The 72,089-nt window shown below is 38.2% G+C and overlaps 1 protein-coding gene and 1 long non-coding RNA gene across 2 annotated transcripts; one reads left to right on the forward strand and one right to left on the reverse strand.

The window, feature by feature from the left end:
- Nucleotides 1-35,387: 35,387 nt before the first annotated feature.
- On the forward strand, nucleotides 35,388-39,125 carry LOC142179414 (uncharacterized). Its single transcript, XR_012707473.1, has 2 exons — nucleotides 35,388-35,988; nucleotides 38,817-39,125. It is a non-coding gene; the product is annotated as an uncharacterized LOC142179414 (long non-coding RNA).
- Nucleotides 39,126-66,404: 27,279 nt separating this feature from the next.
- On the reverse strand, nucleotides 66,405-69,146 carry LOC107789333 (small ribosomal subunit protein eS4). Its single transcript, XM_016611118.2, has 5 exons — nucleotides 69,010-69,146; nucleotides 67,771-67,848; nucleotides 67,500-67,680; nucleotides 67,199-67,296; nucleotides 66,405-67,029 (listed from the first exon to the last, which is right to left on the reverse strand). The coding sequence occupies exons 1-5, from the start codon at nucleotides 69,010-69,012 to the stop codon at nucleotides 66,595-66,597; spliced, it is 795 nt and encodes a 264-aa protein (XP_016466604.1). The 5' UTR covers nucleotides 69,013-69,146; the 3' UTR covers nucleotides 66,405-66,594.
- Nucleotides 69,147-72,089: the final 2,943 nt, after the last annotated feature.

Genomic DNA, 72,089 nt, shown 5'->3' on the forward strand with positions numbered 1-72,089 from the left:
TTTCAGATAGGACTCGGAGGAGGAGGAGGTGGAGGGACCTTAGATCTTGTGGAGTATGATGATGATGCCAAAGTTCACGAACTAGCCTTTGGGGAGGGGAATAAACAAAAGGTAAAAACAAAAAAGGTAGCAAGTTAGTGCGGATTATGAGAAGAAAACGTTGCAATATTTAAACACATAGTGTAAGAATATGAATAGTGTCCTAATTTGAGAGCCTCGTTGTGCCCGAGGTAGGCCTAGTGACAAGTTGATTTGGAGAACTTATAATGCTAAATGTCTCATTTTATTGATAAAAAATCAGGCGAATCCCAAAATGACACTAATAGCAGAAAATAAAATGTCACTAATGACCGTTGGCCTTATTACATTTTTAAAGAAAAAGAAAAGACTTCTAACTACTTGGTCCCAGAAGGACCTTCCCCAAACTCGGCATCTTTAGCTCCATCGAACAGCTTCACCAGCTCACACAATCCCAGCAGCAAATAGGCTCTAGCCAAGTGTCCTCCTTCGTTTCCCTGGCAGTTTTCAATCCTCTGGATGAACTTCCTTTCCAATTCCACTAAACCCCGCTCCAAATACCCTAGTCACTTGTTGGCGCTGACAGCCATATTTTTCCATTCTTCAATCAACTTTTGATGGGCTTCTTGAATCTCACGGTGCTCACTCTCGCATTCCTGAATCCTCTTGCGCAATTGATTGTACTTGACCTGTGCTTCGGCCTTTTTATCGATGATCCTATGACCTCGAACAAACCCAGGTTGGCCCAGACCATTGTGATTATCCTCCGGGCATCCTGAATAGTATGGGGTGCAGCCAGCATGGTATCTGTCTGGCTTGATAGTATCTCTTCCCATGATAATCTTGCAATGCCACATATGCTGAGCTTGGCACTTATAAGAACTGTCATCAGCTTGGAAATTAGCCCGGAAGTGACTCATCTTGTCGACCCTTGGTATAACCTACTTCCTACCAGCTTGTCTCATGACCCGGAGGGGGACATAAGGGTAGGTTCCTCTTAAACCGATCAGTATCAGAAACGGTGCGTCCCTGGATCGGGCGATGAACTCGTTAGTAGGGAACCATTCGAACATCCATTGTATTTGATCCTCAATCAGATTTTCAAACAGCTCCACCCATCCTTTGGCATCTTCTGGCTGAGCAAACATGTCGGGCATGTAGTTCATTCGCCTTGGTTGATGGAAAGCTATATGATCGTCCCAGTCTCTCTGTTGAATCTCTTCCCAATATTCACCCCTTTGGAGATGCTCCATGAGCCAGAGCTGGAGTAGCAAGTTGCATCCTTCGAAGTGTGGGGCTCCCTGTTGACACTTTTCCAAGGCTCGGTACATTTCTGCAACGATCATGGGCACTATGCTAAAGGGTTGCCCATCAATTCCCTCCATTAAGGTTTTAGAGACCATAGCTAGCCTTGTGTGAATCCTTGCTTTCTTCATAGGAAACACTATCATCCCCAAGAAGCAGAACATAAAGACAAAGACCCTTCTGTGGATATGCCCCAATGAGGTGAGGGCGAATTCATCTGGGTCAGTGCGGTAGGACTTACTATGGCCGTACCTTTCGTACAGATAGTCAAAAGGGATGTAGGAATCCTTCAAATAGGTCAAGTCTGTGTTTTTCTTTAGTCCTATCATTTTGAGAAAACCCCTACCCTTGCGATTTTCCGGCATAAGTAAACCTGGAGTCTCCCACGGAATACCAGCTAATCCTCCTATTTCCTCGAGCAGAGGTGTCATCTCAATCTCCCCGAAGTGAAACATAGACCTATCACAGTCCCAGAACAGAGTAGCAGCTTTTATGATTTTGTTGTTGGGTTGGACCTCCAGGAGAGAAGGCAACTTTCCTAGGTATTTCCAGACAAGAGCCTGATCACTGGAGTGAAGATCCTTCCACCTGCTTAGCAACCTTGGGTGGATGTTGGTGACCATGCCAAATCTGGGGACTTCGTGCCTCATTTCTGCAAAACAAAGTGTTAGACCCTTACCCCGCTGGACTCGACTATTTAAACCAATAATTAGCATAAGCAGCATTTAGTTCTCCAAATAAATGCACAGAACATGGTAACGTCCGTTTGGGTTCCCAAGGAACCCAGTTGACTTTGGACAAGGCTATCTTAAAGAGTCATTATGTGGACAACATAACTGACTCGGCTAGGTTTTGACAATGATGCATGCACAATTGAACAGAGTAGGGTTTCTATAAGGTATTAGACTGGTACCCTTGAGCGGACAACTCAAGAGGGAAAGGCACGGAACCGTCGACTACACCGTTGATCGACTGGTTTTACCGCAAATACGCCTTTGCCAAATTTAGGGGGGTAATGATATCGGAAGGGCGCAACCACTCATTATAAGCGTTGCTATGGTATTTTGTTTGGCACGAGTGGAATATGATGTTGCATATGCAGTTACAAGTTGTCATGTATTTGCATATTCATAAAGTAATGATTACAATAATTGCTCATAAATACAACAGTATTGAAGGAAAGCGGTAAAAGAAAGCATTAGAGAAAAGAAACATAGAGCCAAGTCAGTTTCATAATAAAAGAGAAATAAGGGCAATAAAGAAGCAGTAAAGTCACAAATAACATGAGATGGTAAAAGCCTAAAAGAAGTACCCCCAGCAGAGTCGCCACGCTGTCGCGCCCCCTTTTTTCTCGCGAAATCGGGCTTGTGACATTTGGGAGGACAACTCGTTCCCTTTTGAGAATTAGGTTTTGGAATTGAAGAGTCGCCACCTAATGATTAAGTGCATTAGGATACTAAGAAGGGTTTGAATTTGAAGAACCATAGTTTGGGTAAGGGGTAGAAATTATCTCGAGGGGAGGGTGTTAGGCACCCCTCAAGATCCACTAGTGTGGTTCCCGACCATGTTACAATTGTGGCTTCACATAATCAAGTAAGCAATTAGGGGATCAAATAGAAGGGCTTGCGTATAATATGGCAAATAAATTGAAGACTTTTGAGGAACGGTAAAGAGGGCAGAAATTTATGAAAGATTTAAGCAATTCTAAAGAAAGCAGATAAAGACAGGTAAAGGGAGGGGGTCCTAGGTTTATAATTAACATGGATCACGTCAATGCAATACCCGGTAATCACTCCTCGAAAGAGGGGTTACACGTGGTATTAGCGCACCGGTCATCATATCCATATCTACCTTTCCCACCCTGTTAAGGTATTAAAGCGCAGAATGGTGTCGTTACCTATTGCATGCTAGTACCCGCCCCAATCCTATCAGTCTCGGAGGCATTGAGACTACTAGTCCTAAAGGGAAGGGAGATTTGGCTTTTACGGTTTAAATGACAAAATCTAGGGTGACAAATAAAACACATAGAGCAAATATGGGAAAACACATAACATTTAAAGGCTCAAACAGGCCTCCTTATTTAAAGAAACAAATTGTTTAGCATGACTTGCATGTACTGGTTATGGTCTAAATTAAACTAAAGCGTAGGATAGGCTGATTCATCACATATTTCTCAGATGAGGAGTCTGAATTAGCCTTCCCTGGTTGTAATTTATCAAAGACTGATGCAGTTAATTAATTACCTAATGGTTTGCCTAACTGAGACCTATAGGCATGATATCTAACAGTGTTTACTCCGATTTTAAAGAAGGCCTACTGATTGCGGAAAACACATAAGTTCTACAGATGTTAAACGACATTACTACTGATTTTAGACTTGTAGATGAAATAAACGAATCAGATTCAACTAGTTACTCATATAGGCATGATTTCTAGGCGTTGTTGGTTATTATTACGATTATAAAGTGCAGGAGTCCTATAGACATGGTATCTAGAATGATACTTATTATTACTTAACCTATAACTGTTTGCCTAATGATAGATGTAAAATACAGAAATGTCGAAGACCTATAGTCATGATTTTTATATGCAGAAGTGCAGAAACTTATAGGCAAGGATTTCTATATGATATGATAAAGTGCAAAAAACCTATAGACATGATCTCTACATATGCAGAGGTGCAGAAAAACCTACAGATAGGATTTCTATATGATATGCAGAAGTGCAGAAACTTGTGAATAGTAATGCCTATGAGCATGTTGTCTACCCTTTGCGTACATAAGTGACCCTCCCTTTTTCACTAGAACCCCATAAGTTATTACAACATATTACAGACTAGAATGAATTAAGAAAAGTAAAATTACATCAGAAATTAAGCTACAACCAAGGAGCCTAATTCAGACTCAAGGTCTAACAATATGAGGTGAACCAAATTCCAGGATCAGGTTTCCAAAGCCTTCTCTTATTTGAGATGTATCAAAGTTCCCAAAACTCTCAAAGGGCTCTGGGCAAAGCTTACATCCCAAACACATTGCACAATTAAGAGCATAGTGTAGTGTGGAAATGCCAGCCCTCAGATGTCCAAGTTCAAAGGGAACTCAAGGTCCCAAAGCAAGGCTCATAAGAGAGGGGCAGAACTTAGCATCTAAGAGAGAGTGTAAGTGCACAAGGGGGAACCAGGGAGAGCCATGGCAGGCTAGTGGTTATGCCCAGCAATCAGGAGTGCTGGCACACCCCTAACTAGCCTATTAGCCACATTTTGAGAGTTGGGATCCATTGAGGATCAGGTTCAGACCTAAGCAGCAATTTGGATGCTGTCAGGCCAATGAACCTTAACTCAAACACATAGAAGGGAGTTGGGGTATAGGGAGATCATAACAAACAGCAGATGACAAGAGAGAGTAGCATATTCAATACAGAATATGAACAGCAAAATAGACAGGAATGTAGCAACTGTAAAATAAACACATAGGGATGGTGCTGAAATCGAAATTAAGGCATACCAGTTTCAGGGAAATAAATAAGTGAAAGATGAAGTCTTGTAAACCAAATTGCAAGCAAACAGTACAAAAGATCTCAGAAGAGAGTAGAGTATTGAAATTGAGAGGTGTGTGTGTAAAGTATTGAATTCGAAGTGTTGAACTGAAGGTTCAAGGTGTCTAAGTGCAGAAGGGTTGTGCCCCTTTTATAGTGCAGAAAACAAGTAAGAAAAGGTAAGGGAATAGTTTGCAATCAATCACACAGAATCTCCCTTCAGTTAAGGGATTCTGATTTCAAATGGGTAGAAGACAATTAAGGAAAGAATTGGATTAAAATCTTTTTCAAAGTAGTACAAGAAGGGCAAATACATAGAAACTATTTAAGGAAAGAGTTTGATAGCAACACGGTTTGTGCAAATAAGGAAAGGCAATCAATCATCAGCCAGTAAAAATCAGAAATTGAGTTTTGGTATGAATGAATCCAATCAGAAAAGGTGAAGAAAGGTTTAATTAAAGAAAATCAGTAACAATCAATCGAACCTTATTAAAAGGAATTCTGAATCAATCACAAATTGGCAAAATCTCTTTTGAAGGAAGAATTCCCCATATATAAAGCATACAAATATGTCAAACAAGAAAGAACTGTCTTGCTAATTAGAAAGAATCTAGCATAGAAAAGTTTAGAGTCACAAGCAAAGAGGCTCAAATTCAGTACATAGACTCAGACTTATTTACCTTATGGAATCTAGGGTTTGTGAGCACGTGATTTTTGTTTCGCACGACAATCGCTCCAAAAGGAAGTAAAAAATAATAATTTGCCCTGCTGTACAAATTTTGGATTTCTGTGCGGCACCTTGTTAATTTATTTGTGACTTCGGCCCATTTTTATTTATTTACTTTATTAAAACAAAATTCAAAAAAAAATATATGTGTCCTGCATAATTCGAACCGTAATCCGGTCGTTAAATAGAAAATCATAAACGGGCATCTTTGTCCGTGATTTTGTTTTGTTTGATTTTACTTGTTTTGAAATATTTTAGTATATAATTGTGTTGAGTGTGTATTTAATTTTTTGATTTTTTTAGTTTTGTTTTTAAATAAATAAGGAAAGGAAATAAAAAATAAAAAAATAAAAAAGAAAAAAAAAGGGTCCCTTTATTCTTTCGGATTTGGGCCAATTTTAACAAAATTGGCCCAAACGAACAGCCCAAGACCCAAGCCTGCCCGGTCCAGACCACCTGATACCCAGGGTGTCCAAACGACGTCGTTTGAGTCGTGCCTGATCTGGGCCGTTGATCTCAAATTGATCAACGGCCAAGATCAATTCCCCATAACCCACCAATAAACCCGACCCGTCTCACCCGGACCGACCCCAACCCTCAACCCTCAAAACGACACCGTTTCATTTAAGACCATCAGATCCAAACCGTAGATCTAGATTGATCTAACGGTTGAGATCAACCCACCCACTAACTATATAAGCCTAGATCCTTACCCTGCCCCCCTAGCCAACACCCCCGCCTTCGTCTTCACCAAACCCATCCCCTTCAAACCCTAGCCACCCCTGCACACCTTCACCAGAAACTCAGCGGCCTGAACGCCGGTGACCTCCACCTGAACACCATAGAGCCCCCATGCCATCCTGAACCTAAATCTACCAACCACACACTTCGAATCACCCCCAGGTCCTCGAATCTTCATTTGAAGATTCGAGTCAAAACTCGATCTAACCCAACCAACCCCAGTTTCATACCAGACACTCCCCGGACCCTCCTCGTGACCAAACCATACTTGGTTTGGTCCGAATCTAACCAGGGAAACACGAATCCCAGATCTAAGTTTTTGAACTCTAGTTTTCCCTGTGCATGTTCCGTGTTTTGTTCAAAACGAAGAGATTAAGGTCTAATGGACCTTAATCGAGGTGTTTCTCATCCGAGAAGCACTTCGTTTAAAAGTCCATTCAACCTTAAAGAAGGTCTGTTCAAACACCAGTGGATTCTTCTGATTTGTTCCTTAAAAAGATTTGAGGTGAGTCTTGTTTTCTTTTCTTTATTTTTGTTTTATTTCGTGTGATTTGTTTTTTAAAAAAAAAGGGTTCTGCTCATATTTGTTTTTATTTTTGTTTGTCCACTTTGCTTAAACCTCTGTGTTTGTCTAAACCCATCCCCCCCTCTTATTCTGATAAGGCATGTGTATTGGTTGTGTTTCGAGTTTGTACTGACTAGCTAACTCCTCAAGTGCATCTCTGCTTAGTCAGTATAATTCAAACCATGTATCGATACTGTTAAATGTCGGATTTTTGGTTACGATTGTGTATGTCAATGCTAATATAGTCGAGTCGACATATGTCGTCAATTAGTTTCAACTGTCTGAACAAAGTAAATCGGTTTGCTTCTGATGAACATTTGCCTTGAGTCAATTAAGAACCAGCTTTGTTTACTTATAGATTGTTTGAATTGATCAGTTAATGTAAAAAGGATTGTTTATGTTTAAATTCTGAATTGGAAGGCAGGTGCACTCGTGCACAGCATGTGCATTGGTGCACCTCATGTGCCTTGTGCACAGCCTGTTTTTCTGCATAAGAAGGCTTTTAAGTTTTAAACAATTTGACAGCATATGCTGTCAGATATATTCTACTGCCCATACCTTGCTTTAAGTTTAAAAAATGTTAAACCTTTTAAAAGTAAGTCTGCCAGAGAATGTTTGTTGGGGTTTAATACTTGATTAGCTAAAGTTGGAATTGAAATGGAAGGCACATGGGAGGGGTACTGGGATATTCTGAAAACAGGCTGTTTAAAAAGAGATAGTTTTGAGGCCTATAAAAGGAGGAGGACCTGGGAGAGAAAAGGATATATACAGAATTAGAGGGAGAGACAAAATTTTAAAAAAAAAAAGAAAGAGAGAGTTGGAATACACACTGATAGGGACATACAGACAGAACACACAGAGAGAGGGAGAGATACTAAGAGGGAATATCTGAGAGTTCAAATTTTTTGGAAACAGAAAACTAAAAAAGAATTTTTGTCTGATAACTCAGACAAACAAAACCAGAAGTTGCTTCCTTTCCCTTTGTTTCTAACTTCACTAAATCTGGACCTGTTCTGTGCAACATTGATTTTCTCACAACTGAATCTGCTTGTTTGTTGTTTGTTCTACTCGAAAGTTTGGTTTAGTTGGGGTTGATCTCATTCCAATTGTTTTGAGAGTTGTGGTTGCTACTCTACTGTTTCTTGTTGCTGTTGCTATACTGCCCTGCTGCTACTGTTGGTGTTGTTATTGCTGCTGCATTTGCTCATTGTTACTCTACTGATTGCCCTTTTCTTCAATTGCAAATATTCCCAGGTACACAACCTTTGAACCATGTATTGTTGAAAGTTTGAAGTTGAAGAAATGAACATCAGTTTATGTTATAGCATTGGGGTAAAAAGATAGTTCGAATGTTAGTTGGGCCTGTGTTTTTTACTGCAAACTGTAAATATTCTGTATAAACTAGCTTCCATTCTGTTTAAGATGAACTGTTAGATAGCATGGCTCAACGGTAATGACAGTATGACATAGACAGCATGTTTGATTTAGTATACATTCAGTTCAGTATAACACTTGCTTGGTTTAGTTATGACTCTATAATATAGAGTCATGGTAAGCACTTGTACGTATTTTGCCTAGACCACTGAATCGACAAATATGTGGTACTAGGTCCGGGATAAATATATCCCAAACAAACTCTCATGCGGTCGCATTAAGAGTTTGGCTATGAAGGTCAGCTTTCCTGTCAGATTATGTGCTCCAATATAAGTTCGATGTCGGGTCTCGATATAGATTTCTTGTTTCGAAATAATGTGATGAATGTTGAGGGAAGCTAGTAGTCGTTTTGAGGTCAATTAGTCGTAATTTTCCTAATAAAACAGCTAATTTCGTTTATCAAATTCAAATAGGTTAGAGTTAAAAAACAGAACTTGGAGGTCATTAAATATAACTCAGTATATGTTGTTAGTTTGCTTGCAATATCACCTAGAAAATTAATAAGCGCGTTTACTCGATGAAGACAAAGTATGAGGTGACTCTCACCTCATAAATATTCAATCGGGTAATCAAACAAACTTAAGTTTGGCAAGCATAATAAAGATTCAGTCCGTATTTGTTCAAATAAGTAAGTTCGGTATCATCTTTCTTTTAAAGATAAACATAGTAGAAATGTAGCCACTGTAGGGTACCCTTCTAAAATAATGAGACGAGCCTCGCCGAATAAAAATGCAAATTGCGGGGCCCTCAATAATTGATCATGATAAATACTTAGAATTTGGGACGGACTGTTTAGTGAATTCCACTGCCCTCCCCAAAGATAATAACGCGTTTAGATTCTTTAGGCGCGATTTTAAGTAAATTACATTCTTAAAATCGGGTGCACATTGATGTGACCCAAATTCAAGTCTCAACGGAGTCAAAATGTGTTAACAACTACGGGTGCATTGATTGTGACGTGGTTCGAGATGCATTTTCACGACGTTGCAATTCTGTAAAATAAATGATAATAATAAAAGCGGTTAAAACTTAATAAAAGCACATAAGTCACAACATGTATTTAAATCAGATACTTAGCCATTATAACAATTTAAGCGACCGTGCTAGAACCACGGGATTCGAGGGTGCCTAACACCTTCCCTCGGGTCAACAGAATTCCTTACTTAGAATTTCTGGTTCGCAGACTTCATTTGGAAAAGTCGAAAATCTCCTCGATTTGGGATTCAAGATAAACCGGTGACTTGGGACACCAAAAGCCAAACCTTTCCCAAGTGGCGACTCTGAATTAAATAAATAATCCCATCTCGAATATTGTCACTTAAATTGGAAAAACTCCACCCGCGCATTTAACCCTTCGGGGACGGGGCGCGCAAAAAGGAGGTGTGACAGCTCTGGCGACTCCGCTGGGGACGTAAGACCCAGAACCACTGGTTCAGGGTTCAAGAATTCGAGCTTAGAATAATTGTTATATTTGGCTTTATTATCTGATCTTTATTACATGTTTTTGCATAACGTGCTAAATGTTGTCTTTTACCGCTTTGATATTATCTGAACTGTATATAAACTGTGCCGAAACCCTTCTCTTCTTACCTCCGGGGAGAAGCTCGCTGGTCGAGACTCCCTTTTCTGTTAGTGTCAATACCTGAAATAAGAAAGAGGTCGGACAAGTTACAAAGCCGGACGATCTCGCGGGTCCCCGGTACGTAGCCCCCTCCTCGACTCGAGCTGTCCGCTCGGGTACACAGTCTAGAACAAATACCAGGGTTTAAACCTAGTATAACGAAACTTCATGCCGGATCCCTAGTAGGAACGCTTATTTGCATCATATTGCATTTGACTTAGGGGACTCAACACAGGGGTTGGGTCCGTCTAGGACAGGCAACCTGAAATGGAAAAGACCATCATGCTGCATTCCTATCTGTGTTGTGCATTTATTTGCTTCGGTTCCGCATGTCGACCGGTTCCTAAAAAAAGGGGAAAATAGCAGCGTAGGGGAGATAATTACTTATTTTTGGAAAATAAAACCAATGTCCAAGTAGTGTCAAAACCTCGCCGGAATTTTTCTAAAAAAAACAAAACTGTCTTATTTATTGAGAGTTATTAAAAAAAATATATAAAAATTTTCTTTTATCACTTTCAAAAAAAAGGGGTATTTATTTTTAAAAAAAATCAAAAATTCATAAAAAAAATGTGTTGTTTCTTTCGTAGTACCCCTTTTATGAATTCAGACTAATAGTCCAAATTTTTCCTAAAAAAAAAATAAATAGTTTCTTTAATCTTTATCTCTTTTCAAAAAAAAATGTAAAAAAAAATACACATTCCTGATTTCTAGGTTTATTCGATTTTTTCTTATTTTACGATATCCCGAACTACGCCGGTTTGATTCTCACCGGATGTGAGATACGTAGGCAACCCTCGTCGGGTTCAACCCCATTTTTCTAAATAGCCAAAAATCAGTAAATAAATAAATAAAAGATGTGTCAAATTTTTAAAAGAGTCGTAAATAAGTCAGGTGACGTTGTTTTATCATAAATAGCCGAATGTTCCCGAAAGGGACGCCGGAAGGCTGACTTTGCATAAATAGCCACATTTGGGTCTTGTTTAGCATTTTTGTCCAGTTGACCCGCACAGCCATAAACTCTTCATCCCCGAAGTGTTTAAAGGCCGTGTTCAAAACTTGATCCCCTCTGTTTAAAATATTTTGAGTCAAGTCGTTTTGTTAAAATCACCTTAATAAATGTGCAGGATGAGCACGATGCAAAATGAACATTTTTCAATAATGACCAAAATCCCTGTCAAGTTACGGCTATGGTGGAATGATCTAGGTGTGGAAGGACAAAATGAGGTTAAGAAATATCTGAAAGGTCTTGTGGGTCTGTTGGAAGTCCAGCCCCGGGGAGATATCATAAGAGCTTTGATTACCTATTGGGACCCGGCGCACAATGTTTTCCATTTCTCTGATTTTGAACTCACCCCGACTTTGGAAGAAATGGCCGGATACATCGGGAATACTGAGTTTCCCTTGAGGGAAAAATACTTGGTCGCCCCAAGAGTCGTCACGGTACATCGGTTCCTGGATTCATTAAAAATACCTAGAACAGTCCACAACCCGGATCTAGCAGCCGGATTCTGTACTCCATGCTTCATATATGATAGGTACGGTCACGAGGGGGGATTCAATAATCCAATCAACAAACTGTGCAGCAAAGGAGTTCGTCAGAAGTGGGACAAGCACAGACGGGTAGCGTTCATGATAATGTTCCTGGGTCTTCTGGTATTTCCGAGGAAAGATGGAAACATTGATTTGAAGATATCTGGGGTCGTCAGCACTTTACTCACGCAAAGCGACAGTACTCTCGCGCCGATGGTGGTATCTGACATCTTTCGAGCTCTTACAGTTTGTAAAGCCGGGGGAAATTTCTTCGAAGGTTGTAACTTGCTCCTACAGCTATGGATGACCGAGCACCTCTGCCATCATTCCGAGATTTTGAGCCATGGTTCCCCGGAAAAGACCCGAATAGAAGAATCTTACACAAGAACCAAAGGGATCATTTTGCCCAAAGGAGTCCTGGCATGGACCTCGTTCTTTCAAACTCTTACTGCCAGCCAAATACAATGGACGTTGGGATGGTTGCCTGTTGATGAGATCTTATATATGTCGGCGGCTAAAACTCATTTCTTGCTGATGGGGCGTAAGAGCATTCAACCTTACGCACCCGGCCGAGTTTTGAGACAGTTCGGAAGATGCCAGACAGTACCTCATGAGGAAGATCTTAGCACTCAAGCAGTCGAGATAAGTCCTAACGGACAATTCCCAGAAGCAAAGATTCACCAAATCTGGAATGAGGGCCAATATCTGAAATCAGATACTTGCGTGCGGGATCGAGCCAAAGGAGAAACGGCGTCAGGTTACCTTGCATGGTATAGAAGGGAACTCGAGCATGAAAGGCCAGCTAAGAGACCCCACATCCGGGATTTCACCGAGTCATCGCAAAGGCATTGGGATTGGTTAGCAAAGGAAAAAGGTTATTGTGCCGAAATCAGCAGATTAAAGCAACAAGTAGAAGGCATGAGATACGAGCACGACGTGCAAATTGCCACCGATATGGGGAAGCGGAACAAGTTAATTCAAGAAAATGAAATGCTCAGAGCCCAGATCAAACAAATAAGATCGGATGCAGATGGACAACCAAGGCGTAGATCGGACGAGCAACTGATAAAAGGGCTAAAAGGTGAAATCAGGGAATGGCGAGATGGTTTGGAGAAATCTGAAAACATCATAGCAGAGCTCAGGGCACAGTGGGATACAAGAGCAGATAAGCATCGCAGATACCTGAATCAATTGGAAGGTGACCACGAGAAGACTGTTGCTAGAATAAAGAGAGAGATGACAACACTTGAGATCAAAGCAGCTAGTCAGGCCAAGGATTTCCAAATTAAGAGCAGATACTGGTATGACTCTATAGCCCAGATGAAGTCGGAGATACGGCGATTGAAGCATCAGCATGTACAAGATACTCAAGTCTTCAAGATATGCAGCGATCAGATAAGGCACCTACTCATAGAGAAGAAGCGAACCAGAGATAGGATCAAGGCCATTGCCCATGCCATCACCAGACGATGTCTACGATGTGAGAACATGCCCAGCACTACCGTCCTCTCAACAGTAATGGGTTATGTCAAGCAGACTATGCACGAGCTGGAGCAACTTGAGAGGGATCTCACGCCTAGGACCGCGGCGAGGCCGAACGATGCCCCGCGGAAACCAATTTTTAAAACCATAATGCATTCATAGGTCAAATCTGTATTTTAGCATCTTCCGCCTGTTTTTTCATCAAGGTGATTTTCAGTCTATTTTGAGTCTAGGTTCATTTTCCAAGTTTGCTCTTTCTTTTGCAAAATGTAGCTTGTAATAGAACGTTTCAACAATAAAGAGGTTGTTTCTTTTACGCCCATTTGTGTTTTTCGAACTACGTAATGATCTGATTCACGTAGGCATCGTGATACGTAGGCAATCCTCATCGGATCCGGTCGCATTTCTTTTACTACAAAAATAAAATAAAAAAAAATAAATAAAAATATATATATATATATATATATAATAAATAAAATAAAAGGAAAACAAAAGAGAAAAAGAAAAGAAAAGAAAAAAAAAACACAAAGAGAAAAAAAGAGAAAAGGATAAAAGGAAAAATGCCGGAATGACGCATGCTCTCGTAGCAAACATATAGTAATCCACTTAACTGTATAGGTGCATCATGCCCAACGTGAGATTAACTATCTGTTATTTGCTACAAATTAACCGTGCGTTTGTCATTGAGCATTTCCAGGGTTTTTGAAAGGACGGTTGGTTTGGTGAAAGTCTGGCCTCGCACTCATATTTCACGAGGTCAAGGAGAAGTGTTCAACTACCTATTGTTAGGGCCAGAAGCAGTACTCACACTTACTTCACCAGGTCAAAAGGAAGTGTGGAAATGTCTTCAGAAATTCCATTGCAAACGATCCCTGTTTCTGAGGAAAGCTCAATCTCAGCCGTCCTCACACCTGAATCCGCAACCGCGGAGGAAAATAGAATCCTACGGCTCCGTATGTTGGAAATGCTGGACGACTGGAACAATGGGAAAGAACCGCCAAGTGTCGTCCCCGGATTCCCTGAATTATTCTCCAGGTCAAGTGGGACTTCTAATGTCCCCATAAATTACCCTGCTACCCCATTCGGGTACCCAGCCACCTCGGCCTTCGCTGCTGAATCGCCTTCTGAGCCTCATCCCCGAATGTCGGCCACTGATGCAAGCATGAACATCTTTACTGCATCGCCTTTCCCGGTTACAGCACAGCCTACCACGTACAAGCCAAGCTTTGACTCATCCTCTTTTACATTCCAAGCACCATCATTCTCAATGGAACCAACTAGGTTCGCTACCAGCACTAATCCTCTACCGCCTCAGTGCGAGCTCACACCAGGGCAGGATCAGAACCCCAGAGTTGTAGAACAAAATGAGATGGCCAAAAGGATGAGAAGCCTTGAACAAAGTCTGAAGAATATGCAAGGATTGAGCGGACAAAAGAGCGTCTCTTATGCTGACCTGTGCATGTTTCCTCACGTGCACCTACCGACGGGTTTCAAGACCCCAAAGTTTGAGAAATACGATGGGCACGGTGACCCCATTGCACATCTTAAGAAATACTGCAACCAATTGCGGGGAGCCGACGGAAAAGAAGAACTGCTAATGACATACTTTGGGGAAAGTCTAGTAGGGATAGCTTCGGAATGGTATATGGATCAGGAAATGTCCCGATGGCATATATGGGATGATCTCGCCAGAGATTTTGTAAAACAATTCCAGTATAACATCGACATTGCGCCAGACCGAAACTCTCTGTCGAATTTGAAGAAGAAGCCTTCGGAAAGCTTTAGAGAGTATGCTATTAAGTGGCGTGAACAGGCGTCGAGGGTAAAGCCTCCCATGGATGAAGTGGAAATGGTCACTACCTTTCTCCAGGCTCAAGAGTCTGACTATTTCCAAAACATGATGTCAGCCATGGGTAAGCCATTCGCGGAAGCGATCAAGATTGGAGAGATGGTGGAAAATGGTTTGAAAACGGGTAGGATTCTGAGTCAAGCAGCCATAAGGGCAACTTCCCAGGCCGTCCAAAGCGGGTCTGGAGGAACGACAAGGGGGAAGAAGAAAGAAGAAACGACTATGGCAGCCTCTGAAGCAAGGGAGTATCGTCATCCCAGGCCCCATTTTCCGGAAAGAGCCCCGCGCCACTACTACCCCCACTCAAATTTGGCATATGCTCATCAACCTTATATGGTCATGAATGCCCAACCTTATAACCATCCGCCACAACAAGCCAACCGAGGCCCAGCTCCACCTCCCAGAAATCAGCCTCCTTACCGCAACCACTATAACCCACAACCCCCGCAGAATAACTACCGCCCCCAAGAGCCACCTCGACGGCGGACTTTCACGCCCATCGGTGAACAATACTCTACTTTGTTCCCTAAGCTAGTCCAATTGGGTTTCTTGCAACCAATCCCTCAAACAAGGCAAAACCCGACATCTCCTTCTTACAAAGCCGGAGTCAGATGCGCCTATCATTCAGGGGCCGAGGGACATGATACAAATGACTGCTGGTCATTGAAAAGAGTGGTCGAAAATTTGATCGAGCAAGGGAAAATAGTGCTAAGGGACGAGGAAGTCCCGAACGTAACTAACAATCCATTACCTGCTCACAATAATGGGCCGCTGATCGGAATGATTTGTGAAGACAAAGAGTTCGATCCTGCTTTGAAAGCTATAATCGCCATTGTCGACACGGGGAAGAGGCCCGAAATGGACCAAAAACCAGAAATGGGGGAAGTGGTCAAGGCTATAAAGAACAAGCCTGAAAAGAAGGTAGAGAAGAAAGTGGTACCTGTAAAAAATGAAGTTCTTTACATACCACGAGGCCGAGCTGAGAAGGCGCAGAACTTCGGGATCAAAAAGACAAAACCTATGTACGTGCCAAAAGGGGCCTATGTGGTCCGGGGGACGATTCAACCACCTCGGCTGAATGAGCCAGTGGTTATCGGACGCGTGCCACAAAAGCCAATGACCAACCCGTCCGCAGTGCCGTGGAATTATCAAAAGACTTTGGTAATGTACAAAGGTAAAGAAGTCACGGGAGAACTTCCCGAAAATACTTTCAGTGGAGGGTACTCAAATACCCAAGAACTTAACAACGCCACACAAAGGCGCTTCCCTCCAAAGAAGCCCGTGAGTGTTGAAGAAGCAGAAGTGTTCTTCCAACAAATGAAGATGCCGGACTACGAGGTGATAGATCAGCTGCGCAAGCACCCTGAGCAAGTATCCATGCTGTCATTATTAATGAGGTCAACCGAGCATCAAAAGATCTTGTTGAAAACCCTGAAGGAAGCATATGTACCGGTCGAAACCTCGGCGGAGCAACTAGAGCGGATGACAGAAAGATTCTTCGCTATCAACCAAATCTCTTTCAGCAAGAATGATTTACCCCCGGAAGGAGCAGCACACAACAAGGCCTTGCACTTAACAGCTAAATGCGAGGACTACTACGTCAAGCGAGTAATGCTGGATGGGGGATCAGGTGTTGACATTTGCCCGCTCTCCACGCTGCAAAGAATGGAAATTGAGACCGGAAGAATCCGACCCAACAACGTCTGCGTAAGAGCTTTCGACGGCATCAAGAGAGATACCATGGGAGAAATAGACATGCTGCTGGTCATAGGACCAGTCGAATTTCGAGTAACCTTCCAAGTGATCGACATGGACACATCCTACAATTTCCTCCTGGGCAGACCTTGGATCCATGCGGTAGGAGTCGTGCCTTCCACTCTTCACCAGATGGTGAAGTTCGAGTACGAAGACCAAGAGATCGTGGTCCATGGGGAAGACGAACATGCCATTTATCGGGACCCATCCATCCCGTATCTTGAACCAAGAGAAGGGAGCGAACATACGGTCTATCAAGCTTTCGAGGTTGTGCTGGCAGAGCAGCACGAAGAGGGAATGCCTTCCCCCCAACCTTTCTTGTCTAACGCCTCGGTCATGGTGGCCAAAGAGATGATCCGGCACGGATTTAGGCCAGGGAAGGGACTTGGACGAACCCTTCAGGGAATAACAGAACCCATTACTTTGCCAGTCATCAAGAAACCTTTTGGACTAGGTTTCAAACCTACTCCAGCAGACGAAAAATGGGCAAAGAAAAGGAGAAATGAGGGCTGGAAGTTGCCTCAACCATTGCCGAATTTATATGCGACTTTCGTCAGGATAAGGTACGCTGAAGAAGAAGATGATGAGGTCTTCACAGCTGAGGAAATCGAGGAAATATGTGGGGCAATGAGGGAAATGCTCTACGAGGTCCACATGGTTCAACCAGGTGAAGGCACAAGCACTGCTGAGATGCTGTACATGGGACCGAACGCCCAACTTCAAAACTGGGAGGCCACGCCATTCCTGACTAGACGGAAGTCCGCGTAGACCTGTCCTGCCACCTTTCCTGTATCACGAGTTATCTCCGGGACATAACTTGAACGTTTCCTTCTTTTCAATTGTTGTTTTGAATTCCTAGTTGTAAACATTGTTGTTTTCCAACTTTCCAAAGAAAATATACAAAAAAAAATCTTCATTGCTTTCCTATTCTTTCTTTTGTTCTGATTTTTATTAGTTTTCCTTTTATCTTCCTTTTCAGCCCTAATAATGCGGCTTTAAATATGACATGCTTGCGGACTTCACGCCCAGACCACAATGAGCTATTTAACTGCGAATTAATGAACCCAGAACCAGAATATGATGCGGAAGAGGCTTTTAGGGAGATAAACCGAGAGTTGGAATATTTCGAGAATAAACCTAAGCCAAATTTGAATGACACTGAACCGGTAAATTTAGGAACCCCGGAAGAAATCCGGGAGACCAAGATAAGCATTCACACGGACAAGAAAATGCGAGAGGCGATAATTCAACTTCTTTTTGAATTCAAAGATGTGTTTGCTTGGTCATATGATGACATGTCGGGACTAGGTGTTGATCTGGTGGTTCATAAATTGCCGATTCATCCTGACTGTCCTCCAGTCCAACAAAAGCAACGAAAGTTCAAAACTGAGGTCAGTGACAAGATTAAAGAGGAGATCACCAAACAACTGAAAACGGGAGTGATTCGGGTAGTCCAATATACAACATGGTTGGCGAATGTGGTTCCTGTACCAAAAAAGGACGGGAAAACTCGAGTATGTGTAGATTACCGAGATTTGAACAGAGCAAGTCCTAAGGATAATTTCCCGCTGCCCAACATCCACATCCTCGTTGATAATTGCGCCAAGCACGAGATACAGTCTTTTGTAGATTGTTATGCCGGGTATCATCAGGTACTGATGGATGAAGAGGACGCAGAGAAAACTGCCTTCACCACGCCTTGGGGCACCTACTGTTACCGGGTCATGCCATTTGGTCTGAAGAATGCTGGGGCTACTTACATGAGGGCCATGACTGCCATTTTCCATGACATGATGCACCAGGAAATAGAGGTGTACGTGGATGATGTGATAGTCAAATCCAGGACGCAGGATAATCACATCCAAGACTTGAGGAAATTCTTCGAGAGGCTAAGGAAGTATGACTTGAAGCTAAATCCAGCCAAATGCGCTTTCGGAGTTCCGTCGGGCTAACTTTTGGGTTTTATCGTAAGCAGGAGAGGTATCGAGCTAGATCCAACTAAGATAAAATCCATCAGAGATTTGCCTCCTCCAAGAACAAAGAAAAACGTGATGAGTCTGTTGGGCAGGTTGAACTACATCAGTCGGTTTATTGCCCAGCTGACAAGCACGTGTGAACCCATATTCAAGCTGTTAAGGAAAGATGCGGCGATTAAGTGGACAACAGAGTGTCAAGAAGCCTTTGATAAAGTCAAAGAATACCTTTCGAATCCCCCAGTCTTGGTCCCTCCAGAACCAGGGAGGCCACTTTTCTTGTATCTGACAGTCTTGGAAAATTCTTTCGGTTGCGTCCTCGGACAACACGACGTAACCGGAAAGAAGGAGCAAGCAATCTACTACTTAAGCAAGAAATTCACCGGTTACGAGGCCAAATACACTCTGCTGGAAAGGACATGCTGCGCTCTCACATGGGTTGCACAAAAGCTGAGACATTATCTCCAAGCCCACACTACATTCCTCATAAGCAGGTTGGATCCTTTGAAGTATATATTTCAGAAGCCAATGCCTACTGGGAGACTGGCTAAATGGCAAATCTTGCTTACGGAATTCGACATAGTTTATGTCACTCGCACGGCAATGAAAGCCCAGGCGTTAGCAGATCATTTGGCCGAAAATCCGGTCGATGAGGAATACCAGCCATTGGATACCTACTTCCCAGATGAAGAAGTAAACACCGTAGAAGTGATCTCGGAGGAAGCTCATGTTTGGAAGATGTTCTTTGACGGAGCCGTGAACGCCAAGGGTGTAGGGATTGGGGCAATTTTGATCTCGCCTTCCGGTCAGCATTATCCCGCCACAGCTAGACTTCGTTTCTTCTGCACAAATAATACAGCTGAGTATGAAGCCTGCATTATGGGCATGCATATGGCAATCGATCAGGATGTCGAAGACTTACTGATTATGGGAGATTCTGACCTGGTAATCCGGCAAGTTCAAGGCGAGTGGGAAACTCGGGATGTCAAACTTATCCCATACCGACAACATGTGGAGGACCTCAGCAAGCGCTTTACCTCAATAGAGTTCAGGTATGTTCCGAGGTGTCACAATGAACTGGCGGATGCACTTGCTACTCTGTCTTCTATGCTACCCTACCCGGGCAACGCCCACATCAATCCTTTGGAAATCCAAATCAAGGAAAGACACGGTTACTGCAGTGTAATCGAGGCAGGATCAAGTACGCAGCCTTGGTACCATGACATCAAGAGGTTCCTGAAGACGCAAGAATACCCCGAGCACGCTACTGGAGATCAAAAGAGGACCATTAGGCGACATGCAAGTGGTTTCTTTTTGAGCGGTGAATTGTTATATAAGAGGACTCCGGACCTCAATCTCTTAAGATGTGTCGATATCGAGGAAGCGAGAAAGATCATGCATGAAGTACACGCAGGTGTGTGCGGACCTCACATGAACGGGTATGTCTTAGCGAAGAAGATCCTTAGAGCGGGTTATTACTGGATGACCATGGAAAGGGATTGCTTTAGCTTTGTCCGGAAGTGTCATCAGTGTCAGGTGCACGGTAATTTGATTCATGCACCTCCCACGGAACTGCATCCCATGTCCGCACCTTGGCCATTTGTCGCTTGGGGCATGGACGTCATTGGACCAATTGAACCAAAGGCTTCGAATGGACACAGGTTTATACTGGTTGCCATCGATTACTTCACAAAATGGGTAGAAGCTGTCACTCTCAAGTCGGTCACCAAGAAAGCTGTAGTGGATTTTGTACACTCAAATCTTATCTGTCGCTTCGGTATTCCTGCGACCATCATTACAGATAATGCAGCAAACTTGAACAGTCACTTGATGGGAGATGTGTGCGAGCAATTCAAGATAACACACAGGAATTCCACTCCTTATCGGCCAAAAGCCAATGGTGCTGTGGAAGCTGCAAATAAAAACATCAAGAAGATTTTGAGGAAAATAATACAAAGTTCCCGACAGTGGCATGAGCAGTTACCTTTTGCATTATTGGGGTATCGCACTACGGTACGCACATCGATGGGAGCAACTCCTTATCTTTTGGTTTATGGGACCGAGGCTGTAATACCGGCAGAGGTAGAAATTCCTTCGCTTCGAATCATTGTCGAAGCAGAAATCGAGGACAGCGAGTGGGTTAAGACTCGGTTAGAGCAATTGACGTTGATTGATGAAAAGCGGATGGCTGCAGTTTGTCACGGACAGTTATACCAACGAAGGATGGCCCGTGCTTACAACAAGAAAGTCCGACCCCGGAATTTCGAAGTAGGTCAGCTGGTACTAAGGCGTATTCTGCCGTATCATGAAGAAGCAAAAGGAAAGTTTGCTCCAAATTGGAAAGGCCCATACATCGTAAGGAAGATATTGCCGAGAGGAGCACTGTTTTTAGGCAATATCGAAGGAAATGACCCCGACACAGCAGTAAATGCAGATGCAGTTAAGAGGTATTACGTCTAAATCATACTCCAGTGGTCCTGACACGTTGAAAATGGCGAAGGCGTTTGTTCCCCACTACTTCCCAAACACTACCCAATCCTCTCCACCAACTTTTGAGCCACTTACAAAACAAAAACAAAAAAAAAAGAAGAAAACAAAACAAAATTTGATTGAGGCCTGAACTACGTTTGACTTGATTCCGAAAGGATACGTAGGCAGCCTCTCCCTGAGGTTCAGTCACACCAACAATAAAATCCCATTCACCCTGAAATTGAAAACCGGGGCACGTCGAGCAGTTTGAGAAGTTAGTATCACTACCTCTCTTTACCAAGCACAAGCCTTCAAATCAATTACCAAATATGGTGGGGAATCAATAATCGTCACAAATGAAGACCAGCACACTCTGAATTGAGAAAGATAAAATGAGAGAGTCTCGACGGTGAAAACCTTCGGGCACCACGAGGCGACGGGAGTAGAGAAACCAAAATGAGAGAGCTTGTTTAGTAAAAACTCGCAAAGGGTGCTATCAAGCGATGACAGGAAGAGAAATGAGAGAGGTCAGCCAGCGAAAACCCGCAAAAGGGCGCTGTTGGCCGAAAAGAATGACTCCATCCCAAGGAAGTTTCGGCAGAGTGCCACCAGTTTGGAATCACAGATCCGTTTTGGTTCAGGAAAACGCAAGCTCTTAGAAGGTCAGACGTCCAGTCCAAAGAGCATGTCATGTCATTTAAAGCCAGCGTTATCTTCCTCAGATAAGTTTTCCTCGTCCCGAGAAAGGTGTTCCTTTTCTAATTTATTTTCCCCTTTCTTTGTTTCTTTTCGAATCCTTTTTGCATGTTAACCCCGAGTTCAGGGACACACCGGAAAGGACAGGTGGCATGGTTTGTTTGCACGGAATCCCGTCTCATGAAGGAAAGCGCCTCATCTCATTGATATGATTGCCCAAGCATGATGAATCATGACGTTTGATGGTGTCCCGGAGTAAAGAAAAGAGAGAAATCTTGAAATCTCCCCCAGCAAGTCCACCTTCGGACAAATCCCCACAGAGTCTCCCCCTGTACAGAACCCCACAGAGTTTCTCTTTTGTACAATCTCCCACAAAGTCTCCCCAGTATAAAAAATAAAAAAAAATCCCCGTTGGAATTTCATCAGCACATCCCCAGCGAGTCTTTTTGTAAATATTCCCCAACAAGCTTACCCCAACAAACCCTGGGAAACTCATTTTTTGAAATAAATCCCTAGCCCCATTGTACAAAAAATCCACACAAAGAATCCACTTTGAAAATATTCCCCACAGAGCTTCCGTTGTTGTACAGAGCTTCCTTACGAAGCAAGTCATCACAGAATCCGGAAATACAAGCCTGTGCAGTCTAAAGGTTTCGCCATTCGAATCAAATCAATGGCGGGACTTCGCAACAGAAGTAAAGACGCAACGAAGCAATTGGGAACGATCAAGGTCACCGAACCGACCGTCATTTCCGAACTAACAATTGTTCTTTGTCTGAGAAGTTGAAACAGGTTTTAATCCAAGACAACCGTGCAAGAAGCAGGTGTCGCCCAAAGAAGAAGATACACGGGTATACGAAACATTTTGTCAATAAGGAATTCACTCAAAAGGTAAGTTCCCGCAAAACTCCCTTTTATCTTCTATTAAAACAAGAAAACTCAAAAATAGATCGTGTAGTATTCTCGAGCTTTATCCCCAGCCAATCAGCATTAGGGTTTTAAACCCTAAACTGAATTTTTCGTTTGGTCAGCATTAGGGTTTTAAACCCTAAACTGAACTTTTTTCTTTTAGCCAGCATTAGAGTTTTTAAACTCTAAACTGAGCTTTTCCATGCAATCAGCATTAGGGTTTTAAACCCTAAACTGAATTTTCCTTTTAGTCAGCATTAGGGTTTTAAACCCTAAACTGAACTTTTTTCTTTTAGCCAGCATTAGAGTTTTTAAACTCTAAACTGAGCTTTTCCATGCAATCAGCATTAGGGTTTTAAACCCTAAACTGAATTTTCCTTTCAGCCAGCATTAGAGTTTTAAACTCTAAACTGAGCTTTTCCATGCAATCAGCATTAGGGTTTTAAACCCTAAACTGAATTTTCCTTTCAGCCAGCATTAGAGTTTTAAACTCTAAACTGAGCTTTTCCATGCAATCAGCATTAGGGTTTTAAACCCTAAACTGAATTTTCCTTTTAGTCAGCATTAGGGTTTTAAACCCTAAACTGAACTTTTTCCTTTCAGCCAGCATTAGAGTTTTAAACTCTAAACTGAGCTTTTCCATGCAATCAGCATTAGGGTTTTAAACCCTGAACTGAATTTTCCTTTTAGTCAGCATTAGGGTTTTAAACCCTAAACTGAACTTTTTTCTTTTCAGCCAGCATTAGAGTTTTAAACTCTAAATTGAGCTTTTCCATGCAATCAGCATTAGGGTTTTAAACCCTAAACTGAATTTTCCTTTTAGTCAGCATTAGGGTTTTAAACCCTAAACTGAACTTTTTCTTTTCAGCCAGCATTAGAGTTTTAAACTCTAAACTGAGCTTTTCCATGCAGTCAGCATTAGGGTTTTAAACCCTAAACTGAATTTTCCTTTTGGTCAGCATTAGGGTTTTAAACCCTAAACTGAACTTTTTCCTTTCAGCCAGCATTAGAGTTTTAAACTCTAAACTGAGCTTTTCCATGCAATCAACATTAGGGTTTTAAACCCTAAACTGAATTTTCCTTTTAGTGAGCATTAGGGTTTAAACCCTAAACTGAACTTTTTCCTTCCAGCCAGCATTAGAGTTTTAAACTCTAAACTGAGCTTTTTCATGCAATCAGCATTAGGGTTTTAAACCCTAAACTGAATTTTCCCTTTTGTCAGCATTAGGGTTTTAAACCCTAAACTGAACTTTTTCCTTCCAGCCAGCATTAGAGTTTTAAACTCTAAACTGAGCTTTTCATTTGGTCAGCATTAGGGTTTTAAACCCTAAACTGAACTTTTTCCTTCCAGCCAGCATTAGAGTTTTAAACTCTAAACTGAGTTTTTCATGCAGTCAGCATTAGGGTTTTAAACCATAAACTGAACTTTTCCCTTTCAGCCAGCATTAGAGTTTTAAACTCTAAACTGAGCTTTTTCATACAATCAGCATTAGGGTTTTAAACCCTAAACTGAATTCTCCTTTTAGTCAGCATTAGGATTTTAAACCCTAAACTGAACTTTTTCCTTTTAGTCAGCATTAGGGTTTTAAACCCTAAACTGAACATTTTCCTTTCAGCCAGCATTAGAGTTTTAAACTTTAAACTGAGCTTTTTCATGCAATCAGCATTAGGGTTTTAAACCCTAAACTGAATTTTCCTTTTAGTCAGCATTAGGGTTTTAAACCCTAAACTGAATTTTCCTTTTAGTCAGCATTGGGGTTTTTAAACCTTAAGCTGAATTCTTCCTTTGTTCGGCATTAGGGTTTTAAACCCTGAACTGAACCTTTCCCCAGCTAGTCGGTATTAGGGCTCCAGCCCTGAACTGAGCATGCATATCCTCTTTCATCAATCTTATGAACTTCATGGTGAATAATTAACGATATTTTCCTAGTGAAACTGGGGCAGAAAATTTCGTTCGTTTGTTTGTTTTTTCCCGCAGGTCTAACCTCGAGCCACACGGATCGAAATGACCCACGGGATGAGTCTCGACTCAGAATCAAAGAAGAAAAAAAAAGAGAGACAAAAGAAGACATCCCGAGATATCAGAGTGAATGGAGAGCAGATCGACTCCAACACTTGACTAAGGTCCTAAACCCTGCCATTTGCGTCTCACTCAGTATCCCAGAGGTTAAACAAGTCGCCGCAACTCGCAAGCATCAAGATTCAGATCGGAGTCTACAAGCAGAATCAGCTAAGACCCAAGATCAAGTCGTAAAAGAATCATAGATAGGAATCTTGTAACTAGCAGTTGACATACATATAAGTAGTTAGTTCAGTTTCTAATTTTCGTTTGGTTGTAATAAGGCGGCCAGTGACGTAGCAGTGACAACAGCAGCAGCAGTAGCAGCAAGCATTGCAATCCCATGGTAGTCCCAGCTACCAAAACTTCCCGAACTACATTGACCTGATTCCTGTTTAGCCCAGGATATGTAGGAAATCTTTGAAGCAAGATTCGGTCAGATCTTTCAAAAAAAAACATGCTTCATACGGAGTGGTCTATAGGCAAAAATCGCTCATACACGCTCACTTTATCTTTGCACGAAAACCCTTCGTGTTTCCGAATAAAGAGGGGCAGCTGTGAGCACGTGATTTTTGTTTCGCACGACAATCGCTCCAAAAGGAAGTAAAAAATAATAATTCGCCCTGCTGTACAAATTTTGGATTTCTGTGCGGCACCTTGTTAATTTATTTGTGACTTCGGCCCATTTTTATTTATTTACTTTATTAAAACAAAATTCAAAAAAAAATATATGTGTCCTGCATAATTCGAACCGTAATCCGGTCGTTAAATAGAAAATCATAAACGGGCATCTTTGTCCGTGATTTTGTTTTGTTTGATTTTACTTGTTTTGAAATATTTTAGTATATAATTGTGTTGAGTGTGTATTTAATTTTTTGATTTTTTTAGTTTTGTTTTTAAATAAATAAGGAAAGGAAATAAAAAATAATATAAAAAAAGAAAAAAAAAGAAAGGGTCCCTTTATTCTTCCGGATTTGGGCCAATTTTAACAAAATTGGCCCAAACGAACAGCCCAAGACCCAGGCCTGCCCGGTCCAGACCACCTGATACCCAGGGTGTCCAAACGACGTCGTTTGAGTCGTGCCTGATCTGGGCCGTTGATCTCAAATTGATCAACGACCAAGATCAATTCCCCATAACCCACCAATAAACCCGACCCGTCTCACCCGGACCGACCCCAACCCTCAACCCTCAAAACGACACTGTTTCATTTAAGACCATCAGATCCAAACCGTAGATCTAGATTGATCTAATGGTTGAGATCAACCCACCCACTAACTATATAAGCCTAGATCCTTACCCTGCCCCCCCCTAGCCAACACCCCCGCCTTCGTCTTCACCAAACCCATCCCCTTCAAACCCTAGCCGCCCCTGCACACCTTCACCAGAAACCCGGCGGCCTGAACGCCGGTGACCTCCACCTGAACACCATAGAGCCCCCATGCCATCCTGAACCTAAATCTACCAACCACACACTTCGAATCACCCCCCAGGTCCTCGAATCTTCATTTGAAGATTCGAGTCAAAACTCGATCTAACCCAACCAACCCCAGTTTCATACCAGACACTCCCCGGACCCTCCTCGTGACCAAACCATACTTGGTTTGGTCCGAATCTAACCAGGGAAACACGAATCCCAGATCTAAGTTTTTGAACTCTAGTTTTCCCTGTGCATGTTCCGTGTTTTGTTCAAAACGAAGAGATTAAGGTCTAATGGACCTTAATCGAGGTGTTTCTCATCCGAGAAGCACTTCGTTTAAAAGTCCATTCAACCTTAAAGAAGGTCTGTTCAAACACCAGTGGATTCTTCTGATTTGTTCCTTAAAAAGATTTGAGGTGAGTCTTGTTTTCTTTTCTTTATTTTTGTTTTATTTCGTGTGATTTGTTTTTTAAAAAAAAAGGGTTCTGCTCATATTTGTTTTTATTTTTGTTTGTCCACTTTGCTTAAACCTCTGTGTTTGTCTAAACCCATCCCCCCCTCTTATTCTGATAAGGCATGTGTATTGGTTGTGTTTCGAGTTTGTACTGACTAGCTAACTCCTCAAGTGCATCTCTGCTTAGTCAGTATAATTCAAACCATGTATCGATACTGTTAAATGTCGGATTTTTGGTTACGATTGTGTATGTCAATGCTAATATAGTCGAGTCGACATATGTCGTCAATTAGTTTCAACTGTCTGAACAAAGTAAATCGGTTTGCTTCTGATGAACATTTGCCTTGAGTCAATTAAGAACCAGCTTTGTTTACTTATAGATTGTTTGAATTGATCAGTTAATGTAAAAAGGATTGTTTATGTTTAAATTCTGAATTGGAAGGCAGGTGCACTCGTGCACAGCATGTGCATTGGTGCACCTCATGTGCCTTGTGCACAGCCTGTTTTTCTGCATAAGAAGGCTTTTAAGTTTTAAACAATTTGACAGCATATGCTGTCAGATATATTCTACTGCCCATACCTTGCTTTAAGTTTAAAAAATGTTAAACCTTTTAAAAGTAAGTCTGCCAGAGAATGTTTGTTGGGGTTTAATACTTGATTAGCTAAAGTTGGAATTGAAATGGAAGGCACATGGGAGGGGTACTGGGATATTCTGAAAACAGGCTGTTTAAAAAGAGATAGTTTTGAGGCCTATAAAAGGAGGAGGACCTGGGAGAGAAAAGGATATATACAGAATTAGAGGGAGAGACAGAATTTTAAAAAAAAAAAGAAAGAGAGAGTTGGAATACACACTGATAGGGACATACAGACAGAACACACAGAGAGAGGGAGAGATACTAAGAGGGAATATCTGAGAGTTCAAATTTTTTGGAAACAGAAAACTAAAAAAGAATTTTTGTCTGATAACTCAGACAAACAAAACCAGAAGTTGCTTCCTTTCCCTTTGTTTCTAACTTCACTAAATCTGGACCTGTTCTGTGCAACATTGATTTTCTCACAACTGAATCTGCTTGTTTGTTGTTTGTTCTACTCGAAAGTTTGGTTTAGTTGGGGTTGATCTCATTCCAATTGTTTTGAGAGTTGTGGTTGCTACTCTACTGTTTCTTGTTGCTGTTGCTATACTGCCCTGCTGCTACTGTTGGTGTTGTTATTGCTGCTGCATTTGCTCATTGTTACTCTATTGATTGCCCTTTTCTTCAATTGCAAATATTCCCAGGTACACAACCTTTGAACCATGTATTGTTGAAAGTTTGAAGTTGAAGAAATGAACATCAGTTTATGTTATAGCATTGGGGTAAAAAGATAGTTCGAATGTTAGTTGGGCCTGTGTTTTTTTACTGCAAACTGTAAATATTCTGTATAAACTAGCTTCCATTCTGTTTAAGATGAACTGTTAGATAGCATGGCTCAACGGTAATGACAGTATGACATAGACAGCATGTTTGATTTAGTATACATTCAGTTCAGTATAACACTTGCTTGGTTTAGTTATGACTCTATAATATAGAGTCATGGTAAGCACTTGTACGTATTTTGCCTAGACCACTGAATCGACAAATATGTGGTACTAGGTCCGGGATAAATATATCCCAAACAAACTCTCATGCGGTCGCATTAAGAGTTTGGCTATGAAGGTCAGCTTTCCTGTCAGATTATATGCTCCAATATAAGTTTGATGTCGGGTCTCGGTATAGATTTCTTGTTTCGAAATAATGTGATGAATGTTGAGGGAAGCTAGTAGTCGTTTTGAGGTCAATTAGTCGTAATTTTCCTAATAAAACAGCTAATTTCGTTTATCAAATTCAAATAGGTTAGAGTTAAAAAACAGAACTTGGAGGTCGTTAAATATAACTCAGTATATGTTGTTAGTTTGCTTGCAATCTCACCTAGAAAATTAATAAGCGCATTTACTCGATGAAGACAAAGTATGAGGAGACTCTCACCTCATAAATATTCAATCGGGTAATCAAACAAACTTAAGTTTGGCAAGCATAATAAAGATTCAGTCCGTATTTGTTCAAATAAGTAAGTTCGGTATCATCTTTCTTTTAAAGATAAACATAGTAGAAATGTAGCCACTGTAGGGTACCCTTCTAAAATAATGAGACGAGCCTCGCCGAATAAAAATGCAAATTGCGGGGCCCTCAATAATTGATCATGATAAATACTTAGAATTTGGGACGGACTGTTTAGTGAATTCCACTGCCCTCCCCAAAGATAATAACGCGTTTAGATTCTTTAGGCGCGATTTTAAGTAAATTACATTCTTAAAATCGGGTGCACATTGATGTGACCCAAATTCAAGTCTCAACGGAGTCAAAATGTGTTAACAACTACGGGTGCATTGATTGTGACGTGGTTCGAGATGCATTTTCACGACGTTGCAATTCTGTAAAATAAATGATAATAATAAAAGCAGTTAAACTTAATAAAAGCACATAAGTCACAACATGTATTTAAATCAGATACTTAGCCATTATAACAATTTAAGCGACCGTGCTAGAACCACGGGATTCGAGGGTGCCTAACACCTTCCCTCGGGTCAACAGAATTCCTTACTTAGAATTTCTGGTTCGCAGACTTCATTTGGAAAAGTCGAAAATCTCCTCGATTTGGGATTCAAGATAAACCGGTGACTTGGGACACCAAAATCCAAACCTTTCCCAAGTGGCGACTCTGAATTAAATAAATAATCCCATCTCGAATATTGTCACTTAAATTGGAAAAACTCCACCCGCGCATTTAACCCTTCGGGGACGGGGCGCACAAAAAGGAGGTGTGACAGGGTTCCATAATAGAACCCTAGTCCAAACATAAGATCAAACTCGCCAAAAACCCCAAATCCTAGGGTTTTCAACTCGAATCAGATGCAGAGACGAGAAGACAAATAACTGAAACCGGCTCAGAGGTCTCTTTCAGAGGCTCATGAGAAAATAAACAGGTAAAATAGCAGGTTCGAAACAAACATAGTGAAAAGCTGATTTGAAGCATAAAGAACATGTTTTAAGAAAATCTTGGAAACAGTAAACAAGTTCAGAAGACAAAGTGGTAGCATAAATTTAAGGAAACAATAGATGAAACATGTTTAGAAAGAACTCAAACAAAGTCCAGAAGAAGGCAAATAAGAACTAAGAGCTTAGTAGAAATTACAGTTAAGGAACATAGGGTTAAACGAACACATAATATAAACGTGTGAAAGCATGATATAGAAACCAGTAGAAGAAAGAACGGAGCACAGTAGAAGAATATGCATAACAAGGCAAACCTAAGAACACAGGAGAAGGACATGCGAGGTAGAAAAGAGAACATAAAAACATAGCATAGACAGATTTACACAAAGAAAAGAAGAAGAGGAGTCAGAAAACATTTTAAAACTTTTTTCAGAAACCCTAAATCGAAGAGAAACAAATTTTGAAAGAGAAGATTGGGGAAAACATTTTAAAATTCCAGTAGAACATAGATATAACATAGATATAAGAAAACAACTAGAGAAAACCTCGAATAGCTTAGGATTTCAGAGAATGGCTTGGAAGAAAATCCGATCCTGAGTCGAAAAGACTCATATTGCTTGAACACGCCGGAATAATGGCCGGAGAAGCCATAAATCTACAGATTTGAGAAGGATCTGAAGAGAGCCATCGAAGTCAGGCCTCGAAACTTCGAACAACCATGGTTTGATGGTGGAGGGGGGTGAGTACCAACCATCCATGGCCTGAGAAGCCACAGATTCTGGTGGAAACATGGTAGAATAAGGTGGGAGATGGCTAGGGTTTCAGATAGCTTGAGAGTGTTTTGAGAGACGGAGGGTTTCAAGGCGGCGGGTCAGGTGAGAATGAGGGAGATTAGGGTAGTTGTTTAGGTTTAATTATGGAAGGGCGAATCTTGGCCGTTGATCTTGAGTGATCAACAGTCCAGATTTAAGTGGTAGGTAGGGAACGGGTTGGGTCGTTTGTAATTGGGTCGTGGGTTGGATCCAGATTGAAACTGGGTTGGTTTTAATTTGGGCGGAATTGGGGTCAAATTGAGGTTAAAATTGAACGGAAATGAAGCTGTAATTGAAATAAAAATAGGCTAAACATTAAATAGCCAATTTTCCTCTTTTATTTTATAAAAATAGTGAAAAAGACTTTAAAAACAAATTAAAAGTACTGACCCAACTAATAACGCATAAATATTGATTTAAAATATTGAAACCAATTTTACAATTATAGAAATGCTATTAATCTTAAAATAGGCTATAATTGCAATTATATGCAATTTAGTCTTTTAAATATCAAATAAATTTGTAAAAATGTAAAAAAATTAAATTAACTATATTTTGGTATAAATATGGGAATAAAATAAAGTATTTACCAAAATTGATGATTTTGGGAATAATTATGGATTTTGTACTGCTAAAATGGATAGTAAATTGATTTTAAAAACTCTTCAAAAGATTGGAAAAATACTAAAACACTTGGGTATGATTATATATGCATATATATTCTATTTTGAAAGTATTTGTATATAAAAATACATAGGGAAAAATTGGGTATCAACAACTACTAAACCACCTGAACTACGAGGCCTCTTGGCCTCCCTTTCCTCATGCTCCTTCCTGTGAACCAGCTCTAAGCGTCTAGCAATATCAACCAGCTCGTCAAACCTCGCACCCATCGTAACTTGCTGAGCCATAATGAAGCATAATCCATAGTTGAGGTCATCAATGAACCTCCTAATCTTCTCCATATCAGTGGGAACCAACCATACCACATGACGAGCCAACTCTGAAGACCTTATCTCATACTAAGTCATTATCATACCCTCCTGGCGTAGCTGCTCAATCTGCCCACATAACTCATCTATGTGAGTCTGTGGGACAGACTTTTCTAAGAAGAGTACTAAGAACTCATGCCATGCAAGTGGCGCTGCATCGACTTGACTGCTCAACTCATAATCCTTCCACCATCGGTAGTCTGCCCCTGTCAGCTAAAAAGTAGTGATTAAAACTCCACCGGTGTCCAAAATACCCATGGCGCAAAGAACCTGCTAACACCGGTCTATAAAATCCTGAGAGTCCTCCGAATCTGCTCCACTAAAATCTGGAGGCTTAAGCCTCCCAAACCACTCTAGTCTCTTCTTCTCCTCTTCACTCATACGGGGACCAACCTCGGCTCTAGCGTCAGCAACGAGCTCAACTGGCAATGTACCCGGTGTTTGGAGTCCCTGATCCAGCTGCTCTGGAGTACGGGCGACAGGAGCCTGGGCACTTTCTCCTACCTGTGAAGTGGTTGGTGCAGCTGGAACTGAGATTGCCTAGGCCAGACTCGTGCACATAGTCAAAATCTAGGCTAAGGCCTCCTAAAGGCCAGGAATCACAATGGCAACTACTGGTGCTTAAGCTGGTCCCACCGATTAAACCACATCTGGTACCTGCTCTAAGCAGGAGCAATTTGTGGCTCTACAGGTGCTACTCTGGCTATAGTACGAGCCACACCTTGGCCTCTATCATAGCCGCAGCCTCTTACTATCCTAGTTGGTGGTACTAGTGGCCGTCTTCCGGATCCAGTCGCACGTGTCCTCACAATTTGTGAGTGAATAGAAGAGTTAAGTTCAAATTTCGGAAATAGCAAATTCGCACGATAAGAATACAAGTAAGTGAAGTTTCTTAAAAGCTTAGTAGCCTCTCGAAGATAAGTACAGACGTCTCCGTACCGATACGCAATACTCTACTAAACTTGTTCATGACTCGTAATACCTATGAACCTAGGAGTTGATACCAACTTGTCACGATCTAAAATTCTAACCCATCATGATGGTGCCTAATACACCGGCCAGGGAAGCCAAAACTTAACAATAAAGAGCCAAAACGACATAAATTATAGAAATAGCATAATTTGAAACATCAATGTAACAAGATACTGCCAATACAAGGAAAATTCCCCAAAATTAGTAAATACGGAGTCATGAGCTCTACAACGGAATACAAGTCTAAAAACTAAATGACAATACTATTGAACTGAAATAATAGTACATAAGAAAAGACAAGTCAAAACTGCGGCCGAGGATGCAGCTCTACCTCTCCTCTCGAAGCTCGGTCTAACAGATAAATCTACTATGTTTAACTGGTCCCCACACCTGGATTTGCACAATTAAGTGAAGAGTGTAGTATAAGTACAACCGAACCAATGTACTCAATAAGTATCGTAACAAACCTCGATGAGGTAAATGAAGTACAAATTATAAATGATGCTAGCTATAACCTGTACAGTTTCATCTTTTTAACAAGTATGAAACAATAAGTAAATCAAGTCATAAAACACAAGAAGAAGCATATGTGTGTGTATATGTACAGGTACTCAAATATTCTGTCCAGTCAATGTTCAGCATATAGAGATGATATGCAGTTAAATTAGGTAATTAACCACGAAAATTGCAAGTAAAGATGAAATAAAAAATCCAAGCAAACACTGGCCAGATTTCCTCAACCTTTCCATATCTGTACCAAACCAGTGATCAGTTTTCCTCAATATCAGTGTATACACCATCAACAGAGAAACAGGAGAGGGTGACCCTAGGGGTTCCTTGTTCACCAACCTCCCTAGTCCCCCCCCCCCCCAATTTTGTTGCTCTTCTTATTTCTCCTTTCTCTTTTTCTTCATTGCACTTTATCCATATTACTGTCCAAATAAAACCCAAAACATCAGTATGGTCAAGATTAGACAAGAAACAAAATTCATGATTTTTGGAATTTCAGAAAAAAAAAATCAATAGGAATTATGGTTTTGAAATAATGGATAGCGCTCAATACTATTGAAAACTCATTTTTGATACTTTTGGGACAAAGATGACTGATGACAAACAACCTACTAAAGTCTACTTGACTTGCTCATTACTCATAAGACCTAAGTAACCTAGTGCTCTGATACCAACTTGTCACGATCCAAAATCTCACCTGGAGCCATGATGGCGCCTAACACTACTTGCTAGGCAAGCCAACAACTAATATACATAAATAAACTTTGATAACAGTATTAAACAGTCTTAAATGCGGAATAATATAAATAATTGAATGCAAAATAGCATACAACTGAAAACCATCCCAAAATCTGGTTTTATCGAGCACATGAGCTCTATAGAATAAGTAGATACAAGGTTTGAGCTAGATACAATACTGTCTGAAAGACTAAATAGTAATAAGATGAAATAAGGAAAGGGACTTCAAGGATTGTGAATGCAACAACAATGCTACCTCAAAATCTCCAAATAGTCTAGATCCGACTCACTAGCAGCTACCACAATCAGCGACATCTGAATTTGCACATGAAGTATAAAGTATAGTATAAGTACAACTGACCGCATGTACTCAATAAGTAGCGAGCCTAACCACGGGCTGAAAGTAGTGACGAGCTTAGAAAGTTGCAATACTCATTTCCAACAACCAACAACAACAATAATAGCATAATAATAATAATAACAATAAAGGAAGAGTAGCTCAATAACATCAAATTCAATTTTATCACATTAAGAGAAAAATAAGCATGCTTTCCAAACATATCAGTCAAGGCATCAGATATCAAATAGCATAAAGGAGAATACAACTCTATTCTTGTATGACAAGTATTCATGCTAAAATAAATAACATTACAGTGTAATCATCAAGTAAACACAAGTTTCAGCACACACATTGTGCCTGCCAAAATTACCCATCGATTATACTCTCACCACGCTCATGTTCCTAGATTGAAGTCTTTGAATCATCACAATATTCACACCCAGCACTACACGGGTGTCTGGCATATGCCCCTCATTAAGCACATATCAAGTGCATGCACTCACAGAATTATACCTGATTCCGGAGGGTCGATCCTAGCTCAACCGCTGATTGGATCAAAAGTCAACAATCAATATCACTCAGCCTAATATGGGGCCTGACACAACATCTCCTCACAATCAATGTCATACTCAACAGTCAATGTCATTTTACCCAATATGGGGCATAGATGTGAATGTCACCCACAGTTAGTACTAACACGACCCTATGGCCCAAGATCAGCCATCAATCTGCTCAAGTCTCAATATGCTCATATCTCATTGTACCATACCCATGAGTACCGCATGGATTATGCCAACATTCCATAACTCATCTCAAATTTGTGTCACACAAATAAGGACACTAAAAATAGGTAAAATAACATATAAAGAGTGCACAGGTAGAAAGTTATATGTGAATATAGTATTGTGAGCATCTAATTTTTACCCTACATGAAAATAACTCCTAAAAAATAGACCAAAAATAATTTTAATTTGTTTTTAGGAATTTTTCTTTATTTAGTTGCATTTCATGCATGTTTAATGTTTTTAAAATCATGGAAAAATCATAAATTTAACACGTTTAAATTTCATGCCATCTTAGGTTGAATTTGAATGTAGGAATTAATTTTATTAAGCAAAACATCACAAAAAATGGTCATTTTTACATATTTAGATTTTAGCCATTAAAATTAGCATTTTTCTTTAGTTTTAAGTTAATTAGTTGTTTTAAAGTTAAAAATAGATAAATAATTTTAATTTCTACAAAAATAGATTGATTTAGGATTTTAATTAATTAAAAAAAATAAAAGTGAAAAAAATAAAGAAAAGGAAAATAGGAAAAATATATTTTAGTCTTGCTTCTTTTAAAATTGGGTCAATTCCTAAAATGACCCAATTAATTTTTAAGACCCAAATCCCTTAAGCCCAAGATTGTCCAAAGCCCACCCACCTAAAACCCTCACTGAATAATCCCTTCCCATTTTTCATTTTTAGTGATAGACCCATGAGAAGACCTAATAGACATCAGAGAACTTAGAGGAGATAAAAGAAATCCTCTTCTCTCTCACGGAGAGTAATGGCGCACCCCTCCCTTCTTCTTTTTTTCTTCATTTTCTCAAAACCTAACACAGAACCCTCCCCCTTCAGCTAAAAAACAGAGCAGCAGCGCAGCTTTTTCCCTTCTTTTTCACTCCCTCAGATCGATGAACTTCCCCTTCTCTCACGAGCCTTCTTCCTCGATTCTCATCGGAAAACACACTCACTATGATACTCACACAAAGATGAAGGCTCACCCACTCATGATTTGAAAAAAATGGCTGAAACAAAGCCGAAAAAATACAGAAATGAAGCTCTAAAAAATCATTGAAAAGAAGAAGAGGAAAATCGATCAAAAAACGAAATTAGAAAGCTCTTGTTCTCTGTCAAACATCAGTTCATATACATGTCAGTTTTTGGATTTTTGAGGTAATCGAGCTGCGAGAAATCACAAAGTTCAAAAGTTTAAGATAAAGAAAAATCTGGATTTTTGCCGCGTGCTTGTTGAGACTGCGGCTGTTGCTTCTTCATTGTTTTTGTGCTCTTCGTTAACTTGACGTAAGTTTCTTTTCCTTCTCTTTTGGATGTGATATGTTTCAGCTTTACCTTAAGAGATTTTAGTTTGAATATTGGCGTTTGAAAGAATCCATTTTTTTAGGAATTATATATGAGCTTGACTTCAGTTGTTTTGAATGAATGTTATAAAGAAACAAGATACTTCTTTGTGGTATTAGCTTATTTAGAATCAGTACTTTGTTTTCTATTTATATGCTATAATGGTTAGAAAGGTTTTACTAAATACTAATGAGTTTAGGGGTTGATTGAAGAGTATCAATCTTGTGGATTTGTACTCTGAGTCTGATTCTTTGTACTAGAACTATTGATACAAGTGAATGAAAACAGAGTCTTTGCTATTGCTCTAATTCAAATGAGAATTCATGGTCACTTCAGTATTGTACCCAGATCTTTTACGTAACTTCTGCTCTTACAGTACATGATACCAATAAATGAGACTTATGTTGACATTACTAGTGATAATTTATGTAACGATCCGCCCGGTCGTTTTAAGAATTAACACCCCGATCCCCTATTAACTGCTTTTCCCGTGTTTATTTCTGCTATTTTGATTTGCCGGGATGCTTGACTTTGAGTTTTGGAGAGTTTTGGGACACTTAGTCCCTAAATGAGAGTTTAAGTTTTAGAAATTGGATCGTAGTCGGAGCAGTATGAAGACGACCTCGGAATGGAATTTCGTTGGTTCTGTTAGCTCCGTTGAGTGATTCCAGGCTTAGGGGCGTGTCCGGGTTATGTTTTGGAGGTCCGTAGCTAATTTAGGCTTGAAATGTCGAAAGTTGAATTTTTGAAGTTTCCGGTTCGATAGTGAGATTTTGATATCGGGGTCGTAATGGAATTCCAAAAGTTGGAGTAGCTCCGTAGTGTTGAATGTGACATGTGTGCAAAATTTCAGGTCATTCAGACGAGGTTTGATAGACCTTTTGATCGAAAGCATAATTTAAGAGTTTTTGGAATTCTTAGGCTTGAATCTGATGTAAAATTAGTGTTTTGATGTTGTTTTGAGCATTCTGAAGATTGGAACAAGTTTAAATGATGTTTTAGGATTGGTTGGAATGTTTGGTTGAGGTCCCGGGGACCTTGGGTGTATTTCGGATGCTCAACGGGTCATTTTGGAACTTGTTGGAATTGCTGAAATGCTGGTATGTGGTTTCCTTAATCGCGTACACGTCTTTCCCTCCGCGTTCGCATAGTGTAATTTCGGAGGATGATTTAATTGTTCTTCGCGTTCGCATGTTTTGGCTTGCGATCGCAGTAGTCTGCCCCCTCCTCCTTCGCGTTCGCATCCCTCTGTTCGCGTTCGCGTAGTAGAACTAGGAGTGGGGTGGTACTGTGACCATTTACTCTACGTGTTCGCATTGTCCTTTCCGAGAACGCGTAAGCCTGCCTTTCCCTTTTCCGCGTTCGCTGGCTTTATCATGCATTCGCATAGCCCAGTTCAGGAGCCATCAGATTTTCCTCTTCGCGATCGCACCTCATTTTATGTGATCGCGATATACAAATACTTGGGCAGTATTTAAATAGCCAATCCGCGACCCTTCTTCATTTTTCTACCATTTTTAAACGGGATTGAAGCTTTTGAGGGAGATTTTTGAGGAAACCAAAGGGGAATCACTTGGAGGTAATATTCTTGACTTCATAACTCGTTTATATGTGATTAAAAGTCTAATTAGTGGTGAAAATTTAGGAAAAGATTAGTGCAAAATGGGTAATTAGGGCTTAAGATTAAGAGACCTTAAAATGGGTATTTGAGGGGTCAATTGAACTCCGATTTCAGTGTTTTTGATATGTATAAACTCGTGAGAGTACGAGGATTCCGAAAATGTAAATTTTACCCGATTTCGAGTCGTGGACCTGTGGGCGTTTTTGTCATTTTACCTAATTTTGCGTATTAGCTTAGAATTTATTTGTAGAATCAGTTACTTGAGCCGGTTCGAGGTAAGTGGCTTGTCTAACCTTGTGTGGGGGAAACTCCTCTTAGGATTTGGTATTATTGATAATTGAAATGCCTTGTACGTGAGGTGACGAGTGCGTACTTATGCTAATTGTTGAAAATCCGGTTTTCATTAAAGTAATTACTTGTATGTTTCTCTTCCTGTTTATACTACTTGCAATTTAAGCTTGTTGTTAGCTTAGGAAAGCATGTCTAATTGACTTAATTGCCTTATTTGTATTACGTGCAACATGCTCGGTTAGAAATACCTATTTTACCTTAGTATGGAACTTGAATTGAACTGTGTACTCTTCTTATTGTTGCTGTGTATTTACTTTGAGACTACGGGATAGTATCCCGGGTGATTCCCATGTATGTTTATTTTGGGACTACAGAACGGTATTCCGGGAGATCCCCCTGCACATTTACATTGGAACTACGGGACTGCACTCGGTAGATTTTCCCTGTACTGAGTATTTACATTTGGGACTATGGATCAGTATTCCGGGAGATTCCCTTGCATTATGAGTTGGATCACGGGATGGTATCCCGGGAGATCCACTGAATATTTATATTTGAAACTACAGGACAGTATCCTGGGAGATCCCCGATTGTTATCTTTGTGCTGAGCTGTATTTCTTTTTGTGTTTACTTTGCCTATGTAGTAGTTGTTGTTGTCCTTTATATCCTGTGTTACTTTTACTGTTGCACTTACTTATACTATTTTGTTTTACACTGTTGAACCTTATATTTTATTTAACCTCAGTAGGGCTCTGACCTTCCTCGTCACTACCCGACCGAGGTTAGGCTTGACACTTGCTAAGTACCGTTGTGGTGTACTCATGCCTTTTCTGCGCATGTTTTTCATGTGCAAATCCAGGTACTTCCAGTCAGACTTATCACACTTGAGACGAGGCGCTTGTAGAGACTCCGAGGTATATCTTCTCCGTCCGCAGACCGAAGAGTCCCTTTCTACTCTCCTTTTAAGTATTAGCCCTTCTGTATTTCTTTTTTTTTTTTTGTTAGATATTCTGGAGTTAGACACTATAGACATTCAAAAGCTTGTGTTTCATGAGATTCCGAGTTTTGGAAAATGTTGTTAGTTTCGAGAGTTGTTATTGTATGTGCCGAGCGGCACCTTAAACACTGTTTTATTTACTATTTCGGTTTTAATTATTTCTTCCGCAAATTTTTGTTTATTTTCCGCATTGTTAGGCTTACTTAGTCATAGAAACTAGTTGCCGTCACGATGGTTCACGGAGGGCGAATCGGGGTTGTGGCAATTTATTATTTGAAGTTCATATCAAGCTTTTCCGATGTTAATTTTTTTTTCTGAATTTAGATGTCAATACAATTCTGCCTAAAATAGTTTATGACTTCTCCTGTATCTTATCTGTGAAGATTAGTATTAATTGTTTTCATCGTTATTGTAGTCGACGGAACAGTTCTAGTTATGGCTAGCATGAAATCGTTTGGTGGATTATTGAATACTCAGTTGCTTAATTTCATTTGGATATGTGAAAGCTGTAATTGGATAGTTCTGTCATTGGTGATTAATTTGGGATAAACAGACTAATGTTACGATGTTAGGCCAAGGCTTTGAAGTCCATTGGGACTTATTTCGTGAACATTAATAAGTAATCTAGGAAACTGATTATCTTCATTCTTAGTCTACTTTTCACTGACGTTCAACTAAAAAATGAACTCCATAACTGCGTGTCCTTGCAATAATCTAAAAGTAGTTTTAGGAAGAAACGGTTAAATCATGAACATTGTAGCTTGCTTTAGGCGCGATTAATTTTAAATCATTGTGACTGTGGGTACGGTTCCCGTGGCATAATTATGATACATAATTCCCAAATTCGGGTGTGTATTTCATGTGACCTGACCATAACTACTTTGAATAATAATAAAATAAACATGTCGCAAATCGCGGGTGCATTTCATGTAGCGTTGTTTGCAATGTGTTCCAAAACGGCCAGTGTACGACAATCGTAACTTGTTCAAGAAATAATTCCATAAATCCTAAAAGCAGTTTAAAATAATAAAAAGCGGTTATAAAGTTAAAAATGCACAATATGTTTGAAACGTGTAATTAATCAGATAATTAGGCCAATTATTAATAGTTAAGCGACCATGCTCGAACCACGAAACTCGAAAATGCCTAACACCTTTTTCCGGGTTAACAGAATTCCTTACCTAGAATTTCTGGTTTCGCAGACTTTTAAATAAAGTCAAAATTCTCCTCGATTTGGGATTTAAAATAAACCGGAGACTTGGGACACCGTAATAATTATTCCAAGTAGCGACTCTTAAAATTAAATAAAAATAATCTCATTTCGATTAATGTCACTTTAATTGGAAAAACTCCCTTATATCCCCTCTCGAGTGGTAAAAGAAAGGTGTGACAGCTCTGACGACTCTGTTGGGGATAAAAACCCAAAATCTCTGGTTCAGGATTCAAGAATTTGAGCTTAGAATAATTGTTATATTTGGCTTTTATTTATTATCTGATTTTTATTACATGCTTGGGCCTAATGTGCTAAATGCCCTTTTTTACCGCTTTGATATTATTTGAACTATATATAAATTGCTGCGAAACCCTTCTCTTCTAATCTTCTAGGAAGTGCATGTTGGCGTGACTTCTTTTCTGTTAGTATCGTATCCCAATTTAGGAACGAGGTTCGGACAAGTTGTAAAACCGGATGATCTTTTGGTTACCAGTACGCTGCTCCCCTCCCCCCCCCCCGGCTCGAGTTGTCCGCTAGGGTAAGACAGGTTTAGAACAATACACCTAGGTTTTTAAACCTAGAATAACATAACCTCATGACAGATCCCTAGTAGGTACGTTTGTTTGCATCACGTGCATTTGACTTTAGGGACTCAACACAGGGGTTGAGTCCGTTTAGGACAGGTGTACCCAAATTAAAAAGACCATCCTGATGCATCTTACGTGCTACTTGCGCATCTGTTTGTTTCGGCTTGCATGTTGACCGGCTTCTAGAATAGGGAAAGAAAATCAAAAAAAAAAAAGAAAAAAAATCAAAAACAAGAGTGAGAGGTAGGTATTTGAAAAATTCCGAAACTCTACTGAAATTCTGGAAAAAAAAAAAAGGAAAAAAGAAAAAGATAAGGTTATTTCAAAATGAGCCCAAAATCTTCAAGTGACATGTTTCCCTGTTCCGTCAAAACTGACCGAACTACGCGGGTCTGATTCTCACCGGATGTGAGATACGTAGGCAAACCTCATCGGTTCCGACCCCAATTTTTTTAAAAATTCAAAAATATTTTCCTTTAATTCCTTCTTTAGAAGCATTTCCTTAGAAAATTCAAAAAAAAAGAGTTTTGTTCTTTCTAAAGTCTTTCATATGTAAAAGAAAAAAGAAATATAAAAAAATCAATCAAATCCAAAATACGGGTTTCCTTTATTTTGAAGTATTTTTCTCAAAAATTCAAAAAAAATTAGAAATAAAAATCCAAAAAATATTCTTTTCTTATTTAGAAGTCTTTCTTTTGTAAATGTCATAAAAATTTGAGAAATAAAAGTCCAAAAATATTTTCGTTTTTCTTTAAAAGTATTTTCGTAAATTAAAAAAGAAGAGAAACTCAGAAATCCGAAATGTTTTCTTCAAATTCCTTCTTTCAAAAATCTACAAGTCAAATCAAAATCCAAAAAAAAATTATTATTCTACCTTTTTAAGAAGTCTTTTTCCCAAAATTCAAAGAATAAATAAATTAAAAATCCAAAAAAAAAAGTTCTTTCTTCTTTAGAAGTCTTTCTTTCAAACATTTCAAACAAGAATCAAAACAAAAATCCAAAAATAAAAATTATTTCTTCCTATAAAGCCTTTCTTTCAAAAATTCAAAAAAAATACGAAATAGAAAAAAATATGTTTTTCTTTTTCTAAAAAGCTTTCATGGTCTGAGTTGTATAAAAACTAAGCAAAAAGAGAGTGAGCTTATTTACTCTATTCTTGATCTTTCCGAACTACGCAAGATCTGATTCATGCGGCGTCATGATACATAGGTAATTCCCATCGGATTCGATCATAGCTATAAAATAAAACTGAGTGAAAAATAATTTGAATAAAAAGAGAGAAAGAAAAAATTGAGTGAAAAAGAAAGAAAAGAGCGACAAAACAAAAACAAAAAGAAAAAAAGGGAGGGACTAAAAATAAAAGAGTGACAAACAAAAAGAAAAAAAGAGAGTGCCAAAAATAAAAGAGCGGCAAAAATGAGATGAAAAAATCAAGAGTGATTAAAGAGAGGCAGAAATGAAGAAAAGAGGTACAGAGTGAAAAGGGTTAGTTAAGGTCGGGATGAAACATGCAACCGTTCAAACACATGGTAGAAACGTTTAACTGTTTAGGTGCATTATATCCAAACGTGCGATTTCCTATCTTTATGCTGTCAAATGGCGTGAGCAAGCTGCCAGGGTAAAGCCTCCAATGGACGAAATTGAAATGGTCACTGCCTTTCTACAGGCCCAAGAGGCAGACTACTTCCAAAACATGATGTCCGCTATGGATAAGCCGTTCGCTGAGGCTATCAAAATTGGGGAAATGGTTGAAAACGGTTTAAAAACATGTCGAATCTTGAGTCATGGTGCTTTTATGGCCACATCACTAGATGTTCAAAATGGTTCAGAGGGTTTGATAAATGGAAACGGGACATAAGAAGGAGCCATGATGGTTTCAAGCTCGAGGGGGGGTCGCAGGTCATTCAGCCAATCATATGTGCCTCCTATGGTCCCACCACACTATTATCCCCTTCAAAATGCTACTTATGTCATGGCACCGCCTCCCTATGCGGTGATGGACGCGCAACCTTACATGTGGCCACAACATTATCCACAAAACCGAGCTCCACCTCCTAGAAATGCCCATCCGTACCAAGCTCCATATAATCCTCAACCAAATGATCCACAATACTATCCTCGCCTAAGAGAGCCTTTTAGAAAGAATCAGTTCACCCCTATTGGTGAATCGTATTCAAGCTTGTTCCAAAAGCTAATCAAGCTAGATCTATTGTAGTCAGTGGCCCCGAACCGGTCGAACCCCGAGTCCCCCTCGCACCGAGCTGATGCTAGATGTGAATACCACTCTGGGGTAGTAGGACATAGTACGCAAGACTGTTGGACCCTTAAAAGGGCAGTTGAAGACTTGATTGAAGCATTTTTCGGGATGAAGAAGCTCCTGATATGATGAACAATTTGTTGATAGCCCACAACACTAGGCCAATAGTCGGAATGATTTATGAAGATGGGAAATTTGATCTGGCACTGAAGGCTATTGTAGTCATTGCCGAAACAGAAGAAAAGTCGAAAGACGGTCGCCAAGCCTGAAAGTTCCCCATCAAATGGGAGTCTTGGTACCAGTCTTGATATCCTTTCTGCGTCCGGATTATCTCAGGGTCATCCGGATGTTCTACTTATTATCTTACTTTCTGATGTAAACCCTTCTATCTTTGAATTTTAAAAAAAATCATCAAAAAAAAATCAAAAAACAAATAAAATTAATATTTCATTGTCCAGGAATGTCTCTTTTCTTAATTTCACTTTTCTTATTCTCTTTTTAGTTCTGTTAAATGCAGATTTCAATAACATGACATGCTTGCAGACTTTATGCCCAGATCCTGAAACGCTGTCAGACCTCAAAATAATGAATCAAGTATTAGATCGCAATAAAGATAAGTTTAAGGAAATAAAATAAAGAGTTGGAATAACTGAAGGAAAATTGGTTCCGGGTTGGAAAGGTTCATGTATTGCAACAAGAGTACTACCAAAAGAGTGTTGTACTTGGGACACATCGAGGGAAATGTCCCTGAAATAATTGTCAATGCAAATGCAACCAAAAGGTACTATGTTGGATCCTCTATATATCATTAATATTCTCCGATTGGGATGAAGAAGGCTTTCTTTCTCACTATCCAAATATTCAACCCTTTGTAATCCCTTTGAGTCAGCTCTCATTCTTTGATTACTCTCTTTGGAACCTGGAAGTTATTATTGAAAAATGATGAATGAAAAATGAAAAGAGAATAAAATAAAAATACATAAAAAAAAAGAGGAAGAAAAGGGAAAAAAGAAAATGAAATGAAAAAAAATGATGATGAAAAAAAAGAGAGAGGAAAAAGGAAAGGAAAAAGAAAGAGAAAACAAAAGAAACCCAAAAACAAAAGTTTCCTGAACTATGTTTGACTTGATTCCGAAAGGATACGTAGGCATCCTCTCTAGGGTTCAGTCACACCAAAATAAAAATCCAAAGTTCCCCAAAAGTTGAAACTGGGGCAGAAGTTATAATGGTTCGGCGATGGTTCGACTTAAAGGTTCCAAAGTTGTAATCCAATCCAAACCCTTTTTACCCCAAATCTTGTTCAAGCCCTTCCGATCAATCGGTAAAGATGTTCAAAATTGGAGGATATGGTTCCTTGGATCAGATACAATCAAATGAGAGAAATAAAATAAGAGAGTCTTATTGGTGAAAACTCATACGGTCACCATAGGGCGATGGTAAGCAGAGAAATTGAAAATGAGAGAGGTCAGTTGGTGAAAACCCGCAAAGGGTGCCACTGATCGAAAAAGGGATCCCTTACAACCATCGGTACCGACAGAGTCCTGACAAGGTTTTTCGATTTTGAGGCAAAAGTTGTGATGAATTTCTGAGAGTCGGACGGTTTATGCAGATCAGGCATCCAGTCCAAAAGGCATGTCATGTTCATTTAAGTCCGCATGTACTCCAGATAAGTCCTTCTTTCCTTTCCCCGAAAGGGATACTTCTTGTTTTAAACTCATTCTCCATTCCATTGTTTGTTTTCTTTGAATCCCTTTCGGTCTAACTCTCTTCCGAAACTAAGACAAAGAAAGGATGGTAAGACTGATTTACAGGGTTCTCATTTGATACAAGCTAATATGCAAAAAGGCACCCAGCCTCGTCAGGGGGATCAAGTCGACGTCGACCGGCCATAACGGCTGATGTTTTGAAATTGAAAACTCTTGGAAGGAGAAAATCAAATTGAAGTGTCTATAAAGGCAAATGAAGTTGAAAAGGTTGAGACCCACGTGGCTAACCATCTCGGCAAGGATTGAAAAATCAAGGTATCCCAAATGCTCTGAAATTAAAGTAGGAAGAAAGAAGCTAGAAATGAAAGGCCTACGAAGGTGAAATAAAGTTGAAAAAGGTTAAGTCCCACGCGATTAGCCGTTGCAGCAAGTTTGAGGAGCCAAAAAGTTCGCCAATGCTCCGAAGAGTCAGAAGTGAAAGGCCTACAAAGGCAAAATAAAGTCGAAAGGTTTGAGTTCCACATGAACAACTGTCATGGCAAAGTCGGGAAAAGCTAGAGGTTCTCCAGGGTCAGAAATGAAATCCGTCTTCAAGGAACAAGCAGTTGCAGTTGAAATCTTCATCAAAGAAGTCAGGCCGAAATCAAGTGACTGAAGCGCTCAAGGCCACAAAATCAACCACCATTTCAAACTGACAAATTGTTCTTTGTTTGAAAGACAGGAAATAGGTGCAATCCAAAAGCAACCTTACAAGAAGCAGGTGCAACCAAAAAGAAATTGTGCAAGGGCTAGAAACAACTCTACAGCAATAATCAATTCAAAAGGGAAGTCTCCTCCAAATTCTTTCCTGCATTTTATTTATTTTCTTAAAAAAATGCCAAAAATGAAATGAAAAGAAAAAGAAGAAAAATTCAAAATCATGATAGCATAGGGTTTCCAGTCTCTAGCTACGTCTTTTCCAACATAGGGTCTCATTCCCTAGTCGATGCTAGCATAACCTGGTAATTTTTTCCAACATATGGTCCCACTCCCTAGTTATTTCCGGCATAACCCGAGAGCTTCCCCGGCATAAACCGAGGACCTTTCCAGCATAACCCGATAATTTTTCCGGCATAACCTGAGGACCTTTCCAGCATAACCCGACGACTTCCCCGACATAACCCTAGGACCTTTCCGGCATAACCCGATGACTTCCCCAGCATAACCGGAGGACCTTTCCGGCATAACCCGGGGACCTTTCCGGCATAATCCGATGACTTCCCCGGCATAACCCGAGGACCTTTCCGGCATAACCCGATGACTTCCCCGGCATAACCCGAGGACCTTTTTCAACATAACCCGATGACTATCCCGGCATAACCCGAGGACTTTTTCGGCATAACTCGATGATTTTGCCAGCATAACTTGGTAATCTTTTCCAACATAGGGTCCCACCTTTTAGCTCTGCTAGCATAACCCGGTAATCTTTTCCGGCACAGGGTCCCATTCCTTAGTTGATGCCAGCATAACCTGGTAATCTTTCCAACTTAGGATCTCCGATCCCCATTTGATTTCATTTTAGATATAGGGCTCCACTCCCTAATCTCTTTTCTCCCAAGGATACACAATCCTGATTTTATTGCTTTCAATAAAGAAGTAGTTTAGATTTTTGTTACAATAAATCACGAAATTTTTCTAGTGAAACTTGGGGCAGAAAATTTCGTTCGTTTGTTTGTTTTGGTGCCTGAGCAGGTTTTTACCTTGAGGTACAAGTTTTGAGGCGATCAAAAGAAGAAATCTCGATTCAAATAAAAGAAAAGAAAAACAAGAAAAGAAGTGAACTCTAAGTGTAAAAGCAGAGAAAAGATGCGGAGTGCTCAAGATATGTTTGAAGTCACAAGTTTTGCATGTCCCACCTTAATCCGAAAAGCTGAAGAAGAATGAACCAGCGATTGCAGCTAACGAGCATCAAGATTCAGATCAGAGTCTGTAGGAAGAACCAGTCAAGACTCAAGATCAAGCTTTATAAGGTTTATAGATAGGAATCTTGTAACTCATAGTTGATAGGCTTAGCTAGTTTAGCTTTTCATCTTTCATTTTGGTGTAATAAGGAGCTCGAGCAAGTAGAAACAGCAGAAACAGCAGCAACAACAGTGAAATCACGGTTTCTCGATAGTCCCAGCTACCAAAACTTTCAGAACTACACTTATCTGATTCCTTTATAGCCAAGGATATGTAGGCAACCTCTGAAGCAAGGTTCAGTCAAACTTTTTTAGAATGCTTCCAAATGGAGTATCAAACGGACAAAAATTACTCGTAATTACTCACCTTATCTTTGCCCGAAAACTCTTCATGTTTTCGAGCAAAGAGGGGCAGCTATGAGCATCTAATTTTACCCTACATAAAAATAACTCCTAAAAGATAGACCAAAAATAATTTTAATTGATTTTTAGGAGTTTTTCTTTATTTAGTTGCATTTCATGCATGTTTAATGTTTTTAAAATCATAGAAAATTCATAAAATTTATCACATTTTAATTTCATGATATCTTAGGTTCCATTTGCATGTAGGAATTAATTTTATTAAGCAAAAAATCACAAAAAAAATAATCAATTTTACATATTTAGATTTTAGCTTTTAAAATTAGTATTTTTTCTTTAGTTTTAAGTTAATTAGTTATTTTAAAGTTAAAAATAGATAAAGAATTTTAATTTCTACAAAAATAGATTGATTTAGGATTTTAATTAATTAAAGAAAATAAAAAAGAAAAAAATAAAGAAAAAAATAGGAAGAATATATTTTGGTCTTGTTTCTTTAAAAATTGGATCAATTCCTAAAATGACCCAATTAATTTTTAAGATCCAAATCCCTTCAACCTCAAGATTGTCCAAAGCCCACCCACCTAAAACCCTCACTAAATAATCCCTTCCCATTTTTCATTTTTGTAGATAGACACATGAGAAACCTAATAGACATCACAAAACTTAGAGGAGATAAAAAAAATCCCCTTCTCTCTCACAGAGAGTAACAGCGCACCCCTCCCCCTCCCTTCTTTTTTTCTTCATTTTCTCAAAACCTAACACAGAGCAGCAACGCAGCTTTTTCCCTTCTTTTGAGCTCCCCAGATCGACGAACTTCCCCTTCTCTCACGAGCCTTCTTCCTCAATTCTCATTGGAAAACACACTCACTATGACACTCACACGAAGATGAAGGCTCACCCACTCACGATTAGAACAAAAATGGCTGAAATAGAGTCAAACTTTTTGTTCGGGTAAGAAATTCTGTTAACCCAGGAGAAGGTGTTAGGCATTCTCGGGTTCTGTGGTTTTAGCACGGTCGCTCAACTATTATTATTGGCTTAATTATCTTTTTTTTTACACGTTTTAAACATATGTGCATTTTTAACTTTATCACCGCTTTTATTTGTTCAAAGAATTAATTCAAGGTTATTTAAAATGCATCGCAAGCCACGCTACATGAAATACACTTGCGGTTTACGACACGTTCTATTTAACCTTGTTGGAAATTAGAACCGGGTCAAATGAAATATACACTCGAATTTTAGTAGTAGCCATGATAGTTATATAATTAATGCGCCTAAAGCAACTACGAACATTCCCTTTTTAGTATCTAAGTTATAAAATTATGTGAGGGCCATGAGTGATTCAATTATGGATGACACACCTCAATTTAGTTTGAAAATCATAACTATTATTTTTTTTCTAAAATTATGTTGACATGAAATATAAGGCTAAGAGTATTGAACTAATACGTAAAGATATAGAGGCAAATGGTATTCAACCATCCAGCGATGCACGCTGTCTCTTAAGTCTTATTTTTGAGCCAAATTGAGTTATTTGTTCCAACTAAGCAATTGAAAAATTCAACAGCCTTTTCTTTTTTCTTTCACAAGAGCACAAGGGTGTATATCCTATAACTTGAAAACCAAACGATCAAATATAGTAAATAGCACATGAAGCCAATTAACAAATAAAATAACATCTCATTCTGCCAAACAAAGCAACGAGGTAGTACCTCAAATGTATTAAACTTGAACAACAGGAACAAAAAGGGGGGGAAACCAATACCAGGCAGCCATTAAAACACAGCAATGAACCATATATCAAATATTAAGCATGCTATTAAGCCAAATCAACCAGTAAACATTCAGGCAGCGTTGCAAGAATCGGACCTTATAGGACTTAGAGCAAAAAAACAGAAATCTGGATCCGATTTTGGGCTGTGATCGAAACCTCCACGAACCACCAATTTGCCCGGACACCTCAAACGGACAACCTCGATTTAAAATGATGCCACTACCACAGCAATGGCGACACTGGAGCAACAGTCAAAGACACACAAGAAGGACTCGCCAAAGAACTAACTCCAGCCAAACTCGACACAAAACGTCACAAATCCAGAACTTGAAAGATCTCAACTCGTCCGACATAGAAGTACAACACACTAGTTCAATTGGAACCCGTTTTTAGAACTAACATCAGAGATTGGGAGTGAAGAAAGTAGAACATTTTTGTTTTTGACTGTGTGTGGAGGTCGACGGTCTTCATGGAGTCTCGCCGGTTTTCATGGTGTTGTCCTCGTGAAGAAGAAGATCAGGTTAGGGGGGAGGGTCGTGTATTCCAGTTGAAGAAGAAGCAGAACGTGGGATCGTTGTTTGGGTGTAACGGCGAGTTCGCCGTTGTGGTGAGTAGGGGTGGGCGTTCGGTATTTCGGTTCGGTATGTAAGAATTTCGGTTCGGTATTTTGGTATTCGGTTTATCAATTGTGTATACCAAATACCATACCAAAATATTTTGGTACGGTTCGGTATTTCTTATTTTGGTTCGATACGGTTTCGGTTTAATAATCAATGAATAATCAATGCTAAGTGCTAACAGTGCACATGCACAATTGAAATTTTCACATAGCAATTCACAATGTGCACATCTGCACAATGTAACAGTGCACAACTGCACAATGTGCGCATGGCTGAAACAAGAATAACATATTATATTTTGGCAATTCTGGCCAACTGCAATTAACACTTGACAGTTCAATACTGCAATTAAATCTGTACACAAACACAACTACACAACACAACTGGCCAATTGCAAGTCTGCAACAGTCTGCACATTATACAACTTAACTGGCCAACTTAACTCAATACTGCAATTAACTGGCCAACTGCACATTACACAACTTAACACTTAACACAGTACACAATTGAATCTGTACACAACTACACAACACATTACACAACTTAACACTTAACACTTAAACACAATGCAATAAAAATACAATCCAACTTAACAGGCTCTTGTTCTTCACTAATGTATTTATCCAACTCCGATTTAGCACCCCCACTTCCATTGTCTTCCTTTTGTTTCTTCAAGCTAAGCTTAGTCCTTATTTTTTATGCACTTATAACACTCCCACTAGGTGTATTAGATGTGTTGTTAGATGAAGTAGAACTAGATGGAGATTGAGGACAAAATTCGGTTGAATACTTTTTTAGATACTCTCCAAACAAAGAATTCATATAAGCATACACCTCAGCATTTATTTTCTTCCCTTTTCCTCCCCAAAAAGTTCTTCAAGTGCTCCCTCAACATATTCAAATTTGTTACGTGGATCCAAGACGGAAGCAATAAAAATCATTTTATTCATCTTTTCAGGCTCACCCCAATACTTCTTGAACTTTTCTTGCATTTGCTGAGCCATTTTTCTCAAATGCCCATCCTCACTAGCTAAACACATTTTCAAATGACAATAAAGTTCAGATACATCCTCAAAATGAGAATTACAAGTGACATAACGTGAACCTGAAACTTTTTTAGTTAGCTCGTGAAATCTTGCAAGAAACTCTATCACATTCCTCACATTCACCCAATCATCAGATTCAAAAGGACCTGCATTACCACCATCTTCACAAAGATGAGAACATTGATATGCAGAAAATCCATCATCAAAAAGATGCAACTTGTCAAAGTCTTTTTCAAAGTGTTGTGCTGTATCCAACATCAAATAGGTGGAATTCCACCTGGTAGGAACATCCAAACACAACGTTTTGGTACATTCTACCTTTACATGTGCACAACACTGTTTAAACTTTAAGGTCCTTGCAGGCGAAGATCTCACATACCTCACAATATTTCTAACACGTGTCACAGAAGCATCAAGTTCTTTCAAACCATCTTGCACAATTAGATTTAGTATATGAGCCATGCATCTCACATGAAGATGTTTACCACTCATCATATTAGTTTTCCACATATCTAACTGTTTAGACAATTCTTTGACAGTGACATCATTTGAAGAAGCATTGTCCATAGTAATAGTGAAAACCTTGTCTAATTTCCATTCAAGCAAACAATCCCTGATAGCTTTAGCCATCTCTTCACCCTTATAACTAGTGATAGGGCAAAAAATAAGTATTCTTTTATGCAACTTCCAATCCCTATCAATGAAGTGGGCTGTCAAACACATATAATTTATTCTTTGTAATGAAGTCCAAGTGTCTGTTGTTAGGCAAATTTTTTGTTGTGCTTCTCTAAAAGAACTTCTTAGATTTTGCCTCAATTCACCGTAAACTTCATAACAATTCCTTGTTATTGTTCTACGAGAAGGAAGACGAAATAGTGGTTGAGTTTTTCTCATAAACTTCATAAAGCCTTCATTTTCTACAAAGCTAAATGGTAGTTCATCAGTAACTATCATCTCAATTAAGGCCCTCCTAACCACTTTTTGATCAAATTTCCAAATTGATCCTTCATCATTTTGGCAAGATTGAAAATTTATCTTTGTTTGACTATTATCTTCTGCAATTTTAAGTAGGTATTCTTTGCATCTAAGCAAATGATTCTTCAATCCTGTTGTTCCATTCTTAGATGAATTAGCAGCATAAGCTTGTTTACAATATCAACATCGTGCTTTCCCAACCCCATTAACTTCAAATTTATCAAAATGGTTCCAAACGTCGGACCTAGGTTGCATTGCTTTCCTTTTCTTGGAATCTTGAGTATCAATGGTGTTGGTGTTACTATCTACCGTAATAGGTAAACTTTCACTAGAACCAACATCACTTACTTTACTTGTATCTTCCATCTATACAAAATTAAACAAATATAAACATAAATTAAAAATTAACAAATTAACTACCTTGCTATCAGTAATACTGAGAGAATGTAAATATGAGAGTGCACTTTTAGATTTTAGTTATTTCAAACTAGCTATAAGTAGCTTAAACTACCATGTTTCTGCTATAACGAATTAACAATATCTTTCCAACAGATGCAGCAGTAGTCTAATGTAACTGCAGCTAAGCAAAAGCTAAAAAGGCTAAAGAAGCCATTAACAATATCCTTTTCTAGCCATCTATAAATAAATAAAAAACCATGACCATTACTACTCAAGTGACAAGTCCACACTCCACAATTATTTAAATCTTTCCAAACCATCAACCATAAGAATGTCACAACAAAGAAGACTAACAGTGAATTCACTCAACTGTCTTCATCCTAAAGTGTCTATCACAAGAAAAATGCAAGGAAAGTTCTAAAAATCAGACCTAAACAAAGTAATCATATGGTAAGCCTAACACATAGTCGTGTACTCACAACTGTTATTATACAAGCAAATGAATTAAACAGCATGAACATGATACAGATGATATTTTCCTACTAAAGGGAAAAGCTCGGAACATCAGTTCATTCAATCAGCAGTACAACCAAAAGAAAGCGAAACATACCTTTGAAATTGAAATTGAATCGAGCTCGGAACACTGGAACAGGACAGCAGCGTCTTCGACACTTCGTTTGCCCGGAATTTGTGAGGAGTGAGGAATCGAATCGAGTTGGAAATCGCCGGCTATAACCCTAAATTAGTTTGATGCAGAAAATCAGAAATTAAAAAATTTATGCGTCTGAACTCTGAACTCAAAAAGTTCAAAACTTAAAAATATAAAAACTCAGAAAAAACCTCAGAGAGTAGTCGAGTACTGGGATGAGAATGAGATGAGATGAGACTTACAAAACTTACAAAAGTAGTGAAGTTAACCGGTGAAGATGAGATGAGACTCGAGCTCGACTGTCGACTGGTCGTAACTCGTAAGTCGTAACTCGTAGACTGATATCCTAAGCAGTCGATTCTCGTCTAGACTCGCAGACTGATATCCTAGACTCGCAGTCGATTCTCATCTTCTTCTTCTCGATGATATCTTTCCTAAGCAGTAAGCCCTAATGGCTAATGCCCTACTTTGATGAGAATGCCTAATTTGATTCTTGACTTGGGTCTTGGGTATTAACTGACTTAGGTAATTGATTGGGATTGGGCTTGGGAGTTGGGGGAGCTGGGCGTGGGTGGGACGCCGGGACGGTATGGGACTATGGGGCATGGGCTATTAAATAGGTAATTGGGCTTAGAACTTAGATATAGTCATATATATTATATAGGTTCACCAAATTTTCGGTATTTCGGTTTACCAAAATTGTAAAATTATAATACCGAAAACCGAACCGAAATACCGAAAATCCAGTACCGAATTAGACCGAAATACCGAAAAAATCGAAACCGAAATATCAAATTAATTTGGTCGGTTCGGAATTCGATTTTTCGGATTTTATGCCCACCCCTGGTGGTGAGAGGAGGAGTGAAGGGTCGTTTGGGGCGTGGGAAATGGAGAAGACGAGGTCAAGGGGTAGGTCCGATTCTTTGATGAAAACGGTGCTGCCTCAGCTTTTTTGGTCCATAGGTGTGTATAGCTCCTAAAGTTTAGGTTTTCTTTTTCAATCTTATCTTTGGTCCTCTAGGTCTATTCCTTTTTTTTCTTTTCATCGTTAGTCTTGTGTCCATATATAGGGGTCTAGAGTCTAGGTTTTATTAAAGGAAAGAAGGGCTTTTTAGGTCAAGGGGTATGCGACAAGGAATTATGGGCTTGAAAATTATGGCTATCTAAAAATTAGGCCTAAAAATGGATTGCTTGAGCCCAAATTTTATTCTTTTCCCACAAACGAGATTAAAAATACGATCTCATTTATTAATTAATCTTACTTAAGTAAAATAACTATTAAGATAAGACTGACCGTAAGAACAAAACTATTTTTGGTATTTTTTAAAGATTAAAAATGACTACAAAACATTAATGAAACAATTTTTTGTAATTTTCATTTTTTGTGACGAAATAAAGTAAAAGAGTCAAAATTAGTTAAAATAAAGATATTAGGCCTAAACTAAATATTTACGTGCTAAAATATAAAAGAGGGTCAAAAATCACATGTCTACAAATGTTATAAAGAAACAAGATACTTCTTTGTGGTATTAGCTTATTTAGAATCAGTACTTTGTTTTCTGCTTATATGCTGTAATGGTTAGAAAGGTTTTACTAAATATTAATGAGTTTAGGTTGATTGAAGAGTATCAATTTTGTGGATTTGTATTCTGAGTCTGATTCTTTGTACTAGAACTATTGATACAAGTGAATGAAAATAGAGTCTTTGCTATTGCTCTAATTCAAATGAGAATTCATGGTCACTTCAGATCTTTTACGTTATTTCTGCTCTTACGGTACATGATACCAATAAATGAGATTTATGTTGAAGTGATAATTTATTATTTGAAGTTCATATCAAGCTTTCTCGGTGTTAAACTTTTTTTTTCTTTTCTGAACTTAGACTCTCAATACGATTCTGCCTAAAATAGTTTATGACTTCTCCTGTATCTTATCTATGAAGATTAGTATTTGTTTGTTCAAATTGTTTTCGTCGTTATTGTAGTTGACGGAACAGTGCCATGAAATCGTTTGGTGGATTATTGAATACTCAGTTGCTTAGTTTCATTTGGATATGTGAAAGCTGTAATTGGATAGTTCTGTCATTGGTGATTAATTTGGGATAAACAAACTAATGTTACGATGTTAGGCCAAGGCTTTGAAGTCCATTGGGACTTATTTCGTGAACATCTATATATATATATATATATATATATATATATATATATATATATATATATATATATATATATATATATGTATATATAGTGAGGTGGCATATCTCTTTGGCCAGCTTTACCATTTATCTTTATTCTCATTTTTTTGGCTTGTTTTCCCACCTTTTCCTTCAAAAAACTGCTTTATTCGTTTTAAATATTAAATATCTATCTACGAAGGAATGCGATGTGTGCAACAGTTACGTATCAATAGTAAATAAATTAATTAGTAGCTAATGGCAATAATGGCGCGAGAAGCCTAACAACGGTTAGCATTAATCACAATTTTTAGCAGTTATGCGTTTTGATAAAAAACAAATTTCAACAGTTACAACTACCAATCAGATCAATTCACAAACCAATTTGGTTCTTTTTCCCTTCCAATTTAAGGTTACTATTAAATGTGTGTAATTTGCCAACAAAGGGTCAAATATCTATATTATACCATTTGTATTTTTCCTACGTCTCAATTCTCAGAAGTCAAAGACTGGTTCTTGCCCAGCATTATCACATCACAAAAACAAAATTATGTACAACTCTTTTTTTTTTTTTTTGACATCTTGACTATGAAACTGAAATTCAAGAGGATATTCTTTGGAGGCAAGTTATTTTCTGTTGTGGTAGTAATATTCTTTTCCTTGCAATGTTTTTCTTCTGGTTATAAGCTTTTATTCATTCAACTGTATTAATTTGATAGCTTTTCTGAAACAACATATGTGTTGCTCTACTAATGGTGAAATCAGTCTATTTAAATATTTCTATTTCTATTGGTATTCATCCTTTTATTATTATTTTTGTTTTCATCATAGAAGTATCAATATTTAATATATGGTGGTGTCTCTCTATTTCAATGGATCCCATAACAAAATAATATCGTTCATGACGTATGAAGGATGCAAATATGGAAGTCACTCTTAACATCAAGACTAACAAATCATGGCATCAATCAAGGTATGTTTAGTTAAACTTTTACAATATATTTTCTCATGTTTTTTCCTTTAATTTTTGGGTCACATAAAAGTTACAGAATCTGATTGTAGGTGTTTGAGGGTGAAAGATCAGGAATTTAAATTTTTCAAAGTAGTCAGTAACCTCAAAGTCGTAACAAGAGCAGAAATGTTATACTTTCACATTCACTTTTTTCTAATATTAAAAGTGTAAATAGATCAAATTCCATTTAAAAGTTTTAGATCTTGATATATGTTGCACTTCCAGCTGCTATTAAATAAGATTTCACCAGCAGTTTTACGTGTGGTTCCTTTTAATGATTCTTGACATGTTTTGCTCTTTTAAATGCTTCATAAAATTATTATTCTTTCTTTTTTGAAACTAATTATGTGAGAAAAAAAGTATTGCAAGTATTCTTGTATCTATATAAAAGTGGGTGACAGAAAAGTGATGTGGCACCTCTCTTTGGCCAAGAAACTTATTTATCTTTTTTCTCCGATTCTGAGTTTTTCATCATTTTATTCGTTTCATCATTTTATTCATTTTATTAAAAATTCTATCTTAATAACTCATACCTATTTACTTTCATAACCTACAGTTTTAATAATCTCAATAACTCTCATGTCTTTCATATCCATAACCCCCAAATGATTAATGTATAAGTTAATGATAATTTATTATAGTATTTCTCTATATGTACCTATATAAGGACTTCTATATTTTGAACAAAGATATTGAGGAGCATATTAACCTAAAGTATGTGATAAGTCTTTTACCTCCTTTTTTTTTTGCTTTTTTTTTTTTTTTAATTTTTCTTCTTTGTTTTCTTTCTCATATTTCTCATAAATTTTACTCTCTGTGAGATTTTCCAAACTATGCATCGTCCAAAAGTAACATCTTACACTATTCTATATTATGGGTTGAGTATTAGATATGCTTAACATTAAGTTGAAGAACCTTTATATGTGGATCATGACGGTTGATGTTGGACAGTTTAAAGCAAATTATAGAGTATCCGAGTCAAAGAGAAAATATTTGATTGATCTATACAAGAAGGGTGAAGTGAAAAGACAGGAGCACAAAGATAGATTTAAGTGTTCTCTTTCCTTTTTAGTGCTTTGATTTCTATGTTGCCACCTAATTAGAATTCTTTCTATATGCTCTTTTGCTCCATAATTTACTTTGAGCCCAACCTTATTCATATCGTCTCAAAGATATTCTAAATGAGGTTATAGTTGCAAGTAGAGTTTAACTTATGACCTTTCTTAATCAAGTTATTTGTTCTTGATGTTGCCAATTATATAAAATATTTTATGGAGATCACTCTCAAATTTTAGGATCAGTTAAAAAATTATAGTTCACCACATATCTTTTTATCTAATCATGTGACCATCGATACACTATTTAGCCATTTGTTTATTGCATTAAAATTCCATAATTATTTTGCTATAGCACTGTAACTTACAACTTTTAATCTTTTGGGTAATTAAAGAAAACAATAAGGAGAGAGAGAGTTCCATGTGTAACGTCCATGGTATCCCGCCACTTATAATTGTGACAATATGTAACGTCCGTGTATTCGTTCTTGAAAGTATACATATAGTGATATCAATTCGGATTTAATAGTAACGTCTAATTTGCCAACTATGGATGATTTATATTAGACCAAAACATCATTTCCTCCAATAAATAATTTTTTCTTAATATAATGCTATAAGATATTATTAAAGAGGAAATATTAGAAAAATAAATAGAGAAAAGGAAAAAAAATTTAAAAAAAATGTGAAGAAAAGGGGAATGGCTAGTTTTCATATTTATAGTAGATGGGCGAATATTTTTTTTAAATTATTTCACATATCTTTTTCTTTTAAAAATATTGAGAAACTTTCAAAAATGTTAGAAAATTAAACTCATATATGCATATAAATTTACTATTATTTTTATAGCCGCGCGAAGCACGGACAAATTTACTAGTTAATAAGTAATCTAGGAAACCGATTATCTTCATTCTTAGTCTACTTTTCACTGAAGTTCAATCAAAATATGAACTCCATAACTGCGTGTCCTTGCAATAATCTCAAAGTAGTTTTAGGAAGAAACGGTTAAATCATGAACATCATAGCTTGCTTTAGGCGTGATTAATTTTAAATAATCGTGACTGTGGGTACGGTTCCCGTGTCATAGTCATGATACATAATTCCCAAATTCGGGTGTGCATTTCATGTGACCTAACCATAATAACTTTGAATAATAATAAAATAAACATGTCGCAAATCGCGGGTGCATATCATGTAGCGCGGTTTGCAATATGTTCGAAAATGGCCAGTGTACGACAATCATAACTTATTCAAGAAATATTTCCATAAATCCTAAAAGTAGTTTAAAATAATTAAAAGTGGTTATAAAGTTAAAAATGCACAATAGGTTTGAAACATGTAATTAATCAGATAATTAGGCCAATTATTAATAGTTAAGCGACCGTGCTCGAACCACGGAACCCGAGAATGCCTAACACCTTCTCTCGGGCTAACAGAATTCCTTACCTAGAATTTCTGGTTGCGCAGACTTTTAAATAAAGTCAAAATTCTCCTCGATTTGGGATTTAAAATAAACCGATGATTTGGGGTACCGTAATAATTATTCCAAGTGACGACTCTGAAAATTAAATAAAAATAATCTCATTTCGATTAATGTAACTTTAATAGGAAAAACTCCCTTATATCCCCTCTCGGGTGGTAAAAAAGAGGTGTGACAAGTATCGTGAGTGAAAATATGACTACAGTTAAGGCAAAAAACTTAATATAGAAAAAACAACTCTATCATATCTCAAACATATAAGCACATACCCTAGACATGATTTCTACCATGAATAATAGCTCACATAGTCATACGCGCGGACAAAGAACAGAATTGACGAGGCATGATAGCAAAACAAGGCACATAATAGCCCAAGTTCTACCCGATTCATGAATAACCATAGCGCATGTATGTACACTTGTCACCTCGCGCGTGCGTCAACCCCAACATATATTAAATAACATTGCCAACGGGAAAAATACTCTCAAACAAAGCTTAGGAAAGATACTCACCTCAAGTGCGAGAATAAATGCTCCAAAAAACTCTTGCCTCTCAAATCGACCTCCGAACGGGTCAAATCCATCCAAAAACAACTCAATAATGTCAAACAAATCCATGAGAATCAATTCTGAACAATAAAGCTTTGATCTTTACTCAATTTCCAAAAATTCAACAAAAGTCAACTCGTACTCACATGGTCAAAACTCGAGTCAAGGGGTAGATCCCAACTACCTATAATCCCACGAGTTCAAATATGTGATTAGATTCCAAAATCAAGTCCTTAATTTTCACTCTCTTCAGTTGTAGGAAAACCCCCAAATTTCATTCAAAATTCCATATTTCAGGCGCTAATAATCCATATATATTCTTGAAATAAAAAAAATGAGTAAAAAACACTTACTTTTTCTAAAGTCTTTTATGAAAGTTTCCTTAAAAAATCGCCCCTCTCCAAGTCTAGGATAATAAATATAACAGAATGGTTAAAATCCCAAAATTAGAACTTAATTGAGTCTGTCCACTACTACCCGCCGCGAATGCGACCCAAGCCTCGCGTTCGCAAAGTGCAATCCTTCTACTGCCCAAATGACCCTTCGCGAACGCCCACGCGAAAGCGATGCAAGAGCGTCCTAAGCCTATGCGAACTCGACCCCTTATGGCGCGAACATGAAGACCAAACAACCACAACCATCGGGAACGCGACCTACTGCCCATGGATGCAAAGAACAAAATCAGTTGCCTCCAAAATAACCCTCCACAATCGCAAAGTACACCAGACACCGACAGAAAATTTGTCATCTCAATCAAGCTCCGGGTGGTCCAAAACTCACACGAGCCATCCAGGACCCAGTCTAATTATACCGGCAAGTCCATACATACGACCCACATCTATGAATCAACAATCAAACCATAAATTGAACTTCTCTTAAGTTCATAAGCTTCTAAACTTCAAACCGAGCATCTGATTCATGCCTAACCAATCCGAATTACATCCAAACTTTGTGCACAAGTCCAAACTGACATAACAAACATATTCCAAGTCCAGGACAATAATATGAACCCGATACCATCAAAATCAACTTCCGATCAAACCTATGAACTTTGCAAATCTTCAACTTTTTAATTTTCGACAAATAGAGCTAAAACACCTTAGGAATCTCCAAATCCAAATACAGACATACGCTTAATTTCAAAATCACCATATGGACCTATTGGACCATCAAATCACTAATCCGAGATCGTTTACACAAAAGTCAAACCTTTATCAACTCTTATAACTTAAGCTTCCAACAGAAACTATGTGTTAATTCACTCCAAAATCGAGCCAACCATCCCGCAAGCCATAGAATAATACACAAACATACCGAAAGCATAAAATAGGAGAACAGGATTTAAATACACAAAACAACTGGTACGATCATTACAGTATCCATGTTCACATATAAAAATGATATGCACTATTTATCGTTTATATGAATGCTTCTATATGAGTCTAGGATGATCATACATGCTCAAGACTCAATCATAATCAATATCCAACACATCTCATGTGCTTCAACATGATCCAGTGCGTCCCACGTGCTCCAATACGAAATGTGTATTACCTGCGCTCATAGGGCCCATTGTAACATGGGTAATCACCTGACTTCAGAGGGATGGATCCATATCCAAGTGCCATATGGAAACTCATCATTCCATAAAAATATCAATCCGCTCATAATGTCCTAGTGTACCATAATCATATCAATTTGTATCAAGATCTCCATATCCAAAGAAGTATACATATGCTCAAGAGATAATACAGAAGATACACAAGGACATAATAAATAGAAATATGTGTTCATGATATAAATATGACTATTGCTAAAACAAGTATATCAATATCTAGCCCATCATGCTCAAATATGATGTCATAAGTCTAAATATAATTTTTAGCATGAATAAAGTATCTCATGTAGTCGTACAATCATATAAAGCATAAATCAAGAAGAACACGCAATTAAACAAGGCATAAAGAAACCTAAAACTATACCAAATATGGTAAAGTCTTATTGTACGTATATATTCTCGTCGTCGTGCATATACGCCAACCCCAAATCATGTACATGTAACACATAAGTCCAATTTGAAAAAAATTCCTTCTTAACAAGGTTAGACAAGAGTCTTACCTTCTTTCAGAAACTCTTCAACCTTCACATATCAATTTTTCTTTGAAATTCTACTCCAAATGATCCAAATCTGTTCAAATAACATTCAAAGTAGTCAACCAATGCTTTAGGAATCAATTCAAATCTAAAAGGTTTCAATCTTTAAAGAATTTAGAAAAAGTCAACAAAAGTACCTGAACCCACATACCCGGAATCTGAAATTGAACATAATATTTGGTTACCCATGACCTCCTGAGTTGAAATATATATTTTTGTTTCCAAATACGACATCAAATCGTTTTTCATAATACCAAAATAAAATAATTACTCCTTACGCCTAATGACCTTTCTCTTTCTTTAAAAACCTTAGATTTAGATGTAGAAATCCATGGGTATTCAAAATCGTAAGGCAAATCCAAGTTAGAATCATTAACCTATAATGTTGGAGTATAAATCTTCTCAAAAATTACTTCTTCCCAAAGTCTAGGTCTCAAAAATAGTAAAAATAGACTAAATCTCGAAATCTGGACCTTAAATACCCTTGAAACCCATTCCTTAATCGCAATCACGATTAGTGCATAGGTTTCTCCTATAGATTCAGTATCGGTTGTGATATAGATCCTAAAGATATTTCCTATGGATCTACCGAAGGTTCCTCCTATAGATTCGATATCGGTTGTGAGATAGTTCCCCGAGATGTTCCCTACGGATCTACCGTATATGCCACGCATGACCTTCCGAGTCCAAATATATATATATATATATATATATATATATATATATATATATATATATATATATATATATATATATATATGTGTGTGTGTGTGTGTGTGTGTGTGTGTGTCGATGTTCGAAATCCCAAAAGAAAATAACTACTCCTTATGCCAGACCCTATTTCTCTTTCATCAAAGACCTTAGATTTAGGTGTAGAAATCTTTGAGTATTCAATATTTTAAGTCAAATCCAAGTTAGAATAACTAATCTATAAAGTTGGAGTAAAAATACCCTAAAAAATTACCTCTTCCTAAAATCTAGATCTCAAAAATGGTAAAAATATGCAAAATCCTTAAATTTAGACCTTAAATAACCCTGCAGTTCATTCCTTAATCGTGATCGAGACTAGTGTGGAGGTTCTTCCTATGGATTCAGTTTCAGTTATGAGAGAGTTCCCCAAGGTTTTTCCTATGATGCCACCAGATAGGAATATTAATTTTTGTATTGACTTGGTGACGAGCAACCCATACCCACATTCCTGAAATATGAAATTAACACAATATATAGTCACATGACCTCCGAGTTTAAACATATACTTTGTTTCCAAATCTGACCTTAAATTGATGTTCAAAATCCTAGAAAAAAATAATGACTCCTTATGTCAAATCCTCTTCCTCTTTTTTCAAAATCCTTAGATTTAGGTATTGAAATCAATGGACATTCAATATCTTAAGTCAAATCCAAGTTAGAATCACTAACCTATGAGGTTAGGGTAAAATCTCTTAAGCATCGCCTTTCCCGAAGTCAAGGTCTCAAAAATGATAATAATAGACAAAAATCCAGAAATCAGGACCTTAAACACCCTTGGAGCACATTCCTTAATCGCGATCGTAAAAGCCAATTGGTCTAGCTCCTATGCGGTCATGACCTCCTCCCATGCAACGATGCACTAGCTCCCTACTTTATGCGATCGTGTACCTCCTATGCGATCGCGAAACACAAATTACCCCTTGGCTAATTTCTTCTACGCAATCGTGAGACTCAGCTCTGCGGTCGTGATGCACTGTTGTGTACCAGAAAACTAGCGATTCAAACTCAATCTGAAATACATTAGACCACCCCAAAACTCACTCGAGCCTCCCAGGACCCCGTCTGGTCATCCTAACAAGTCCTTATACTCTATACAAACTTGTCTAAAAGCTCAAAAAACTGAAAACAACATCAAAACCAAGAATCAAGTATCAAATAGAAAATCTCAAACTTTCATAAGTTCAAAATTCTAACTTTCAACTAGAAGTGACAAATCAACCTTGGCCACTCAAGACCCGAATCAAACATGCGTACAAGTTCAAAATCACCATACGAACCAATTGGAACTTTCAAATTATCAATTCAAGGTTGCTTGCCCATAATATTGACTTTGGTCAACGCTTCCAACCTTAAGCCTCTATTAGGAACTAATCATCTCAAATCAGCCGAATCCCTCGGAACTCGAGCTCTCATCCCCTTGAGTAATAAAACAAAAAATCGATCTACGTAAAGTATTAAATAGGAAAATATGATTATAAAACTCAAAATGACTGGTTGGATCGTTATATTCTCTTTAATTTCCAATACCAATTCTTCAATTTAGTTGCTTTATCCGCTGATTCAGCAGTTGTAAGCTTGCAGCAGTCTATAAGATTTTGGTTGATATACATGTCTTCTTCTTTTTTCTTTATTAAGTGGAGAAAAAGACTTTAGACTACTGGTACTTTCAATATTAGTTTTGTCCATCTGGTAATTTTTAATGTTATGTAAAAAGAGCTATTGGGTCTTTTTTACTTGAAAAAAATTCGCAGATAAAGTTCTTGGAGCTCTCTGTTTACGTATTTGAATTAATATAATCTTCACATGTACCAGATTCATAGAATTTATTTTCCCTTTTTAAGGTTTTTAATGGATGGTAAGGTGTTGTAACATGCTGCTGGCCCTTGGATATTTGGGATTATTGGACTTTAGCTGAATTTGTAGGAAAATCACTGTTTTTTTTTTTTTATCTGATTTGTTTGATCAATTTGGTTATGCAACATACTTTCTCTATATGTACGAAAAATTTAACATTTTTGAAATTTAAATATCACAGTAACTTAGTCCTTTTGTTTAATTCTTTTTTTTTTTAATTACAAACATTATGATGATAATATGCAACCATATTTTGATTTTTGAGTCTTTTTCACGATCACGCAAAGCACCAACAAATATACTAGAGGTAAACTGGAAGTCAAAGTATTAATTAAACTGGTATTGAGAGATACATTTTTCTACTACTAATTTTTGTCTAAGATAGTTTTATGTAAAACGTGTACACATATATAATTTTAATATGACCGTTTTTGTCCCTTCATATTGTAAAGATTGTTGGCTATTTATGTGGTATAGAATGTGGTAGACGGTCAAGATCGTTTGGCCTTAAAAGATATTGCATAAATAAATAATTTTAAATTAATGAGGCAAATTATTTTTTAATAATCTCTGTGTGTGTATACACACACATGTGTACACAAGCATTCACATTTCTGAATTCATATATTAAATTATTTATATTTGGGATTTAACATACTTATACAATTAAGTTTTATATGCATTTACATGAAGAATTTTATCTCTTCTATCTCAACTAAATTTTAAAAAATATGTTTTATTTGATGGTGTTTATGACCGCACGAAGAGCGGCAACTTCACTAGATGTTATAGTTATAAACTAAGAACAAAAACAATCGTACAAGATTTATTCCTCAGTCTAAAGAAGACAAAGTCAGTCCCTCCATCCCAATTTATGTGGTGGAGTTCAATCTCGAAAGTCAAACGAGTTTTTCTATGCCCATAATTTTTTCACATACCTTTTTCATATTTTGAGTTGTTAATTATTGTGATTTAAGGTATTTTTTATGTAGATTTTAGATCAATAAATCTTATTTCAAAAACTTAAAGATTCTATGTTCGAATTTACAGTTAAAATAAAAAAGTTTGACACTTGAAATCAGAGCTCCACCACATATATTGGACAAAGGAAGTAGCAATAACAGGCATTGAACTAAACAATATTATCAAACTTTGTAATAGGTATTGCCCAATTTTTTTCAAGAAAATGTATATTTTTAGTCTCTCAACAATAATAGTCGATAAAATGTACTATCTTATTATGTGTATTATATACAAAAAAAATATACGTAGTTTATATACGTTTTGGTTAGCGAACACATTTAATTTTTTCCAGCCGGCCAATTTTATATTTTATCCCACTTTTCGTTTTGTCTTATATAGCCTGTTTGGTCAAGCTTCTAAAACCAGCTTATTTTGATAAGTGCTTTTCTCAAAAATATTTTTTTTAAAAGTGTTTTTGGTGGGAAGCAGAGCAGTAATTAGTATTTGGCCAAGCTTTTGAAAACTGTTTCTAAGTATATTTTTCTCAAAAGTGCTTCTCAGAAAAGTGCTCTTGGAGAGAAGCTGTTTTTTCTGCTTCTCCAAAACTGCTTCTGCTTCTCCTTAAAAGCACGTTTTTCCTTCTAAAAGCTTGGTCAAACACCTCAATTTTTGACCAAAAGCACTTTTAACCTAAAAAAAAAAAAGACTTTGGCCAAAAAAGCTATTAGTATATAAGAATGTAATGAGCCTGCCCATTTATCGTTGTCTCAGTATGTAAGAATTTAAGTTTAACCATGCATTGAGCATGAACGATTTATTTAAGCCACCCGGCAACAGTAGAAATAATTGTGCTTTCGCTTGCCTGGAGTAAAGCAAGTTGTTTCTTTAAAATCTTTACGGATCGTTTGGTACGCGGTATAAATTAGTACTGGGATTACAATCCCAAGATTATAATCCCAGTACTAATTTATACCAGTTGAGATATGGAATAAAATAATCTCACATTTGATGAGATAAGATGGCATAAGATGGGATAGGTGGGATAAGATGTGAGATTAAATTTATACCTTGTTTGGTTACAAGGTATGGAGGTATAAATTTATACCTCCAACCAAACAAGGTATAAATTTAATCCCGCATCTTATCCCACCTAATACCTCATACCAAACAAGCACTTAGGGGTCGTTTGGTAGGGTATATAAGAATAATGCTAAACAATGTGCATTAGTAATGCAGAGATTAGTAATGCATGGGTTAATAATGCAAGCATTAGTTATACAGAGATTATTTCTTATGCATTGTTTGGTGTGGTGTATTAAAAATTAAAATGCATTACATAATTTTTAAGAAATTTAATTGTTTACAAAAATGCCTCCATATTCTTTAACTTAAGTGACTTAAAAAATAATTTTGTCTTTAACCATGCTAATGCATGCATTAATAGCCTTTGTATAGCTAATGCCATGGTTTTCTATGCATTAGCTATACATAGGATAATACCAAATAGAGTGTATAATTAATGCTTGTATTAGTTATACATAGGTTGAAAAAGCATACCAAACAAAGCATTACTAATACGCAAAGCTAATGCATGCATTATTTTCTCTAACACACTCTACCAAACGACCTCTTACAGTTATTAATAGGATTTGAACCCTCCAAAAAGACAAGGATTACGAATCTCTGGAGTCCGGAGCAAGAAAATAGAGCAGTATCAGCAACAGAAAACGTCCTTGGTAGGGGGATCTGAAAAAATGTTAGCAGGGACCATAGCAATCCGAGAGTACCGTGAGGACGGGCTCTCGCTCAAAGGATCAAAGGTACGCTAGGGATAACAGGGTTATGACTCCCAAGAGCTCTTATCGACGATAGTCAAACAGGAAAGATAAATCTACATCAAATTCAATAATCATAAAAGCACATACCTGACCATTTTAAAAGTCTTCAACGTTTTTAAAAGTCTTCAACGTTTTTATCCTAACAAAAAGCTATAGGTTCAAAAGAACCTAGAACACAAATGTTTGTAGGGTAGTACAAATAAAATTGGTATTGCTAAAATAAAAATAAACATTAGCTCCAACCAGCAAACAAGTTTGATCAGTCTAAAGCTCGACCACGCATTTTAAGCAGTGGTAGCTGATTGAGCAGCAAGTCTCTTCCGTGCCTCTTCAATGATGGACAACTTGATACCTTTTCCTTTAGGGAGGGATACCCATGGCTTAGTACCTTTTCCGAGAGTGACCACGTTACCCAAGCGGGTAGCAAACTCATGACCTTGGGCATCTTGAATGTGAACTGTCTCGAAACTACCCTTATGCTTTTCCCTGTTCTTAATAACACCAACACGCCCCCTGTTTCTACCACCAGTCACCATGACAACATTTCCGACATCAAACTTGATGAAGTCAACAATCTTATTGTTCTCTAAGTCCAGCTTGATGGTATCATTGGCCTTAATGAGAGGATCGGGGTAGCGGATTGTTCTTCCATCATAAGTGTTGAGGTATGGAATACCCTTCTGTCCAAACTGCACAGATCGGACCTTGCACAGCTTAAACTGAAATTAGCCAAAAGAAAATTAGTAATTACTCAAACAAGGCAGTATTGCACAATCCTACAAGATGGAAACAATCAGCAGAAAATGAATTGTTCCAGAGTACAAAAAGATGCAGGATACTTTTCTCATAGTCCATAGTGCAAAAATCAAGAATGCATCAGAAGTGAACCTTGGCTTCCTCATCCCTAACTGAGTGAAGACGAAATCGGCCCTTTGTGTCATACATGAGGCGGAAGTTCTCATTTGTCTTAGGAATTGAAACAACATCTGTATGTCAAAAGGAATGGGCATTACTAACTTGAGGAACTCAACCAACTAGAACACAGAGGAAACAAACAGAACATCAACAAAAAAGGTCATTAACGAAAAATGTTCTTTGAAAACTGAACATTCTTGATTTGAAGGTTCAAATCATTGCAGTATTACTCGAAGATGCAAAACCACACCAAATATGAAGGAAGTACTCTTACCCATAAAGCCAGCGGGGTAAGTCTTATCTGTCCTAACTTTCCCATCAACCATAACAAGTCGTTGCATTAAAATTGAAATGACCTCACCGTATGTCAGAGCATACTTCAGCCTGTTTCTCATGATAATGATCAACGGCAAACACTCCCTTGATTTGTGCGGACCAGACGAAGGCTTGGGAGCCTACAGAAGTAAAAGAGACAACTCTTCAAGTAAAGAAGCAGGAACACATCAAAAATTATGCACGGGTTACTATGATAATTGATGTCTTACAAAAGCTCCTCCAAGCTTGTCAAGCATCCAATGCTTTGGGGCATTGAGCCTCTTCAAATGTTTCTTCAAACCTCTAGCCTGTACATGAATATAAAAACAAAGTTACAATTGGCAATATCACTACTGCATGTACAACATTTCCAAAGAGTTCAGGCCAGCTATTTAAGTCCACTACCAATAGAAAATGACAAGCATCTGAAGCCAATTGTAAAATTCAAAATCCATCAATGTCGGAGAGATCTCATGCAGTTATTCGAGATAGAATTAGTTGCATCCTTAGATGCAAGGATATTAAAATTATCTCAAAATTTGTACTTAGTGAAAATGATTTACAAGATATAGAAATAATAAATTGCTCAATAAACTGCAGGGGCTCATTTGGTTCACAAAATAGTTAAGCATTGATTGTAATACAAATTTTGATAAACCAGCATATTAACAATATATAGATTGTTATAGAGTGGATTATACTGCCAAAATTCTCATCTGCGGATTGAGATTCAAAGTCAAAAGTTAGCTTTAAGTATTTTGTTTATTATTAGTTCTAAGTGAAGATGATATTTTACGAGATACAGTGAGACCTCTCTATAATAGCATCCCTATATAACAACACTTCACTATAAAAGCCAAGCTTTTCCGGAACTAATTTTTATGTTATAATGTATGTTCTCTATAAAGCACTTCGCTATAACATTCAAAAATATTCGGAACAAACGAGACTGTTATAGAGAGGTTTGACTGTACAAAGATTGTTGTCCGGTGAAATACCAAAAAAAAAATTGTCATGTAGGGATCTCGACTCAAAGTGAAAGATTAGCTTTAAAGAATCTTTTTAATCATTTTAGGTTCTCTTATCCAGGTAGTACTATTCCACATTCCATTGGCATAAGATAATACATAGATTATCTCTGTTTTGAGAAACATAAAGTAACATACATATTTCGGCGTTAAGTTGTGGTAGTATTAGTAAAGCATAGTTTGATAGTGGAAATCAAATGATGTATTAGTCATACAAAATTTATATTAGTAATGCAGATTATGCCTTCTTTATACAGAGAACCAAACGAACCATAAATGGCGCAATAACACTAGATAAAACAAGTATAATGAGAAAAAACGACCAAAAATCTAATGAAAAGTAACACTAATTTTATCTAACAAATGTAAATGGATATGTTGTGGATCTAGAATAGAATATCTTCTAATTTAACAAGGAATAAACTGGAGAAAGAAACGAACCATTTTGGTGGCCTTTCGATTTGAATCAGCAGCCTCACAGCTCCGCCACTTTCTGCTTCGCTGATGTGAAAGCTACCTTAAAACCCCTAATTTTTAAGCTTCGATGTCTCCTTAAATACTAAGTCCAAGCCCTTCTTAGCCCAATTCTGATTTGGGCCATATGGGACTGCCTTTTGGTTCAATTTCTGATTGGGCTTTGTGTACACAACCATTTTACGCACGTTTTCCCCGAGAAGATTAGGAAAAATATTTATGTGGGCAATTATCTTTTATAACCTTTTTATAAAGAGAAAACCAGTTACATAAGCCAAAAATAGACATTATTTATCAATAATTAGCCATTAAATCATCCTATCAAAAATAATAACAAGTTCAGTAGTTTCCCACAAGTGGGGTCTGAGGAGGGTAAGATGTACGCAGCCTTACCCCTACCCCTGGAAGGGCAGAGAGGCTATTTTCGATAGACCCTCGGCTAGAAAACGGCTAAAAAAAGAAAAGGTAATTGCAACAAGTAGGAATAACAGCAAGATAAATAAGATCGAATCCAAGAATGCAGTCAAACTCTAGGTAGTAATAGCAATCTATGAATAAAAGATATCATACCAACACTAATGCTAGCGAACTGAGTAAGACAAAGAGAAATGCTTGACTACCTTTGACCTCCACACCCTCCTGTCTAGGGCCATGTCCTCAGTCAGCTCCAGTTGTGCCATGTCCCACCTAATAACCTCTCCCCAAGACTTCTTAGGCCTACTTCTACCCCTCATGCTACCCATGAGGCTAACTGCTTGTACCTTCTAATTAGGACTTCTATACTTCTCCTCTTAACAAGCCCGAACCATCTCAACCTCGCCTCCCGCATCTTATCCTTCACAGAGGGCCACTCCTACCTTTTCCCGAATAACTTCATTCCTAATCTTATCCAATTGGGTATGCCCACACATCCACCTCAACATCATTATCTCGGCTACTTTTAGCTTCTAGGCATGAGAGTACTTGACCATCCAACACTCTGCTCCATACAATATAGTCAGTCTAACTATAACCTTGTAGAACTTACCTTTAAGTCTTAGCGGCATATTCTTATCACACAAGACACCGAAAGCGAGACTCCACTTCATCCATCATGCTCTGATACGACGCATAATATCTTCATCAATCTTTCCGTTACCTTCTATTATAGATCCAAGATACTTGAAGCTACCTCTCTTGGGGATGATTTGTGTATCAAGCCTTACCTCCATATCCCCTTCCTGTGTACCGTTATTGAACTTTCACTCCAAGTATTTTGTCTTGGTCCTGCTCAACTTGAAACCCTTAGACTTTAGGGTCTGTCTCCAAACCTCCAATCTATCGTTAATACCACCCCGCGTCTCATTAGTTAAAACTATGTCATCAACAAATAACATACACTATGGCACCTCACCTTAAATGTGTCTCGTCAAAGCGTCCATCGCCAAGGAAAATAGAAATGGACTAAGAGTTGACCCCTGGTGCAACCCCATCATAACCGGAAAGTATTTCGAGTCTCCTCTCGCTGCTCTAACCCAAGTCTGAGCTTCATCATACATGTCCTTAATCACCCTAATGTAGGCTACTAGGACCCCTTTAGTTTCCAAACATCGCCAGAGCACCTCTCTCAGAACTTTGTCATATGCTTTCTCTAGGTCAATGAATACCATGTGCAAGTCCTTATTGATCTCTCCATACCGCTCCACCAATCTCCTCACAATGTGAATGGCTTCCATAGTCGAATGCCCTGGCATGAAACCGAACTAGTTCTCAGAAATGGACACATTGGTCTTCACCCTCACTTCAACCACTCTCTCCCAAACTTTCATCGTATGGCTTAGCAGCTTAATCTCTCTATAATTATTACAACTTTGGATATTGCCCTTGTTTTTATACAGAGGAATCATCATACTCCACCTCCATTCATCAGGCATCTTCTTCGTCCTAAAAATGACGTTGAACAGCCTAGTGAGCCACTCCAAACCTACCCTACCCACATTCTTCTAAAATTTCACAGGATTTCATCTGGCCCAGTAGCTCTACCCCTGTGCATATTACGCATAGCCCCTTGAACTCCTCTGCTCATATACGCCAACAATACCCGAGATCCTGGCGCATCTCAGAGTGCTCCAAGTTACCTAGCACTATATCTATATAACCCTATTCATTAAGGAGTTTATGAAAATATGTCGGCCATCTTCGTCTAATCTGAGCCTCTTCCATCAAAACTCTACATTCTTCATCTTTGATATACTTAACTTGATCCACATCATGGGCCTTCCTCTCTCTGACCTTGACTAGCCTGTATAGCTTCTTGTCCCAACCAATAAAAAACAACCAGAAAATTACTAATGATATGCAACATCTAAAAAAACTAGGCAAAATTTAAGAAGTATCACGATGCGAAATATAGCATCTTCCACAACCTTTATGAGCTTCTGCCTCTATCAGGTAGAACCGTGCATAATTTGGTAAATACTGAATTATCGTACCGAAATAAAAAAAAATTGATATTTGGTATTCGATATTTTGGTATTTGGTTTAAGTTTTTAAAAAATATTGGTATTCGTTATTCAAAATAATATATTAAAATATCGATACTGCACCGAAATACATACTAAATTACACAATGCACTTGATATTCATTATATCATAAATATTCAAGTTTTACTTTCCTCTATTTTTATAGTTCTCCTTAATCTTTACCACCTTTTTTCCCCATGATACTTGCCTTTCCACCTTTTTTTTGGTTGCCTACTTATATTTCAATCTTTCTCCCTTCCAGGTTTAGCATTTTTAGTTTCCATTTTTTTTATTATATTAAAATATTTTTACTTTCGTATTTGTGCATATCTTACTTAAAAATATTATAGTCTATGGCTTTATGCATTAGTCAATATTCGAACCGAATAAACCGAAGTTACCAGACCGAATAAACCGAAACCGAAAGGAAAAAATGCAAGGCATACCGAATATAATTAGGTATAATATTGATATAGCATTTTAAGAAATTGAATACCGAAAATGCCGAACAGAAATGTCTAAATATTGTACCATACCGACCGACG

The sequence above is a fragment of the Nicotiana tabacum genome, chromosome 3, assembly GCF_000715075.1.
Source record: "Nicotiana tabacum cultivar K326 chromosome 3, ASM71507v2, whole genome shotgun sequence".
NCBI classification, from domain to species: Eukaryota; Viridiplantae; Streptophyta; class Magnoliopsida; order Solanales; family Solanaceae; genus Nicotiana; species Nicotiana tabacum.

What these genes read in the sequence shown, in the direction of transcription:
- LOC107789333 (XM_016611118.2), bottom strand. An exon ending in ACAAGCTTGGAGGAGCTTTT is followed by an intron (nt 67,681 to 67,770) that starts GTAAGACATCAA and finishes TTACTTCTGTAG; the next exon opens with GCTCCCAAGCCTTCGTCTGG. An exon ending in TTAGGGATGAGGAAGCCAAG is followed by an intron (nt 67,030 to 67,198) that starts GTTCACTTCTGA and finishes GGCTAATTTCAG; the next exon opens with TTTAAGCTGTGCAAGGTCCG.